This window comes from Aquarana catesbeiana, linkage group LG04 (genome assembly GCF_042186555.1).
Source record: "Aquarana catesbeiana isolate 2022-GZ linkage group LG04, ASM4218655v1, whole genome shotgun sequence".
Classification (NCBI taxonomy): domain Eukaryota; kingdom Metazoa; phylum Chordata; class Amphibia; order Anura; family Ranidae; genus Aquarana; species Aquarana catesbeiana.
The window spans coordinates 592,075,760-592,147,848 of record NC_133327.1 but is presented as its reverse complement, the minus strand read 5'-3'; the positions used below and the strand labels follow the sequence as shown (position 1 = coordinate 592,147,848).

Genomic DNA, 72,089 nt, shown 5'->3' with positions numbered 1-72,089 from the left:
TCTTTTGGCTGCAGTACTGATGTCCACCAGCGGATGGATCCTGGCAGTAGGGGGCAGACAACACTCCCTGCGCTCAGGTGTAACTTGAAGCCAATTAGTCAGCCCTATAAATACCCGGCGAGCCCTCACTTGCTCGCCTTGGTATCTTTCTCTCTCCCTGCGTTCTGACCTTGCTGCCTGTGTAACCTTGAGCCTGCTATCTGCCTTGTCCTGATCTGACCCAATCCCTATCCTGAGGCCTTCCCAGTCCTGTCCCTTCTGTTCCTGGCTCCCTTGGATCCCTGCCCTGAACCCCATCCATCCATCCTCTCCTTGTCCTGTTCAGGTTCCCGTCCTTACCCTTCTGCTGACTTCCCTGTGTATGACCTTGGCTTGGCTTGTTTACGATTACGGTATCTCCCTTTACTTATATATATATATATATATATATATTGTTGTTTGTAGTGGGTTGTTGTGTGGGTTTTTGCACTGTTTGTTCCTGTCACTTATCACTTGTTGTTAAACACCATTTCACTTACATGTGTTTCTGGTCACCTCTGTCCTCTGTGCAGTCCACACAGTCTGGTCTACTAGTCTCCTGACACATATCAGGCGACCACTGCATGGCAGGTGTGCTCTGACCACCTTCCGCCATCTTCCCCCGCCTCATGTCTGGCGCGCAGCACGCTGAACACTTGTTAACTTCTCCACCCCCCACTTGCGAGGAACTGTAACCATACATTTTTAGAGTGCACCAGAGCGACAGCTGGTGGCAGACACTGTTGAATTGCAGGCTAGCTTGGCAGCAGTCACCGTTGACACATGAGAGTGTCTCCATTGCCTACCATAAGGGACTGACACGTGTAGAACCCCATCAAAGACACCCCCTTGTGTCCATGTTACTAAGGGCAACAGTAGACATCCACAATCTCACTCCCCACTCTCAACTGTGTTTAGCAGGACAATGAAGCTGTTTGCAAACAGTGGATGATGCCCGCGCCGTGCAAAGCGTCAGACATATTTGTAATCCGTTGGGCGCGATTGCCCGCCGTGGTTGCCACGGACGGCAGCACATGATTACTGTCACTGAGTTTCAGGATTTGTTACTGTTGTTAGTGTCCATTGGTACAACTGTGTGCAGGAGGCGTGCAGGTTGCGCTGATCCTGGACAGTTGCTATGGGCAACAACACTTGGAAACAAGCTTGGTTTGTTTGCTATGGGCAATGACCTGTAACAAAGTCACTTTTGAAGGCAAACACACAGTCCTTTTCCTCCGTGTATCCCAAACTTGGCAAAACAGGCAAAGTCTCCCCCGGCTGTTGAAGGTTGCTAGGGGTGACGGCCAGCAGGTTAACTGTGAAGGCAGATCTCGGTGGGGCCTCCAAATGTAGTGGTATGGTCACCACTTGGTTACTAGCAATCCGCCAATCGCCCTGCTGCCAGACACCCAATCCATCAGTTAAGACAATGAACAGTCATTTGCACAGTTTTGTTACGTTTATTGCAGGATACAACTTGGATGGGAGAGAGGACGACATGAGATGCCCATAGCATTTAGCACTTTGTAAGACGTTCTTCAGTAGCCTTGGCCTTGCAAAATTGGATGCACACCTTGCACCCCCCAGTCTCTTTCCTTTGAATAACTTCTTTGCAGACTGTTGCCCTTCTTCTCTTGTACTCTCGATGGCTTCTTCTCTTTTGTTTCTCTGACATTGACTTTTCTCCAAAAGGATAGTTGCCCAGTCACAGAACGCTGATCTATTCTCCTCCGCTTGACTGCTACTTCCTCCGTACTGATCCTCTCCAGCATACAAGTCCTGTGTTCCCCAGTCACAGCAACTTGATACTTCTTAGAGATGAAGATCTTTATCTAGGACTGCCTCCTGGCGGTTCCTCCATCCCTCCTCTGCGCTCGGCGCATCCCCACATGGGGATGCCCGGAACAGCAACTCAATACTCCATTCTGTCTTTTCCTGCTTTCCAGAACTCCTCCCTGGCAGCATGTGACCTCAGCTTATATGAGAGGCCTGCCCCCTGCCAATACCAAAGGGTAATTGGTCAGAGCTCCTCACATGAGCTGCCTGCCACTCAAACCTCAGGTCCAACCTCTCTTCCAGAACAATCCTTCTGAAAGCAGGGGAGGCACTTCTGAGTCAGAACACAGGTGGCCACACCTCCCACTACACCAAACACTCCCAGTCCCAAATCAGAACAACTAGGCCCAGCCTAAAGCACAGGCCTGGCTAAATGTACCTGTACTTGGACCCTGAGCTATAGAAAAATACTAGTCTAGCACCTACCTTCAGGTAGAGAGTGCTACATATGGTTAATGTTATATGTGGGTTATATGTGCAATAGTTTCTCTGCTCCCAATTACTTTGATTAGAATACTGGTTAATTTCCCAGGGTAGGAATCCCCTCTGTTCACAGAGGCCTTGTCCTGGGTAGAGGCACTGCCAACTCTATTATCAAACCCACTCTACTTAGTAAGGGTTCTAGTTCTCTTATTTATGTACAGGTTTAGTCTCCTGTTTGGGGAGGGTCATTTCTCATAACCCCTTCAAAAGAGGCTACAACTCTTTAGTGAACCAAATTGGATTTTTTTTGTCCTTTTACTCTTACTAATATGACTTGTGGATGGGGCTTTGGGCGCCCTAGTGGGGTCACTGTGGGACTACACTCGGTAATGCCTAAATCACAAGAAAATTAAGGCAGGTCTCCAGGCTTTAGAAGGGAACAGCAACTTGCACAGTTAACTCCTTGTAATCCATGTCCATACTTCTCACACTAATAACTCTATACACTTTGGACACACTCCTGTTAGAGAACACCACTTCCCTAGGTGTACAGCATTGCTGAGATGGTACCACGGAGCATGTACCAGTCTGTCACCTCACTCCCAGTAACTGGTCCCACTGTTGCTACTGGATACAGGAAACATACTTCTTCCTTAACTCCATGCTTGTTCTCTCTCGGGGCCCCATTACATCTCTCCCTCTCTCCCGTGACTCCAGGCTGGGTCCCTAGGTACTCGGTGCCGCAGGGTCGGTCCCAGTATGTGGGGAGCCAGCTGCTAATGAAGGGGTCAAGCATAACTCCTACCAGACTATCCGTCACCTTAGCTATGTCCCCTATTTCCTAGCTGGTTGGTTGATTTCGTGACACAAATATGGTAGTCATTAGCAACGACAATCTAGCCTCCTCTGCTTGTTAGACCTCTGTACTGTATCTTCTCTAACTTCAGTCCTCTAGATGTAAGCCCTGTTCTTTTGATACTCCTGTACTCCTTTAGAGAGACTTTGGACCAGGCAGATTAAAGAAACAACAAAAGATCTTTACAGAAGAAGTCATCAAGGGGTTAATACGGCACACTCTGGATGTAGCTAGGTACATATAACTGAAAAGGCAGGGGGGGGGGGTATTGGTTTAGGAGGGTTGGGATAATGCAACAATGGGAGGGGGAACTTGGTGGTAAGTGTTAAAGTTTCACAGCAAGTTCAGGTTTAGTCCATGTAAGGATGAAAAGAATGCTGAGTTTATAGAAGGCAGTCTGTAAAAGCTAGAAGGAGCTCTGGAACAACACAAGAGAGAGAAGGATGGCGCCCTCTAAATGCAGCGTGTTTGATAAAAGTTTTATTACAATGGATAAAAAACACTCACATTTGAGTAGATAAAATCCAGCATATAGAACAGTAGGATGGGTTCATCCACATGTTCCCGGGAGATGTGGGTTTCACGGGCCAGTGGAGGGGATCCTGGGTCCTGGATCCTGTGTCCTAGGTACTAGTAGCTCTCCGATGGTGCTGTGGGTACTCAGGGCCTCCGGGCGGCTTGGACGTAGGCGGTGGATGCTCTGTGCTGTCCTGTGTCTTCACTTCCGGGAACGGGGTCGGGTGGGCGGTGCTTCAAGGTTCGCGATCCGAACGTGAAGCACCACCCGCCTGACCCCGTTCCCGGAATTGAAGACACAGGACAGCACGGAGCACTACGGAGTATCCACCACCTATGTCCAAGCCGCCCAGAGGCCCTGAGTACCCACAGCACCACCAGAGAGCTACTAGAACCTAGGACACAGGATCCAGGACCCAGGATCCCCTCCACTGGCCCGTGAAACCCACATCTCCCAGGAACATGCAGATGAACCCATCCTACTGTTCTATATGCTGGATTTTATCTACTCAAATGTGAGTGTTTTTTATCCATTGTAATAAAACTTTTATCAAACACACTGCATTTAGAGGGCGCCGTCTTTCTCTCTCTTGTGTCTTTACTGAAGAAGTAAGGGATAATACAGGAACAGTCTTCAGATGACACCTTCACATACATTCCTGTGCAGAGTTATCTAAGTGCCCCACAAAGTGATTGTATTATTGCCAGATGGCAAGTTTCTAATAGCAATCCTTTTCAAGGCAACAGTCTATTTAGGCAGTAAATCCACAATAGGCAGCAATAGTCCCTTAGAGTCCATGTTTTGGTAATAATCCACAAAAGACAGTAAGTCTATGACTGGCAGCTATAAGTACATGAGGGTCCACAGGCTCCAGACCCCCTGGGAACCCCAACTGGGCTACCCTCAAACCCCAAAGGGATTATTTAGTTCGGCAGAGTAACGGCTACATCTTGGTAGTCTTTCCCTAACAGACCCCTCAGGGCATTTAGTGAGCCCTTAATATGGTATGACCTGCAGCGGGTAGTGACCTAGCTAAAAAGAACAGGAGGAACAATAACCCTTCCTACCTGGACACCACCAGCCTGACAGGTTAGCCTGAGCACACAGAGCAACACTAATGCCGCGTACACACGGTCGGACTTTTCGTCTACAAAAGTCCGACAGCCTGTCCGACAGACTTCCGACGTACCTTCGGCGGACTTGCGGCAGACTTTCTTACGAACGGACTTGCGCACACACGACCACACAAAAGTACGACAGCCTAGTACGCGGTGACGTACACCAAGTCCGACGAGACTATAAAACGGAAGTTCAATAGCCCGTACGACACCCTTTGGGCTCCTTCTGCTAATCTCGTGTTTATCTCGTGTTAGTAGAAGTTTGGTGAGAGACGATTCGCGCTTGTGAGACTCGTATTTTTCAGTTCGTTTTAACTGTTGTTCAGTCTGTGCTTGTGAGGTTTGTATCTGCTTTTCAGTGCGTTTGGTCAGTTGGCATTGAGAAATCTTTGTTTTATTGGCCGCTCGTTCCTGATTTTCAGGTCGTTCTTCACAGGCCTTGCTGTTCTTCAGTGCGTTCTGTTTAGTGCGTTCTGACCAGCCGACCGTTTTGAAGCCATGTTACCTGTACGTACTCGTCGTAGAGCTCGTGCATTGTATGTGCTTGGTGCTGTAGTTTATTCTTCAGCCCAAGACCAGTCCATGAACAGGGCGAGGAAGAGTTCATGGACCAAGAATTGGTTGCTTCAGCGTGACCAGTTCTGTCACATGCCTTTGCTCCGTGAGATCCGTGAGAATAATCCTGAGGATTTCAGGAACTTTCTCCGGATGACGGACCCCGTTTTTGACCGTTTGTTGGCTTTGCTGACCCCCTATATCAGCAGGCAGGATACCTGCATGAGGCAAGCCATCACTCCGGAGCAGAGGCTGGTCGCTACCTTGCGGTATTTGGCCACAGGGAGAAGCCTGCAGGACCTTAAGTTCTCGACAGGCATCTCCCCCCAGGCTCTGGGGATCATTATCCCAGAGACCTGTTCTGCCATCATACAGGTCCTGCAGAAGGACTATATTAAGGTAAGATATTTTTCTTTTATTAGCATCACATGTTCTTTTATGTAATCTTTGATAATGTGATGTATTTCTTGCTTCAAACACTACTTACCATCATTGCAATATAGTGTGAATGTCCCCTTTTTATCCTCACACATGCTGGAATTTTTTACTGTTATTTTTTGTCATGCATGTATATTTTCCTTCAATAACCTTCCCAGCATGAAGTGATGGGAACATATCCACCTAGTCTACTCATTTGGAATGTATTTTGTTTGAGTGTATTTAGTGTGCTGCTAATGAGCAATTATCTAGATTTCACAACCCCCCCACCCCCCCCACCCCCTAAACTCACTCCAAATAGTGTGCTGCTAATGAGCAATTATCTAGATTTCACAACCCCCCCACCCCCCCCCACCACCTAAACTCACTCCAAATAGTGTGCTGCTAATGAGCAATTATCTAGATTTCACAACCCCCCCACCCCCCCCACCTAAACTCACTCCAAATAGTGTGCTGCTAATGAGCAATTATCTAGATTTCACAACCCCCCCACCCCCACCCTCGTTAAAATTTGCTGGAATGTTCTGTGGTGTTGATTTGTCTAAAGCAAATATATGTTGCACTTTGCAAAATGCATGTGCACTCTACAAGTGCATTTGTTCCAGTGCTTTAGTAAATGAGCAGAAGCTCTGCTGATTTCCATCATCAAATCATATGCAAGCCTCAAAGTGTTTTCATTAATTGCCCTTGCATGTGATTGTGTACTCCTTGCAACATGAATGCCTTTTTACATTACCTCATTTACTGTAAGCTGGTTAGCAACTGCACCTGCAGAGTGCGACAACTGCAGTCTTGTAGCCTTTTTAGTCCCTAAATTCCTGCGTGTCCTAAAAGTAATTTTTTTTAGGGATTTCACAACCCCCTAAAATGTAATCAATGTTCCATCAGAGGGGGTGAGCAATCTGATAAGTGTGCCTTTCCATATTAGTTATTCCAGAACAATTAAATTATTGAATGTTATACTGATGCTGGGGAATAATGTTTTTAATTGTCTAATTTTCTTGCAATGTTAGCTTCCAAATTAATTGATTTTGGTTTTCTTGTTTGATTTCCCAGTTTCCTTCAACGCCACAGGAATGGCAGACTGTGGCATCCCATTTTGCCAGCCGTTGGGACTTTCCCAATTGTGGAGGGGCTATAGATGGGAAACATGTCCACATTGTGCCACCACCCCATTCGGGGTCATATTATTTTAATTATAAGGGGTTCCACAGTATTGTTTTAATGGCGGTGGTGTCGGCACACTATGATTTTTTATATGTGGACGTGGGGAAGAATGGCCGGATGTCGGATGGAGGAGTATTTGCCCAGACGGAGTTCTGCCAGCGTCTCCAGAGTGGTGGCCTGGGATTGCCACCTGATGAGGATAACGTGGAAGGACTCCCCTTTGTCTTCATTGCCGATGAAGCCTTCGCTCTCAGCAAGCACCTCATGAGGCCATTCCCCCAAAGAACCCTCACCCCGGAGAGGAGGGTTTTTAATTACCGGCTGGCCAGAGCTAGAAGAGTGGTTGAGAATGCGTTTGGAATTCTGGCCAGCCGGTTCCGCCTGTTTCAAACAGCCATTAATTTGGCGGAATACAAACTTAATTTTATCGTTTTATCGTGCTGCATTCTGCACAACTTTTTAAATAAGCATTCTCCAAATTATATAGGCACAGTTGGGCCTGAGGCCGGACAAATAGAAGCCAACCTTACAGGCCTGGATACTGTCCGTACTGGCTTGGCCCCCCAAAGTGCCCGTCAAGTTAGATAGCAATATGTTAATTATTTTATGGGTAGGGGGGCCATTGCAATGGGCCAGGATATATAATTTTTGACAATAAAAAAATTATTGATGAAATCTTGCATTATATTTATTGCTTGTCTTTCTTTTGGGCTGTCTCCTAGGTTATGGTCGAGCAGTTGTAGTGCCAACTGTATTGTAATTTTAAATGTCTAAATAAGCTCCATTGCCACTGTAAACAACTTTTTTACAATTATAACTAAAATGATACTGAGCCTTGAAATAACAAACCACACATTTATTTAATTCCTATAAGGAGATGTTTTTATTAATGGTTGTTATGCATTCCGTTCTGCATTTAGTATAAAATGTTCATAGACAAAAATAGAATGATATCTTAATAATGTAGCAAAATATAATTATATCTAAATATTTATACCTAATCCACAAAAAAATATTTTTGGCTTTTTGATTTTCACAAACAGGCTTTTTTTTTTGTTTTGGGAAAATCAAGTTTTGTTTTTTTTTTTTTTTTTTTTTAAAGCAATTTTTTGGTTTATGTTTTTTTTTTTTATCAAGTAATTTTTGTTTTTATTTTTTTTTATAAAGTTTGTATATTAATTTTTTTTGGTTTTTTAAAATCAAGTTTTTTTTTTTTTTTTGGTTTTTTAAAATCAAGTTTTTTATTTTTTTGGTTTTTTAAAATCAAGTTTTTTATTTTTTTGGTTTTTTAAAATCAAGTTTTTTTTTTTTTTTTGGTTTTTTAAAATCAAGTTTTTTTTTTTTTTTTTTTTTGTGTTTTTTTGAAAATCAATTTTTATTTTTTTGTGGATTTTTGAGGTATTTACGAGAAACAGCCCTCCTTTTTTACATTAGGTTAAACAGCCATTTATGTTCTGCCAAAAAAAAAAAAAGAGAAGGCCCAGAATGGGGTCAGCAAAACAGGAAATGAAGGACATGATTGATGTTTTGGGGTTTAAAAAAGGGCATTTAGATTCGACCCAAAACATCAATCATGTCCTTCATTTCCTGCTGCATACAATCCAGCCGATTCCGCATTTGATCGATCTCCCCATTCCAGGCCATGATTTGAGCAATTAGCCGTTGGGCACTGTCTGTGGTGAAATAGTCACTTGGACCTAAAGTGGAATGAAAAAAAAAATATGTTTAGAAATATGCACACATAAGTTTACCTTACCATAAAGCTGGTGTCTCAAACACTGACCTGGTGGGGTGCCCATGTCGCATACTTCATGAACATCCTCGGGGGTGGCACTGTTGCTTGACTCAAGCACAACCAGATCACCTAAAATAGAGTAGAAAAATTACATAAAATAAAAGGCAGCCATGCATAGATTACCGTAAGCTGGTGTGTCAGACACTCACCTGGTGGGGTGCCCATGTCGCCCACCTCTCCTTCCTCCACATCCTCAATGGGACTTGGGCTTATTTCCCAATCATGTTTTGCTTGGGGTGGACTGTCTTCTGGTTGTTGGCTGAGTGATTTTTCCCCTATGTGAAACAAAAAATTAATAATCTAATTAGCACACAGATATTTTAGTACATAGTAATTTTCCAACATTTGTAATGAAGTGGTTTGTGTAGAGTTCCTATTTTACCTCAATATTTAAAATTAGAAAGACATATCGGATAGATAGATATCAATATCTCAAAATATAGTTAATAATCTTTTGATCTCTCTCTATATCTGGAACAAAATCTCTAAATATCTAACTAAATGTAAAGCCAAAAAATTAAGATAACTTCAAATCTTCAAAAATAATGTTTTACATTTCTATATCTATCTATCTACCTATCTCTATATTTCTCTCTCTCTCTATATATTTCTTTCTCTCTCTCTCTCTCTCTCTCTATATCTATATCTATCTCTCAATATAAATATATATATATATATATATATATATATATCTATCTATCTATCTATCTCTCTCTATAGTTATATATATATATATATATAGTTATATATATATGTGTATATATATATATATAGTTATATATATATGTGTATATATATATATATATGTATATATATATATATATGTATATATATGTGTATATGTATATATAGATATATATCTATAGATATGTAACGAGGTTTCTTAAAAGATCGTTTAAAACGATGAACAAAAAATCGGATAGGAAGGAAAAGCACATGGAGCAGTATACAAGGTAATAAACACAAGAGAAAAACACGACAAGTACTTACTTTTTTTAAGAACTTTCCGGATACGTCGGTATTGATCCGGCTCCCTGAGTTTCAGGTCAGACCATCTTTTTCGCAGTTGATCTTTGGAGCGCTGGACCCCAAAAGATGCCTGCAAAGTCTCCACGACCTTCGCCATTATTTTGGCCTTGCGCAAATTTGGCCGTGCGTACGGCCCATAATTGCCATCATAGTCGTCTTTGTGAAGAATGGCCACCATCTCCACCATCTCTTTAAAACTCATATTAGAGGCCTTAAATCTAGGCCTCATAGATTTCGCTGACGTTCCAGCCTCCGGGCTGTCTCCACTACCTGAGGTCGTCAACATTTCAGGTGTCTCCGCCATTCTTTAACTCCACTACGCGCCGTAACAAAAAATGGGCGGAGAACATGAGTTAAAATCGAACGTCAGGGGCGGGCGACGCAGGCGGAGTTTCACACATGCGTAGTGTATAAAGAGGGGCCTTGCGCACGTGTCGTACGTACGTTCTGTGCGTCGAATTAGGGGGCGGAGAACATGAGTTAATTTCGAACGTCAGGGGCGGGCGACGCAGGCGGAGTTTCACACATGCGTAGTGTATAAAGAGGGGCCTTGCGCACGTGTCGTACGTACGTTCTGTGCGTCGAATTAGGGGGCGGAGAACATGAGTTAATTTCGAACGTCAGGGGCGGGCGACGCAGGCGGAGTTTTACACATGCGTAGTGTATGAAGAGGGCCCTTGCGCACGTGTCGTACGAACGTTCTGTGCGTAGGTGATAGTGGACCAGGACGTTACAAAACGAAGGTAATTTTAAATATATTTTTTTTGGGTTTTATGGTCATGACTTTGTAGCAAGCGGCCTATATGGCTTGATAGATTGATGAGGCCTACATAGGGAGAAGATGATGAGGGGTTAGCCGAAACCTATAATAAAAGTGTTTTTTGTCTTGTGACTTCATCTTTTCCAGATATAATGAATCCCCTATTTAAGGATCCAGAGTTCCTTACATCTTTTATTTCCAAATATCGAGAGATGAGGAATTTGTGGGAGGTGAAACACCCTCAGTATTATGCTAAGCATGTGAGGAAGTCAACGCTGGAGAGACTTCTGGCCTTTGTCCAGGCGACCATCCCGGAAGCAACAATGGAGACATTGCTCAAGAAAATTGGGGTCTTGAGGAACATGTATAAGAGGGAGCATAAGAAGATCCAGGAATCAAGGAGATCAGGAGCATCAGCAGATGATGTTTATGTACCCAGGCTGTGGTACTATAATCAACTCCGTTTTCTGGATGACCAGAATGAAGCCAGGCCATCACTTTCAACCCTTCCCTCCACCCTTCCCTCCACCCCAGCAGAGGCTGATGAGGAGCAAGCTGGGTCTTCCATCCTGGATGAACCAGATATGACCATCTGGAGTCAGGTAAATTATTTTAACAAATATTTACTGTACTAATATTAATGATGTTAACTGGATGTTATAATTGTCTAAAATAATTTGGCACTCAAAATTGTGTATACATATCAATTGACAGTAGTGGCTAAATATGTTTGGCACCTGCTTGAAATAATTAGGGTGTCTGATTAGACTCTTTTATTAAAGAGAAGTATTCACATTGAATTTGCTATTCATGAGAAGCAAACTGTGTGTCATTGATGAACCCAAAAAAATATACTCAAACTATTGTCCTTTTTTTATACACAGGATGAGTCCATCCAGGAGGAATGTGGGGAAAGTGGCAGGCAGGAGGAGACCAGGCCCATGGACAGCCTGGAGGAGGCCGGATTCACCATCATCCTGGAGGAGGCTGGGCCCAGTGTCAGGCAGGAGGTGGCTGCTCCCAGTGAGGTGGCTGCTCCCAGTGAGGTGGCTGGGCCAAGTGAGGTGGCTGGGCCAAGTGAGGTGGCTGGGCCAAGTGAGGTGGCTGGGCCCAGTAGGAGCCTGACCGAATCCCAAGTGCCTCCCCTCCACCTTCCCAAAAAAAGGGCCAGGAAGGGGATGGTCACACAGGACGCATCCCTGCGCCTCATGCAAGAGGCCACCCGTTTTTTAAGGAGCCCCCCCGAAGCGGAAGAATCCTATGGCTGCTACTTAGCCAGCAGGCTTCTTCAGATGAATAGGGAGCAGCGCCTCATTTGTGAGCGCCTATTTGGGGAAACAATCCATAAGGGGCTGCAGGGCACGCTAACACAAAACACCCAACTACATGAGGCAGCCCCCCCTCCTCCTCCTCCTCCTCCTCCTCCTCCTCCTGCCACAACTGAAACACCAGAGCCACAGCCTCAAAAGAAGGCTACAGGGAAGGCTGCAGGGCAGCGTGGAGGAAAGGCTGCAGGGAAGAGAAGAAAATGATGACCTGGGTTCAGTCTGGTCTGACAGAAGACGCAGGCTGTTGTAGGACCACAGTCTGGGGACATCTAGATCATCTGCTGGTGCTGTTGATCTCTGGGATTCTTGGACCAGATTGTGCTCCCTCTTATATGGACTCCGCAAGATCCCAATTTTCTGGTACACCGACTTTTTCCAGCGTTGACTTCCTCTTTATTTTATTTTGACCATGAATAAATGGATCATTTTTTGAGTTTAGCAAAAGACTTTTTATGTTTTTTCTTTGAAATCATTGATTTTACACACAATGTTAAATTAACAAGGGACAACAATCTCATTGAGTTAGAAAAAAAACACACCAAAAATACATTACTAATGTTAATAATGTTCAAGTGGTAAGTCTTGAAAATCCAAAAATTTACGTAACCAAAAACGGTGCTTTGGGTTAACTTTATCTAAAAACTAAAAAATAATCACTATAAAAAAAAAAAAAACAGAATAATGGGTTCTTTGTGGTAACTTTACAAACCTAAAAAAAAAAAAGGGGAAAAAGTATTATTAGTATGGAAACATTGTTTTTAAAATGCATACTATATCATTCATGAGATCAAAGAGAAAAAGAATCCAGAAATCAGTTTGGGAGAACTCTGATTATGAACAGCAAAACACCTTCGTTCTTTATAGAGCCTTCGTAAAGAAGAAATAAAATGCGCTGCATTCAACGATCACAGATTTTGCAGCGTGATGAATGTGCTACCTACAATACGAACACTAGTTTTACTAGACCGAGTGCTTCCGTTTAGTTTTTGCTTATGAGCATGCGTCGTTTTTTTGTCCGTCGGACTAGCATACAGACGAGCGGACTTCGGGGTCCGTCGTACTTACGACGTAAAGATTTGAAGCATGCTTCAAATCTAAAGTCCGTCGGATTTGAGGCTAAAAAAGTCCGTTGAAAGTCCGGAGAAGCCCACACACGATCGGATTACCAGCCAGCTTTAGTCCGTCAGCGTCCGTTGGACTTTTGTAGACGAAAAGTCCGACCGTGTGTACGCGGCATAAAACATTATAAAACTATGCACCTGGCTGACCTATTTAGCTGGAGAGCATGAACACTGCAAGAGAAAACTGTTTAATTGTTTAGAACCGCTTGGAAGCACATGCTTACAGATTGACATATCATTTAATTGCCTCCAAGATGGTAGATTTCAATAGTGCCCACTGATTACTGACTCTTGTCGTACCCCAACCTTTTAATTAATTTTTTAGAAAAACACCCAGCCGCGGCCTGGCCCCACCCCCTCTCTCTCCTTTTTGGCTTATTGCCTTTGATTGACAGCAGCAGGAGCCAATGGCGCTTCACTGCTGTCTCAGCCAATGAGGAGGGAGAGTCCCAGACAGCTGAGTCTCTCGTACAACATCACTGTTTTGAGATGGGGCTCAGGTAAGTGTTAGGTGGGATGCTGCACACAGAGGGATTTTTATCTTAAAGCATAGAATGCATTAAGATAAAAAAAACTTCTGCCTTTACAACCACTTTAAGGCCTCATGCACACTGAACATTATATAAAAACCACCAGTAGCATTAGATGTAGAAATCTTTAGCTGTAGAATGAGTTTTGCAGCTTTTTTGCAGTAGTATGTTCCAGCGTTTTTCAGCGTTTTTTAGTGTTTGCATTTTTTAGCAAAACTATACTTCTACTTAAGCTTATGGCTCAAAAATGCTCATAAATGCATAAATAGCAGAATTTTTAATTTTTTTTTTAGCATTTTTGAGCTTTTTTCAGAGTTAGAGCGTTTACAGCTAAAAAAGGTCGCTCAAAACCCACTGGTTCAGGTTTTTTTTTCCAGCCAGAAAACGTCCCTGCAAAAACACTGATAAAAGCCTATGTGTGCATGGATACTAGGATAACAAGCTGGGGAGTTTACTGGCTGCAGAGAAAAATGCCTGAAGCCAAAAACGGCAGCTGTAAAAACATCCAGTGTGCATTAGGCCTAAAGAGTAATTCCACTTTTGTTGAGAAAAAATAAGGATAAAAAATGTCCCCTCTGGGTGATCTATGTACATTGCCAGGATTTTAACACACTTTCTTGCAGATTCCTACCTTTTGTTATTCTGAAGAAATGGCTGTTTGTCTGTGTCCATGTGCAAAGTGAATGTGAACGGGAGTGACTTTATAATGATCAATCATCTGCTGCACCTGCAGGGTTCTAATGAGGAAAGTTACGGGGTCTGCATCCCTTTAGGGCCTTTTCCCACTGATGCTATTTTGCCACGCTGGAATGCATCTTTCCAGTTGGACAAAAGTACATCAAAAATGATTTGCCTTTAAATCCTAGGAGACTTTTCACATTGCTGCTCTGCATTTGCACTGTGGTTTGAAAAGTCCTGCAGGCTGCATCTTTGGTGCACTTTTAAAAAGCACACTAAAGATGCACCTTCCATCGAAGTAAATGGGAATCGCAACAAAAAATGCACCAAAAATGCATGCTGTCGGGTTCCGGCTCCTTAACAACCACCCGCCGGGGGCATATTAACAACCAACCTGGCTGTTAAGGAGTTGGCCCTGACAGCGTTGGCCCTTAACAATCAGCTATTCATGGCTTATGAGTTGGTTGTTAATATGCCCCTGCCAGGGGCATATCAACAACCAATGAATAGCTGGCTGTTAAGGAGTTGGCTCTGAGGGCGTTGGCCCTTAACAACCAGCTATTCATTGCTTATAAGTTGCATGCAACGCATTTAAAACAAGCTATGCGCTCTTTATAAAATGCATAGTACGTTTTAAAATGCTGTAATATAAAAATCCATGTACTGCAGTGTGAAAGGGCACTTAGATGTGATTTACATTTGGGAGTATCTCACCAAAAATGATGTTTTAGTTGCAGGGAATGGTCAAAATCGTATCTTAGTGCAAACTTCTGGGAAAATCAGTAAACCAATCACATAAGCAGGAAATGACATTCCTGTGGGTCATTTTAGATGGTGTGCAGAACGTCTCCAGGTTGGGCTGCAGATTGAGAAGGAAAGGTAATTTTTCATAATATTCAATTACACTTTTACTATTTTTTTGCTATTTTTTAAGAGGGATTGGGTAGAAGAGATTTTTAATACCTCCTATTTACCCAAAAAGAGAGATCTCACAACATTAATCTGAAAAGAACTACCAATAAAAATGCAAAAGGTTGATTTAGATAAAAATAGTAGATATATTATTGCAAAATAATATATTGCAAAAATCTAATTTCTAGATTTGGAATAGTGAGGTTTAATGGACCTTTGGGCAGGAAGGTACTAAAAAAAAAGTAGTCTTGAAGGTCAATGGGCTTAATATAGGGATACATTTCTGATGTTCCAATTATTTGAATAGGGTTATTTGTTATTGTTATTATCTTGTTTTTTTATGTAATGATTAAGCAATTTTGATATACATAAAGGGGAGAAAAATAACAGTGAGATTAACTTGCCAATTGTGGTGTACATACCCATGAAGGCTCAATTTAAATGATATATCATAATAAGTGTAGTGAGCTACGGTGGTGTGAGACAGTATCACGTGTAATAAGGTGATTTTGTTATCTTTCAAACAAAATGTCCCTGGAACTTTTTGCTTTCAAATTAACTTTATTAGGAGCACATTAACATGGTCACAGATCATATCCACAAACTAAATATTTACATCAGGTATGACAGCAAAGACTCATATACAGATTGAATCCAACAAAAAAAATTTGAAATATTACATAGAATGACCATGGTGCAGTAAACAATAACACATTAGTCCTCATTTACAGTTACTTGGACTTCAACACACATTAAAGCACTTATTGCTTCAACATGCTTTTTTGATATGTTTTTGATGCTTCGGTGATGCTTTAGTGATGCTTCGATGATGCTTCGGTGATGCTTTGATAATGCTTCGGTGATGCTTTTTTGAAGCGGCTTGACAGATGCCCTGTGTGTGGGTTGATATCTCATACCTGCAATTTCTCCAAACAAAGCAAAGCAAAAGCTCAATAAAAACCTCTCAAAAGCTGTAGGTGCTGTAACCGAGATTTGTCATAGATTTCTATGGAGGCTTTGAAGATGCTTTAAAGCACCATGAAAGTGACATGGGGAATATTTTTTGAAGCAAAGCAAACAATAAGTGTGAACAGGACAGTAAGCTAACCATTTTATTTAGTGACAGGGGCTTTGATTGGCATTCAGAGTGCTTCAAAAAAGCATGTCCAATGCCACATGTAAACAAGGAAGTGTAAACAAGCCCTTACAGTGATAGGTATAGGGGCAGAAAAATAATGAGTGGGTATCAGGTGGGTAAATGTATACATAATATGGTGCAGCGCTGTAAGTAATCAAAATAAAAATATATAACTTTTGGACATAAAAGGAAACCACGGAACAGTTATGTGCTCTAGTGTCCTAAAAAAAAATCAAACCTGAAAAAATGGTGGTGTCTCCAAAACTGATGGGACCCCTTATAATCAAATCAGGTAGCCCACATGTTCTGAAACGTATTGTGTGTATCCCTATCAATACCCACAAGCTTCTCCAGGATGTATTTCCACTCTACTAGTAAAGGAACATGTGTCAAATTCCGATGTTTGGTATTTGGAAATCTGGAAATGGAAAGAGAAAAGTAAAATGAGCATGGAGAGATTTCTGTTAGGACTTTCTGATATCCTATGTACATCTTTGTAGACAGAACCATAAATCGTCATATTAAAGCGGTGTTGCGCCCAAAAAAAAAAAAATGAAAAGCCAGCAGCTACACATACTGCAGCTGCTGGCTTTTAACAAAAGGACCCTTACCTGTCCTGGAGTCCAGCGATGTCGGCACCGCAACTGATGTTTCCATCAGCTGTCGGGTGCTGCCGCCGCCATTGCAGGTAGGGGGACCCGGCAGTGTAGCCTTACGGGTTCACGCCGGGAACCCTACTCTCTCCTACTGGCCCGGCGACAGGGAGAGGAGGAGGGAGGAGGAGGGAGCCCCGCGGTGATGTCACGTGGCCCGGACTCCCGGAAGTGGGAACAGGTATCCTGTCTCCCCTCCCCCCCGAAAGGTGCCAATTGTGGCACCGGGGGGGGGGGAGCGGAGACAAATGAGCGGAAGTTCCACTTTTGGGTGGAACTCCGCTTTAAACGCATCTCTTCACATTGAAGGATAATAAATGCATTTTTGTTTTGTTTGCAGTTTGTAAAACAAGCTAGTAATTTCCGAAAATCGAGTGTAAAAGCTGCATGTTCCTAAGATAATATCAGTGTTTCCTGACACTTGCTGAGTTCACTTTGTTGTGGTGTCATTATGAAAAGAGCTTTTAATATAGGACCAATTGATGTCCTTTATTTTCCAAAATATCCTGAAAGTACAAGGAAGCAGTGTTGGACAATGCTAGCAGACTGTTACAGGCAGAAAAATAAACATACTATACATTTATTTCAAAACCAGTGTTGTTCCTCTCAAACATTTCACTAACATGGTGAAGCTGGTCATTCACCGGGCAAATTTCTAGTAATTTCACTTTTAAATAATTTCAATTGCAAAAATGATCAAGGCAACCTACCAGCGGCAGTTTGTATATTTAGAATTATTGGTCAGGAATGGTCATAGCACCCATTAATCCATTTAATTACTTTTGCAACTAAAAGTTGGATGAAAATTGAAATACCTAGAAAATTGCCCATGTATATGGCCCGTGTCAGTTATGCATCTGAACAGTGGCGGCTGGTGGTTTTTTTGGGGGGGACGGCAAACAATGCACCCGCAGCCACCCCCCAGCCAGTCAGGTCACCTGCAGCCCCCGTGGGCCCCCTCGGTTGGTCGGTCAGTCAGCCCCGCACTTGCCCCATCAAGCGGGCAGAGTTTCCCACTGGGCGACAGAGCGGCGGCTTCTTGTGCCTCTCCTCATGGCGGCCGCGCATCTCATCCCTCCTCGGTGGCCAATAGGATCGCCTGTCCTTTCAGCCTATCGGGTGACAGGTCTGAGGACCCACTTCCGGACTTGCCAAGAGGAGAATCAGTGTGACAATAGCGAATATTCATTTGCTATTGTCACACAACTGGGTGAGCTCAGGGTGCAGTGCTCTGTGCCCCAAGCCCACCCTTTTTTGAAGCCTGTTAAAACCTCTGGCTCTAATCACATGCTTAAAAAAACAAAAAAACCCCATTGGAATCCATGCCTCTGGCACCCTGCATGTAGAATAAGGAGCCGGATACATGGATAGGGGGGCATCGCCCGTGCGCCCCTAATGGATGGGCTGCCACTGCCCCTGAACCACTTATATTTACGTTCCCCACACTTCCCCCTGCCCAGAATTACCCTGTGAAAGCTTGGTGTTGCATGTTGTTGGAGCTTACACATGATTATGTCATCCCCTCCCTTATGTGACAGTGTTATAGCTTGGCAATTGGCTACTCAAGGCTGAGCACTGCATCATAGGAAGATGATACTTGTTCTCGCAGACCTAAAGACACTAGGCATTTTGTGGTGTCTGGGACAATAGAGTAGTGGGGGAAAGGTTGAGGCTTTAAAGCGGAGTTCCACCCAAAAGTGGAACTTCCGCTCATCTGATTCCTCCCCCCTCCCCCCCTCCGGTGCCTAATAAAGGTATCTGCACCCACTTCCGGGAACAGACTCCCACGGGAGTCACACCCCCCTCCCGCACCCCCCCCCCCGCTGTCTCCTGGGAAACACACAGGTCCCAGGAGATAGCGGGGACCACTTAGAACGCGCAGCGCGACTTGCGCATGCGCAGTAGGGAACCGGGAAGTGAAGCCGCAACGCTTCACTTCCTGATTCCCCTCACAGAGAATGGCGGTGGCAGCAGCCGAGAGCCGAACGATTGATCGGCCTCGGCTGCCAACATCGCTGGACTCCAGGACAGGTAAGTGACCATTTATTAAAAGTCAGTAGCTGCAGTGTTTGTAGCTGCTGGCTTTTAATATTTTTTTTTCTAGGTGGACTCCCTCTTTAAAGAGACTCTGTGAATGTGCCCTGACTGATACTGAATAATTAAAATATATATTGAGTACTTATGCAGTATGTCTTCTGTATATCTAAGAGTATATCTACAGTGGCAAAAATAATTATTTGATCCCCTGCAGATTTTGTTAGTTTGCCCACTCATTTTTATCATAGGTGTATTTTTAATGAAAGAGACAGAATATCAACCAAAAATCCAGAAAAATACAAATATTATAAATTGAGTTGCAGTTCAGTGAGTAAAATAAATATTTGATCTCCTACCAACCAACAATAATTCTGGCTCCCACAGACTACAGACTGGCTACAGTATGTGCTCATGTGGTACACAGATTAGTCCTGTCAATTTAAGAAGGTGCTCCTAATGAAAGCTTGTTATGTGTATAAAAGACACCTGTCCACAGAATCTCTTTCTTCCATTCAAACCTCTCCATCATGGGAAAGACCAAAGAGCTGTCAAAGAACGTCAGGGACAAGATTGTAGACCTGCACAAGGCTGGAATGGGCTACAAGACCATCAGCAAAAAGCTTGGTGAGAAGGAGACAACTGTTGAAGCGATTATTCGCAAATGAAAGAAATAAAAATAACTATCAATCGCCCTCGGTCTGGAGCTCAATGCAACATTTTACCTCATGGGGTAAGGATGATCATGAGAAAAGTGAGGAATCAACCTAGAACTAAATGGGAGGAGCTTGTGAATGATCTCAAGGCAGTTGGGACCAAATTCACCAAAAATAACATTGGTAACATAATACACCACCATGGATTGAAATCCTGCAGCGCCCGCAGGGTCCCTCTCCTCAAGAAGGCACATGTACAGGCCCGTCTGAAGTTTGCCAACATCTAAATGATTCAGAGAAGGATTTGGAGAAAGTGCTGTGGCCAGATGAGACCAAAATTGAGCTCTTTGGCATTAACTTGACTCACCGTGTTTGGAGGAAGAAAAATCCAGACTATGACCCTAAGAATACCTTCCCTACAATCAAGCACAGAGGTGGAAACATTATGCTTTGGGGCTGTTTTTGGGGGCCAATGGAAGGGGTCATGTATTGTAAAATCTTGGATGAGGACCTTCTTCCCTCAGCCAAAACACTGAAGATGGGTCGTGGATGGGTCTTCCAGCATGACAATGACCAAAAACATACCACCAAGGCAACAAATGAGTGACTCAAGAAGAAGCACATTAAGGTGATGGAGTGGCCTAGCCAGTCTCCAGACCTTAATCCTATAGAAAATGTATGGAGGGAGCTGAAACTTCAAGTTGCCAAGCGACAGCCAAGAAACTTTAAGGAATTAGAGAAGATCTGTAAAAAGATTGGACCAAAATCCCTCCTAAAATGTGTGCAAACCTGGTAACCAACTACAAGAAACGTCTTACCTCTGTGCTTGCCAACAAGGGTTTCTCCACCAAGTACTAAGGTGTCCTTTTATGAAACTGAGATCAGCAGCGATCCCAAGTCTCACCGCTGATCTCAGCTCATAACCAGTTTATGAAACTGAGATAATCAGTGGAGAACACGTTCTCCGCTGATTATCTCAGCACAGTGAGAATTTGTAACTGACTTCACAGAAACGGCCAGTTTATGAAGGTGCGATCTCAGCACCTCACTGGCAATCTGTGACAGAATTCTCACTTTCTGATTCACCATTTCAGAAGTGGAGAATCAGAGTGAGAAGCATGAAACTGGTGAAATTTATAGTGTATATATATATATATATATATATATATATATATATATATATATATATATATATATATATATATATATATATATATATATATCTATTATATATATATTATATATTATATATATATAGATATATATAGATATATGTATATATTTTTTTTTAGATGTTCACGTCTCTGGCTGGGTTCACACTTGTGCAATGCGTGAACCAGCGTGATTCCTAAGTGGGTTTTCACATCGCACCTACATTGACATCTGCGCACCACTGCGGGTGTCAATGTAAAGTTAATGACACCCCCAGATCATTTCACAGATCGCAGTGCGAACTATGTAATGGTGCAGGAATCGGATCGCATGGGTGTTCACACCCATGCGATCCGATTCCAGTGCGGACCAAATAAAGGGTCCTGTACCATTTTGGTGCAAATGCAATATGATTTAGGGCCAGTTCCCACTGCTGCGGTGTCCGAGATCGGATGTGATTCGCACCGCACTGCAGTGCAAAATCACATCCGATCTCTGTGCAATGCGATTTCAGCCATACAGATAGTATTGCTAAATTTGCATTGCACTCGGACAAAACTCTTACAGGACCCTTTTTTTGGTCCACAGCAGAATTGGATCGCATGGGTGTTCACACCCATGCGATTCGATTACTGTCCGAGTTTGCAGATCACACTGCGATATGCGAACTGATTTGGGGGTGTTAACTTTTAGGCCCAGTTCACACTTGTGCGATGCCGGACATCGCATGTAATTCGCAGCACACTGCCATTCACATTACATGCGATGTCTGTGCGTTGCGATATCAGCCGTACAGGTAGTATGGCTGATATCGCACCGCATTCCGTGCAAACACGCACAGGACCCTTTTTTCTGTTCGGACCAGAATCGGATCGCATGTCCGGACTGTCAGTTCGCAGTGCGATATGCAAGCTGAACTGGGGGTGTCCTTAACAATGTATTGACACTCCCCAGCGATTCGCATATGGCAGTGTGAACTGACATGTGAGTCGGTGCGATGCGGGAACCCGCAGTGGATTCGCAGTGTTCTCGCATTGCACCAGTTTATCAATTTTTATGTTTATCAATTATGAAATATATTTTATTTTAATTTATTAATAAATATTTATACTTGTATACTTTATTAAAATTATTTTTTTAATGATTATAAATGTATTTTGCATTTATATGAATGGTGTATAGCTGCATTACATATGTGCATTACATTCATTTACTATACACCATTCACATTTAAATAGGGACATGTATGATCTTTAAATATTGATAAAAACAATGTTTTTTTTATAATTAGGTTAATGTATATTGTGTAGGGGGAATTTATCTTTATTATTTTATTAATATGTTGGGGAATAATGTGTGCTGATTTGTGTTAAACTTTGTATTTTATGGTTCCTCATACTGTAATCCCGCTATATCACGCGAGATTACAGTGAGAGGAGCCATTCTCAGGAGTTCCCGGCATTTGTAGATCGCTCCTCAACTCAACATGAGAAGCGATCTACACACTTTCATAAACAGGCACTGAGCGATCTCCTCTGAGAATGCCTGAGAACTGAAAAGCGGTATTTTACCGCACTTTCATAAAAGGACACCTAAGTCATGTTTTGCTTGTGGATCAAACACTTATTTTACTCAATGAACTGCAACTCAATTTATAACATTTATAACATTTGTATCATGTGCTTTTTCAGGATTTTTGGTTGATATTCTGTCTCCATCATTTAAAATACACCTATGATAACAATTATAGACCCTTCATTTCTTTGTAAGTGGGTAAACTTACAAAATCTGCAGGGGATCAAATAATTATTTTCACCACAGTATAATGTTGACAGTCAGTTTGTTCACAAGAAAACAAGAAATGTCTTCTGTTGGGTTAAGCACAAAGGTAACCAATACGACAGCAATACATTGAGATAACAATGCAAGTAATTTCTCTTCTAAGTACTATGTTGTGCTTCAATTCTAAAGCTGAAAAACTGTTAAAACTGCATTATCTATTACTAGGGATGTTTACTATTAGCACCTGGCTACAGTAGTGTCTGCATCCAAAATAAATGTATAGTTCCAGATTTCACTCTTTTCAAAGAAACTCTTTCAAACTATGTAATTATATCCAAGAATTACCTGGAGCAATCTGTGGGAACAATAAGGGCTCTTTCACACAGGGGATCCGTATGTCCGTTTTTCATCCTTCCGTTTTCGGATGAAAAACGGACATACATGTATCCCTATGGAGCGTCGGATGTCAGCGGTGACATGTCCGCTGACATCCGACGCCGCTCCGATCCGAAAAGTGTAACGGAGGAAAAACCTACTTTTCCATCCGTTTTCGGATCGGATCGGGTGACGACGGACACTACGGTCCGTCATCATCCGATCCCCCATAGGGGAGAGCGGCGCTCTGACAGGTCCGTAGCTGCACAGCGTGCAGCGATGGACCTGTCATCTTTCTGCTCAGCGGGGATCGGCGGAGCGATCCCCGCTGAGCCAGCGGGTGTTCACGGGGCGGATCATCACTGATCCGCCCCGTGTGAAAGAGCCCTAAAACAAAAGTAGCTGCTTTAGGCAGTATAGTATACAACATCCTTTCTCAGTCTTTAAAGTCTCTAAATTGTAGCTATAAAATACATTTAAAATATTGTATTTGAAATATAGGCTAATTAAAGTGGGGTTCCACCCAAAAAAAAAAAAAACTACATGAAAAATCCTAAAAAAAAATACAAAAAAAATTGGATTTTTTTTTTTTTTTTTAACTTACCTCTAAATGCCTGTTGCTAGGTGGCCCCTCGTAGTCTGCCTCTTCCAGTGCCTGGGCTGGTTACATCACTTCCCCCTTGGCACAGGAAGGGCTCAGCTCTGCTCCCTCCCTCCTGTCAATCATCTGGGACCCATTACAGGTCCCAGGTGACTGAGCGGCCAATCACGGCGCGCGGCACCACTCGCGCATGCGCAGTGGGTGCCAGGCTGTGAAGCCACAGCCTGGCGCCCACAGTTGCAATGCTGGCGCCGCTGAACGGAGGGGGAGACGAGCGGGACCCTGGGACAAGTAAGTGTCCAATTAAAAATAAGCAGCTGCAGTATTTGTAGCTGCTGACTTTTAATTTTTGTTTTTTTTGACTGGACCTCGGGTGGAACTCCTCTTTAAGGTGAATACAGACAGATTGGAATTTAACTGGTTTAGCACGAACCAGATAATTTTTGATCTTTGTGTGACCCTTCCTGTTTGACAGCAATCAGTAGGTCAACTACTGCTGAATGACCATGCTGGAAAACTTTCATTGATCAGAGGCTTGCAGCCTCTGATCATGTATTCTGATAGCAGAGAATCCCCTCAGTCAGAATACAATTTCACAGCGAGGATGATTCCTCCATCCACCTTGCTTGTGTGGATAGGGGAATCTGTAAATGTATTTATTTTTTTTGTTTAGCCCATTGGCTGAAGGAAAAAAAAACTAATTTACAGATTCCTCTATCCACTAATATCAACTAATAAACAAATTTTCTTTTCAAAATCAGATTTTGTGCGTTTTTTGATCTGATTATGTGACCATTGATATTCGAAATGCGACCAACCAAGCCTTCAATTTCACCTCATGTTGCTACAGAAAATAATTTTCATGGCCGGGAATCTCCTTTTCTTTCCGGGAATTTTCTTTTCTTGCACTCATGTGCATTCCCTTTTCTATTACATTTCTTGCACGATTGTCCCATCATTGATTAGAAAATCGTTAGTTTTTCCAAAAATTTCCAACATGCCCGATTACTCAAATGTGATTACCACACGAAAACCGGCTGTTGCTGCAGCCCACTAATGGTGCGAAATTCAAACGAAAATTCTTATATAAGGTTTTCTAAAGAAATTTTTTTCGAAATTTGACCCGTGTATGGCCAGCCTAACAGTATAAATCAGGCTTTGGAGTATTTGACACATAGAGAAAACAATTATTTTACACTCCTCCACCACCTCTAATTGATTTAGTAATAATCCTGAAATGAATAAAAAAAATAAAAATAATACTGACTAGAAATGTAAGACAGACAGTGAAAATGTTAATGTCGCTTTACATTGGTAGTCAGTAAAAAAATGCCTTCTTATATTGGTGGTCAGTGCAGTGCACCCTTACTTTGGTGGTTAGTGGAAAAGTCAGCCCTTACCATTGTTGGTCAGTGGATGAAGGAGTCCCTTACACTGGTGATCAGTGGAAGAAGGGCCCCTTAAATTGGTGGTCAGTGGAAAGAATGACACAGGTATCACCAGATGGAAAATAAATTCACTACTGTTCAAGGAACCCCTAGTAACCTTTGTAGGACCACTTGAATTACACGTAACAATGGCTGGTATGCAGTATAATCTGTTAGTATGTACCTTTTGGTTTAAAATTTCAACTTTTTGTTGTTTTAAAAATCAGGTAATTACCAGTGGCTGGAGTATAGCACTGTCTTCCCGCAGCCAGTTCTTATTGATCCCCAGTGCCGCCATCTTGGTCATAGCTGGCTCCCCACTGCTCGAGTGTGAGCTTGCGCATTCGTGAATGGCCCTCCAGCTTCCTGGGACATGTGATATGTACCAAGAGAGAAAAAAAATGCTTTAAAATCCCCAGGAATAGGTTCTGCTCAGATGTCAATGCAAGCTTTATAGTACTATGTGTTTGCAAAACATAATTATTTTATAACATAATGATAAGCTTTCACATACTTGTTTCTTTTAGAAAAGTTATTTCTGTGTTTTTCCAAAACACACATCAAACCAATAGCAGACAGCAGTGTTGTAAGGATGTGTGCGAGGACGCGTCATCTGTATTCAATGTCATACCTTTTGTTGTGATTGCATTTCACAGGAAATTCTGCACGATGTGCACTTTATGCATTATTTAATCCTCTCAGCATTCTGCTTAATCAGAGCTCTGTTTATGTTAGGTAAAAGCACAGAAGAGCTTGTTGTGGAGCCAGTTGAACAGAATATATAGAAAACCTGCCTGTATACCTTAAGCGCCAGGCCAGGATGAAGCCCCCCTCGGGAAGTCAGACCAGGCCTAAGCGCCAGGCCAGGATGAAAGCCACCCTCTGGAAATCAGGCCAGGCTTAAGCGCCAGGCCAGGATGAAGCCCCCTTGGGAAGTCAGGCCAGGCTTAATCACTTGCCCACCATGCTATAGCCGAATGACAGCAACAGCATGGCTGGCCAGTTCTGGGGAGGGCATCATATGATGTCCTCCTGTGGTTGCGCCTGCTGTGACGTGCGGTTGGCGTGCTCTGTGATTACTGTGTCACTAGGACATTGCTGATCACAGATTGGGGTAAAGGGCCAATCACAATTTTTAGGAAAAATATATATAATTAGCAAAAAATATACTTTGCAAAAAAAATTTAAAAAAACAGTGGTGATTAAATACCACCAAAAGAAAGCTCTATTTGTGTGAAAAATTATAAAAATTTCTTATGAGTAAAGTGTTCAATGACTTTACAATGCAATTGTCATTCAAAGTGTGACAGCGCTGAAAGGTGAAAATTGGTCTGAGCAGGAAGGGGGTAAAAGTGCCCAGTAGGCAAGTGGTTAAAAATGTCCAGACACTATTCCGTTCATAGTACTTTAAGAAAATAGGCTTATTGATTGATTGATAAAACAAGGAGCGGGGCGGCCATACATGGATCGAAATTTAGCAAGTTTAGCAGGAACCAGCAGAATTTTAATCCAAGCAGGCTGCTTGTATAGAAGTAGATCTACTGATTGACTTCTGTAAACCAGCCTGTCAGGTTTTTCCCAAATGATTAGTGTGTTCTGATAGGGGGGAAGTTTTCCAGCTGTCAGTACACACAATATCACAGCGGGAGGGATTCGCCCACCTACCTCGAATGTCTAGATGGGGAAATCTGGCCATTTTTTTTGTTTGTTCAACCCATTGGTTGTACAAAAAAAGTATAGCAAGTTTCTTTTCCAATGTTTTTATTGAAATCAAATTTTAACAGATAACAAGGTTCACATTGATACAGGTTTTGTGTCTACAGTAATATTACAATAGTGAATCTCAAATTAGCGTAAATGGCTCATTATATAACTGTGCTAAGGCACCTAAGACACCTAACACACATAGAAGATATTGCAGTGAAATTCCCTGAAGAGGGACTGTCATGTAATGTGGTTCATTTCCCAACTTGGGGTTATAACAGAAAACTTAGGTATTAGGTATACTTCTAGGATTAATATACTGTAGAGCCCGATGTCATGCGTATAGTAACCCCTCTGTGGGGACAAAGTTTAATAGTTTGTATGTAGAGAGAAAAGAAAAGGAAAGGGAGAAAGAAAGAAGAGGAAGAAAAGAAAAGAAAAGGAGAAGTAGAGTGTGCGAACGATCTCCACGTTCCAAGCCGCTGACCCCCCCCCCCGCCCCTCACGGCGACTGGAGATACCTAATCCAAGGGTTCCAAACCCTTTCAAATCTATCTTGTTGGTCGCGAAGAATACTAGTTAATTTTTCATTTATCATAATCCAAGAAATTTTGTTTTTAACTAATGCCAAATTTATCAAGGGGGTTTTCCATGCTCGCGCTATGGTTATCTTAGCTGCTAGGAGGATAAAAAAGATAAGGGATCTGAGATGCCTGGGTAGTTCGCTCGAGAGATCCGAAAATAATGCCGTCTTAACATTTTTAGGTATGTTCACTCCAGTCACCGAATAAACCAAGTTAAAAAGTCTTATCCAAAATCTCTTGACCTTCGGACATGTCCACCAGATGTGGAGCATTGTGCCCTCTTGGCCACACCTCCTGAAACAGAGAGGCGATGCATCTGGGTAGATTTTGGTTATCCGTGTTGGAACTAGGTACCATCGTGACAATACCTTATAGTTCGCCTCTACTAGGGAAGTGTTCAGAATTCCCCTGTGTATCATGGTTGACCACCTGGACCAAATGTCCTCATCAATCGTCTCCCCCAGGTCCGCCTCCCAAGCTAATTGGTAGGGAAGTTTAGAGCCCTGGTCTGTTAGTAGAACATATAACTCTGAAATACTACCTCGCGTTTCAGGCCCTCTTAGGCATTTGTTTTCATAGGGTGTTCTAGTGGTGTTGTCCCCCTGGTTTCTGCATAGTGAGTGTAAGTAATAAGTAATTTGGGAGAGTCGAAAGGACTCGGCCAGGGGCATATCTAGAGTGTCTCGAAAATAGGAGGGTTTTCTGATGCCCTTATGATCTATAAAATGTGCTATCTTGTACAAGCCTTTATTGATCCACCAAGCAAACTGTTGTGGATGTTGTCCTGGGGGAAAGTGCGGGTTCCCAAAAATGGGGGCAACTGGAGTATGTGGTGACCTAAGAGAGTATATTTTGCACATCCTATCCCAAAGGCTCAGTGAGTGAGATAGAGAGGGGCTCATAATGGCTCTGCGTTCCTTAGAAGGCAGCCACATTAGAAGGTCCATAGGGAGAGGAGAGCTCGCTTGTGCCTCTAGGTTGACCCAATCAGGGCGATAGGATGTAGAATAAATTTGGTAAAGTTGTGCCAACTGGGCCGCTCTATAGTAACGCAAAAAGTGTGGTACCCCTAATCCACCCTGTCCCTTTGAGACATACAAGGAAGATCGAGCCACCCTGCAACCTCCCCGGCTCCAAATGAATTTAAAGGTTAATGATTGGAGTTTTTTAAAAAATGTTGTAGGAACTGAAATCGGAAGGGACCTAAAATAATAAAGAATTCTAGGAAGGGTCATCATTTTGACGGTACTTATCCTGCCCAACCAAGAAAGACTATGGTTCTGCCAATTCTTTAAGTCCTCCATCGTGGAAGAGAGAAGAGGGGTGTAATTAGCCTTGTATAGAGTAGATATGTCTGGGGTGAGTTTTACACCTAGGTAAGGAAGGGCCTGTTTGCACCACCTAAATGGAAAAGAAGCGCGTATAGAGGTCAGGGTTGAGGTAGGTAGATTAATATCCATTGCCTCTGATTTAGACTGATTGACCTTCAGGCCTGATACTATTCCAAAGTCAAAAAGTAGTGAAGCCAAGTTAGGCAGGGTCGTAATAGGATCTGTGATAAATAATAAAAGATCATCTGCAAATAATGCACATTTATGATCTCTGCCTCCACTGTATACGCCATGTATATTAGGATTAGACCTGATGGCGATCGCCACCGTTTCTATGGCAACTATGAATAAGAGTGGTGAAAGGGGACAGCCTTGCCTGGTTCCTGTTCTAATTTGTATCAGGTCTGATTTGTGGCCAAAAGCTACAATGTTAGCTGAGGGGGTAGAGTACAGTACAGATAATAGAGAGAGGAATTTAGATCCAAAATTCCATTTTCTCAAGATATGAAACAAAAAAGGCCAAGAAAGGGAATCAAAGGCCTTATGAAGGTCTAATGATAGCAACATTCCCCGTCTGGTTCCTAAGCCATCCCAATCCGAGTGGAGCAAAGATATAATGTCTACGGCCCTGCGGATTTGATCTGCCGCTTGTCGCCCCGGGACAAAGCCCACCTGATCTATATGGACATATTTTGCTAGGAAGGTATTAAGTCTATTAGCGTAAATTTTGGTTAATAATTTCAAATCCATATTAATAAGCGATATAGGGCGATAATTTGTCACCTCACTGTGGTCTTTGTCAGGCTTTGGTAGTAGGCAGATATTGGCTCTATTTAGGTCTCCCCCCAAGTGAGCCCCATCACGCAGGGCCATGAAAAATTCCAATAAGTGGGGTGCTAATATTTGGGCAAATTTCTTATAGTAAGAGGCGGAGAACCCGTCTGGACCTGGAGTTTTTGAGGCATGAGCTTGTTTTATTGCCGACATTACCTCTTCTAAAGTGATGGCCTCATCCATTATTTCCTTATGTGAGTCAGATAGGGATGGGAGAGGTAGGTCCTTAATAAAATCATCTATAGCACCAGGTTGTAAATTCTCCGGCTCTTTATATAAGGAGGTGAAATAAGAATGGAAAAGATTTAGTATCTTTTGCGGATTTTGTGTAAGGGACCCGTCAGGCTGTCTAATCTTTGGGACTGTCCTGCGACGAGGCCTGGGAGTCAGTCTGCGTGCTAACAGTGTTCCCGGCTTATCTGTTTGGGTATAAAATTTTGCCTGTGTCCATCGAAGGTTTTTTTCTGCCCTGGTTGTTAAACAAAGGTTTAGGTCCAATCTAGCCGAGTCAATCTGAGTCCTTAGATCCAGATCAGGATTATTTTTGTGTCGGGTTATCAGGTTGGACAGCTCGCGATCCTTTTGACTAATTATTGAATCAGAGGTTTTCTTCAGCCTTGAGGCAGTCTGAATGAAATATCCCCTGATAGTTGCTTTATGTGCCGCCCAAGTATTCACTACAGAAGTGTCCCTAGGGTCATTCTGAGCAAAATACTCTGTGATCTTTTGTTCGATATCAAAGCAGATTGAGGGATTACTGAGTAAAGAGTCATTCAATCTCCAAGGGGCCGGGCCTGAATAACATTGTAAGGAGTCACATGCTGTCCAAACTGCTGAGTGGTCAGACCACGTCACGTCTATTATTTTACTAGTGTGGAATATAGAGATTGTCTGTGAAACCGTGAAAAAGTGATCTATTCTAGAGTAGGTGTTATGGACGTGTGAGTAAAAGGTGTAGTCTTTCTTGGATGGATTAAGTTCCCGCCATAGATCAATTAGATTATGATAGTGTAACATTTTGGCCAGCTTAAAGCCGATTTTGGGGAAATGGCTCCGGGGAGTTGAGAGCCGCCTCGTCTTATCAAGTATGGAGTCTAGGGCCACATTGGAGTCACCCCCAAACAGGACTGTGCCCTGTAGTTCCGGGGTCGTTTTGTGTAAAAGTTTCCGAAAGAAGGGCAATTGCCCTGAGTTCGGAGCATAATATGAGATTAAAGAAACTAAATTGCCCTCCAGATGACCCACCACCATGAGGTAACGGCCCTCTGGATCCGCCACAAGCTTCTCCAATGAGAAGGTCACTCGCTTAGAAAAACAAATGGCCACCCCTCCAGTTTTCCCGGGTCCGTTCGCTAAGTAGAATTGGGGATAATAATGGTGTAAGAAAGTAGGGTTATAGGTTGGAGAGAAGTGCGTTTCTTGAAGAAATAGCACATCGGCCCTAAGTGATTTATAATGTTGAAAGGCCATTCTGCGCTTAACTGGCGAATTCAGGCCCTGTACATTATGGGAAATAAATCCAAAGGGGTGATTCTTATTGGTGGTTGCCATGATACACAAGGGAAAAAAGGTTATCACCTACCAGTTCCCAGAAAGTCGTGAGGCATCTTTCCTCAAGAGGTGGAGTCAGCGGGACGGCCAGAGCCCGGAGCCGTGGGATCGCAGCGAAATGGAAAAAAAATACAGAAAAATTAGTGGAAAAATTAGTGGAGAGAGGAAATGAGGGTGAGTGACCCAAGGGAGAGTCACTCAGGATAAGTAGAGAACTAGTATACAATTGTACCAGTCGTAATTGTAAAAGCATAGTAAACAAATGGGGAAATCTCCCCTACTCCTTTTGGAAGTAGTACCGGGTCGATAGACCCTGTACCCAGTTTGGTTTCGGTCCCGCCACTCTGTGGGAGGATCGGAAGCAAACAAGGCGAATGACTGCCACAACTGGCCTCCGCCAAACCCTGCAATATACTTATAAATGTTCATGGCACATACTAATAGCATATTAAGGGAGTCCCAAGATTCAAATTAGTGAATTAGTAGATAAAGTGCAGTGGAGAGTCAACTTGTCATTATTATTGGTAAAGGACTGGCTCAGTATTGGGATATGCCCATAAAGTTGACCTCCAATTTAACCAAGGGAGTTTTATAACTGTGAAATAAAAATGTTATAGAAAAAATTCTTAAACGGATTTAACTTTGATCCCGCCCACGGATCAACACAAAAAGTAAAATGGTGGCAACTGTCACAAAGGTAGGTTTATGAAGCAGAAAGGTATCCATCATTCTCAAGGGGGTTTAGCTTTCAGCTTAGCCTTGCTTCTGGTTGAGCGCCAAATTGGTGATAGGGGGCACTTGGGTGACCTGTCTGGTGGAGTACGAGGCTGTGATGGACGTGGGGAGTCCTTGTGTTCCACGGAGATCAAACCCAGCCTTTTCAACATCGCTTCGCCCTCCTGAAAAGTGGAAAATGAGTGTTTCTTGCGTTGGTAGGTGAATGCCAGGCGGAAAGGAAAGGCCCAATGGTATTTAATGCCATTTGTTATAAGAGGCTGTAGTAGCGGTTTGAGTGCCCTGCGTTTTTGGACAGTGGCGGGAGAGATATCTGCAAAGATTTGGATAGGGTGTTCATGGAGGTGAAGATCCATTATTTCTCTGGCCTTGAACATCACCTGTTCCTTAACTGAATAATAATGCGGCTTCACAATGATGTCACGTGGCAAACCATCGGCGCGGGGCTCAGCTAAGGCCCTGTGAGCCCTATCCAGCTCTAATTTATGGGAAGGGAGATCTGGTAATAAGTGAGAAATCAGTTCTTTGCTCACCGCCATTGTGTCCGCGAAGGACTCAGGGATCCCGCGTATTCTAAAATTGTAACGGCGTGAGCGATTTTCCAAATCGTCAATTTTATTAAGGGCTTCTTCCAAACGTTGTTGTACAACTTCAATGCAGTCGGTATTTTGGTTAGTTCTGGCGATGGTCTCATCTAGTTTGGACTCTATGGTCCCTATGCGAGTTCCCAGCTCCTGGAATTCACCCTTCAAATCAGCTGTAATGCGTTTAGTCGCTTTCTCTAGCCCCTGATCTAGCAATGCAGAAAAGCGTGCTATTATGGTTGGGTCCCCTGGATAGTCCAGCGGTGAGGCATTAGAGAGACAGGGTGTGGGGGGAGGGCTGTCTTCCATATTTCCCTGGCTGAGCATTGCCTCACAAAAGGCTTTGTCTATTTCAGAGCTCTGGGAAGAGAATAAATCTCCTGCAGGTGATGGTACAGTGTGGTGAGTGGAGTAATCAGCCTGCTCACCTGTCCCAGCTGTTAACAGGGCTTCTCCAGGCTGGATGTGTGGGGGATCCTGTGTGATCCGTTGTGTACGCTGTGTCGGCGGCGGTGCCGGCGCCATCTTAGCCGTCTGGGCGCCCTCCAGGGATTTCCTCCTGTTGCCGCTTTAAGGCTGGATAGCGTCTTTTGGGGGGTTTATACCGGCCCCTGATCGTGTCGGGAATCGGACCGGGTCTGTGGTGAGAGCGGGCGGGACCGCTGTGAGCAGGGATCGGCGGAGTTATGCCAGCGTGGAGCGGAGCTGCAGATTTAAGCGTCCGCCATCTCCAGCCGCGCGCATGCGCCCCTAGTATAGCAAGTTTCAAGCTGCCCCATAGATTTAGCTTTTGTCTTACAGCCAATGGGCTAATCAAAGAAAAAAACTGATGCCCTGTACACACGACTGGTTTTGCCGTCGGAATAAACTCTTAAGGTTTTTCCGACAGAGTTCTGATGGATTTTCTTTCAAGCTGTCTTGCATACACACGGTCACTCCAAATTCCGACCGCCCAGAACGCGGTGACATACAACACGTACAACGGGACTAGAAAATGGACGTTCAATAGCCAGTAGCCAATAGCTTCCGTCTCGTACTTGCTTCAGAGCATAAGTCCGTCTGAATTTTCGACAGAAAAAGTCCAATGGGGCATACACAGGGTCGGAATACACGTTGAAAAGCTCCCATCGGAACTCTTTCTGTCGGAAATTCCAATCGTGTGTATGCGGAATAACAGATTCCTCCAGCCACACAAGCGGAGTAGATGAAGAAATCCTCCCCACTGTGCCAATGTATTCTGACAGCAGGGACTTCTCTGCTGTCAGAATATACTAATCAGTGACTGCATATGATTGACTGCAGTTGCTGATCGGCAAAAGTTTTCCAACAACTTCTGTCGAACGGGAATGGCCATAGATAGATCAAAATTGTCTGGTCCCTGCTGAACTGGCCTAATTTCGATCCATCTATGGCCAACTTTACTGTAACTTGCGGTTTCCTAAACCAGTACAGTTCACTAAAGTGAACAGTTATTTCAATCATTAACAGTGTGTATCAGGTTCAACTGGAACCGCTAACATGTTTGTTTGGTAGCCTTAAGGAGGAGTTGTACTCTCCCTCTGTTTACATAGCTCTCATTAGGCTTTTATATTTAGCTAGAAAGCGAATAGCTCGGTTCTGGCTCTCCACACATTCTCCGACGAGTAAGCAATGGATCCAAGTGGTTAACACCATATTCATTCATGAAAAAAAAAACATCTATTATCATAGCAATTCTCCAAAGAAATTTGTAAATATTTAGCAATGCTGGTTGAATACTGTGGGAAAAGCACCCCTAAAACTGGTTATTGATAGATTTTAACAGGGAAAGCCAGACTAATATATCAGACCTAGTCTCACAGTCTTAGGAGCTCAACTATAAAATTGCTAATAAGTCATATGACTTATGCCGCTAGCATGCTCCTTATAAGTGTCAGCGCTGTATTATTCCAGGTTGCTTATTGTTTCTTAATTGTATGTTTTCTTGTTTCTAGTTTGGATTACAAGTACAGGGTATTGCATACTAAATATACTTATTATGCTGCGTATGAGTAAGTATATAGTTTGTATGGCTATACTTTGCAATTACTTTTTTTTTATTAAAGACTATATGCCTGAATACCTGTACACTGTAATACCATGTGTTTTGGTTTCAATAAACTTTTCTTTGATTAAAAAAAAAATGAACAGCTACTAGCTATGGTAACACAGGCAAGCTGGAGGGATCTAAGGCCCAAGTGAAAAGGGCCATTGAAACTGGAACACCTGTGCAGGCAAACACGGCCATTGCACAGGCGTATGTTATAGTACACCTTTGTGAATGAGGTCTAAAAGTACAGTACACTTGAAAAATGCCTAAAAAGTCATAATAAAAACAATTATATCCTCAAATTATTAGGAAAACAATCACATCATCTACATACACTGACAAATTTCGGATTGCACAGCAAGAAAAGATTATCGTTTAATAATAAACCCATTGTATGATTATATATTGTGTATTTATGAATACCAACGTAATAAAAAAGTCCCATGGTGTATGTATTATTAGGATTACATATTTGCACTGTATGGTGCGCCCATTTGTTTGAATGTGTGATCGTATACTGTGTGTACACTTGAAAAGTGCATTATTAAAATAAAAACTATAGTATATTAAATTTATTAGGAAAACAATCATATCCATTGACAGACACAAACAAGCTTCACCAATATATGGGCAGAATGATTATACCCCTACGAGTATGCTTTGGAGAGCATGGAAGGAGTGTTGAGAAAGGATTAGCGAGATACAGTGTTTCTTAGCATTTTGCCACATACCAAAATAAGGACCCAAGCAAACTAGGCGTTTATGCAATTCAAGCCATCCCTTGCTCTGTCTGATGGGTTTAAAAAGCTTTGTGCCTAGGAAACATTTTGGATCTTTCAGCTTGACTGTCTACACCCTGGTGGACTTAATGAAGCGCTAGATGTCTGTACAATTATTTAGGTTTCCGTACCTTGTAGATTACTTTTTGATTTTGAGTATATGTTTATATGTACACATACTGTAGGTGTATATACTTTTATTCATATTATTATTATACAGGATTTATATAGCGCCAGTGTTAATTTAGTCGACTAAAACATTTTAGTCGACTAAAATGACTAAAACATTTTAGTCGACTAAATGAATACTATTTTAGTCGACTAAAATACGACTAAAACTAAAACAATTGAGATGACTAAAATACGACTAAAACTAAAAGCCATTTTAGTCAAAAGACTAAAATGAGACTAAAACTAAAATTCCATTTTAGTCCTAAGACTAAAATGAAACTAAAACTAAAATGCCATTTTAGTCTAAAGACTATGACTAAAACTAAATTGCAATTACTGAAATGTACTGGAGATGTTAGTCGACTAAAACGTAGGACATTTTAGTCGACTAAAATGTAGTGGAGATTTAGTCGACTAAATATGATTAAAATTAAATTGCAGAAGACTAAAATGAGACTAAAACTAAAATGCCATTTTAGTCCAAAGACTAAAATTAACACTGTATAGCTCCAACAGTTTACGCAGTGCTTTACAATATAAAGTGGGACAGTACAATTACAATACAGTTCAATACAGAAGGAATAGGAGGCCTGCTCGTGGAGCTTACAATCTAAAAGGAGGAGAAGGTGGTACAAAAAGTAATAGCTGCAGGGGATTATCTGATTGAGGTGACTCAAGTACAGTTCTTAGGTGGTGGTGGGGTAGGCTTCCCTGAATAAATGAGTTTTGAAGGATCGCCTAAAGGCGGACAGGGTGGGAGCTGACTAGACATAGTAGGGCAAGGAGTTCCAGAGGATGGGAGAGGCTCCGGAGAAGTCCTGGAAGCAAGTGTGGGAGGAGGTAACAAGGGAGCTAGAGAGCAGGAGGTCTTGGGAAGAGCGGAGGGGACGATTTGGGAGATATCTGCAGATGAGGTTGATGATGTAGCTGGGGGCGATGTTGTGGATGACCTTGTATGTTGTGGTTATTATTTTGAATTCCATACGATGGGTTAGCCAGTGAAGAGATTGGCAGAGAGGAGCAGCAGTCATGGATCTGTTGAGGTGTATTAGTCTAACAGCAGCATTTATAATAGACTGAAGGGGTATAGCCTGTAAAAAGATAGGCCAGTGAGAAGGGAGTTACAGTAGTCAAGGCAGGAAATAACCAAGGAGTAAGTACGTTGTTTGTGGTGTTTGTTAGGATTGAGTTCACCTGCTGGTGGCACTGTGGTATTCCAGGCTGATTGCTGCAGTTCCAGTGTCCACCAGCAGGTGTCTCCTAGAAGCCAGCAGGCTTTAACCACTTAAGGACTTTAAGGATTTTCCCCCTTAATGACCAGGCCATTGTTTGCGATACGGCACTGCATCGCTTTAACTGACAATTGCGCGGTCGTGCGACGCTGTAACCAAACAAAATTGATGTCCTTTTTTTCCCACAAATAGAGTTTTCTTTTGGTGGTATTTGCTCACCTCTGCGATTTTTATTGTTTGCACTATAAACAAAAAAAGAGTGACAATTTTGAAAAAAAAATAATATTTTTTACTTTTTGCTATAATACATATCCAAAATACAATGTTAAAAAACACATTTTTTCATCAGTTTAGGCCAATACGTATTCTTCTACATATTTTTGGTTAAAAAAAAAAATCGCACTAAGTGTATATTGATTGGTTTGCGCAAAAGTTATAGCGTCTACAAAATAGGGGATATATTTATGGCATTTTTAGTGGGACTGCGACATTGCGGTGGACAGATCAGATATTTATACAGCTATCAGAGCTAAAAATAGCCACTAATTACTGTATAAATGTCACTGGCAGGGAAGGGGTTAACACTAGGGGGCGATAAAGGGGTTAAATGTATTCCCTGGGAGGTGTTTCTAACTGTATGGGGAATGGGCTGCCTGGGAGTAGAGAGACCTAATCACTAGGAACAGCAGATCACTCTGTTCTGCCCTTACAGAAAGGAGATCTGTCTGTTTACATTGACAGATCCCCGTTCTGTCTCTCTGTGGAGCGATTCCTGCTGGCCGCTACCATCGGATTCGATTAGGAACCGATCAATTCCCAGGCCCAGGCCAGTGATATCTGGCCTGGACCTGGTGATCGGTCCAGACGAATGAGATCCTTCCCCTGTTGTGTAAGTGTAAACACTGACAGGGGAAGTAATGTCATCTCTCCCCGTGTCGGTCTTTTCCGTCACAGAGTGAGTGCACCAACACTACACTGACACCATTTTCCATTGGAATTTCCGTCACACAAAATTTGAGATCTGGATCTCAAATTTTCCCACAACAAAATCTGTTGTCGTAAATTCCGATCGTGTGTACACAATTCCAACGCACAAAGTCCCACACATGCTCGGAATCAAGCAGAAGAGCCGCACTGGCTGTTGAACTTCATTTTTCTCGGCTCGTCGTACGCGTTGTACATCACCGCTTTCTTGGCACTCGAAATTTCCAACAAGATTTGTGTGACCGTGTGTATGCAAGACAAGTTTGAGCCAACATCCGTTGGAAAAAATCCATGGATTTTGTTGTCGGAATGTCCGATCGTGTGTACGTGGCATTACAGTTTTTTTGTTTGCGCTTGAATCAGTCACTAATAGGGATGGGCTATCTGTTTAACATGAGTTCGACTCGAACATTGGCTGTTCAACCGTTCGCCGAACAGCGAACAATTTGGGGTGTTCGCGGCAAATTCCAAAAGCCGCAGAACACCCTTTAGAATTCTATGGGAGCAATCTAAAGTGGTAATTTTAAAGGTTAATATGCAAGTTATTGTCATAAAAAGTGTTTGGGGACATGGGTCCTGCCCCAGGGGTCATGTATCAATGCAAAAAAAGTTTAAAAAATGGTTGTGGGGAGCAGTGATTTTAATAATGCTTAAAGTGAAACAATAAAAGTTTAATATTTCCTTTAAATTTCATACCTGGGGGGTGTCTATAGTATGCCTGTAAAGTAGCGCATGTTTCCCGTGTTTATAACAGACCGAGAGCAAAATGACATTTCTAAAGGAAAAAAAAGTCATTTAAAAAATACTTTAATACACATAAAAGTCATTGATATTGAGGGGAACTCCGCGCCAAAATTTTTTTTTAAAATGGCGTGGGGTTCCCCCCAAAAATCCATACCAGACCTGAAGGGTCTGGTATGGATTTTAAGGGAAACTCTGCTCCAAAATTTAAAAAAAAATGGCTTGGGGTTCCCCCAAAAATCCACACCAGACCCTTATCTGAGCATGCAACCTGGCAGGCTGCATGAAAAGAGGGGGGCGTGAGAGCGCCCCCCCCCGAACCATACCAGGCCACATGCCCTCAACATGGGGAGAATGTCCCCATGTTGATGGGGACAAGGGCCTCCTCCCCACAACCCTTGCCCGGTGGTTGTGGGAGTCTGCGGGCGGGGGCCTTATCAAAACCTGGAAGCCCCCTTTAACAAAGGGGACACCCAGATCCCGCCCCCCCATGTGAATTGGTAAGGGGTACATTGTACCCCTACCATTTCACAAAAAGAAAGTGTCAGAATGTTAAAAAACCACAGGAGACGGCTTGGGACAAGTCCTTTATTAAAGATAAAAAAGAGATTCCGGTGATGTAATCCAATAAATCCATGCTCCTACTCCAGCGATGTAATCCAATTCTCGATCTTCAGCGATGGATGATCTCCAGCGACTCCAGCGAGGAACATGCACAGGATCCTGCCTCCACCCACTGACGCGGCGCTAGCTTGACAGCTCTTATGTAGCTGAGGGTGGGGCCACCTGTCACATGACTCCGTCCCCCTCTGACAAGGGGAAACAACAGGGTTTCCCAGTGACGTGTACGGGTAACCCCGCCCCCCTCTGATGCAACGGAAATCCGATACGAGCAGATCTTGCGGTTCATGCATTTCAACGACAATGAACTCTGTTGTCCTCGGGGTGACCCTGAATTTCATCGGCTCTACACTTCAACCAATGTTTTGCAGCCTTGTTTACTTCCCATCAAGTTGTCTGCATTGTTGAGTCCCTAATTAAGTTTTCTGGCCGCTTGTCATTCAAACAGTATCTTCCCAGCAAGCGTGCCAGATACTGGGTCAAGATGTATAAGCTCTGTGACAGGGCCACAGGCTATACATATAGTTTTATGGTTTACGAGGGAAGAGATAGTTAAGAAGAGCTGGAGAACTGCCCTGACTACATAAGGAGCGCTGGTAAGATTGTGTGGGACTTGGTGTCACCCTTTTTCAGAAAGGGGTATCACTTTGTATGTGGACAATTATTACACAAGTGTGCCACTTTTTAGTCACTTGTTTGATCATTAAATTGGCGCATGTGGCACCATGCGATCTAATCGCAGGGGCTTACCCCAGCGGCTTGTAGATTCCAGCCTGCTTGAGATGTAATAATTTGTTGGAGGGATAATAAGAATGTTTTCGTTCTGTCCTCCCTTCACGCAGCACGGCGGTCCAAATTCCTACGGCGACTGGTGTTGTGGAGAAACCCCTCTGTGTCCACGAATATAACCTTAATATGGGAGGGGTGGACCTCAACAACCAGTTGTTGGTGCCATACCTAATTGCCCATAAGGCCAGATGCTGGTACAAAAAAGTATCTGTTTATTTATTTCAATTGGCTTTGCTGAATGCTTTTGTGCTATACAAAGCTTCAGGACGGACTGGATCCTTCCTTAAATTCCAGGAAGAGATCATCAGAGCCCTTCTGTTTCCAGACAGTGCTCTGGCCCAACTTCCCAATCCAAATGCAGTAAGCCAGCTGCATGAGAGGCATTTTCCGCATGTCCTCCCTGGTACCCCTACCCAAAGAAACCCCCAAAGAAGATGTCGTGTCTGTAGAAAGCGCGGATTTAGGCGTGATACCCTCTTTTATTGTCCCTCCTGTCCTGACCAACCTGGTCTTTGCATTGGTGACTGTTTTGAATGCTATCACATACTAGTTGAGTATTAGCGTAGGGTACAGCACCACACAGTCATAGGCACACGTACACAGGGTCTCGGGGTCTCGAAAGATGTGATGGCCGTCACATTTTGAGAGACCCTAATCTGCAACGTTCAGTTTTTAGTTTTTTTACAGTTTTTATAAAAGTGAAAAAAGTGCAAAAAAATATATACACACAAAAACACAAAAAAAATAAAAAATAAAAAAGCCAAAAATAGTTGTGGTTGTATTTTTCTTCTCTCTCTCTCTCTCTCTATTGTTCTTTCTCTTATGTTCGCTCTCTACCGTCCGCTTTACTGTTCGCTCCCTATTGTTCTATATCAATCGTTCTCTCTTTGTTTTATTTTTACTATGTTTTATTGTATTTGCTTTGCAGGTATGGTATGCGAAGTAACCGATACAATAATATACAATCTAATATATCCTATATAACTATTGCCTACATGTATCAATTTGTCTAGTCCCTATAATTGCTAGTCTATAAGAGTCTGATAAGCACAATGATATAACAAACACATCTGCTTAGTAAGTAATCAAGTCTTATTTATTTCCCAAGGAATTAGGAAACTAACATAAAAGTATTAAAAGGTATTACAATGTTACATAGCTTACAATCAGAACACAATATATTAAACAGCAGATATCTACAACATATAACAACAATCAAACATATAATACAAGAATATCAAAGATACTTATCACAAGGTTTCATCGGCTGGTTCTGGATGATAAAAGGGGTCCAGGCTACATGGTTTAGGCCCGAGCCAGCACCCAGAGCAAGGCCTCAAGATGGCCGAGCCATGAGGCTTGCAAAGACCAACATCAGCAGAAAAAGGGACAGAAAATCCCCATTGAGAACGTCCGATTGATGACGAAACACGTCTGGATAAGCACGTAGTGACGCTACCACGTGACCACAGGAGGACGGCCTCCGTTTCATGTTCATTATGCCGGCCGGCATTTCTTTTTATATGCAACTACGCGATATCACCTTTTAATTGTAAGTGCATTACTTTATTTATTAAAGCGGTTTTTGCATGTATTACACTATGGCCAGTTTATTTCCTTTTTTGGGTCACACATTGAGGAAACGGATCTCCTGGCTGTAGTGATTGAATAGCCTTACTTCCTATCAGCACCCTTAAAGATTCCAGGTTGAGTTCTAAGCCATCTGCGTTTTAAAGCTTGCAAGCTGGTAAGCACATTCTACAGCCACGGTGGTCGGGTTATCACTTTTTTGTTTAAGTGCACACCAGGGTGTTTGCTGCAACTAAGTGTCCACATGTGATATTCAGATATACTACACTATGCCCAGTTCTCTTGTTTTTTTCTCTCTTTTTGTTATATATCTACTGAGGGAACAGTGATCTGAGCCTGCAGAGAACGGAAGTATTTACTACCCCCAAAAGGCCCGGGCTGGGTTTTAAGCCATCTGCTCATACTGCTTGCTGTTTGGTAAGCGCAATTTACAGCCACGGTGGTCGGGCACCTCACTATTTATTTTTCATACTTTATGGTGTTCGGGTGATCCTTAGCGCCTCTGTTTGAGGCCCACAGATAAATCTTTTGGACATTTATTCTCTTTTAGTGCAGTTTTTTAAATTTATATTGGATTCTTTGTGTTGTCGCACTGTTTACTGCTGCTTTTTGATCTAAGATACATTTTTTCTAGCGCGGTTCTTTTATATGATTTACAGAAAATGCCTATGTGTGCTCATTTCATTCAAACATACACGCCCACTCGTAGCCACCCCCATTTGCCTTCCATCCAATAGATATTGACAAGAGGTAATCCTTCAAATGTCTGTCCATTCTTCAGGAAGCATGCTGTATTGTCCACTAGGGTCAGTGTCTCTATTAGCCCTGGGCCATCTTAGCTAGCTCTTATTCTCTTTGAAGTCTGTAATCACACATCACAGCAGGTGGGCTTGAGCCAAGCCATTGTTCTTGTGATTACAAAGCTTTGATGTGTTTCATTCCAACTGAGGCTACCTGGCTGTGTCAACCAGGAAGTGAAATACCAGAAGTAAGATATTAAACCATGTTGCTATCCAACAGTATGTTATACTGTAATGTTTGTTTTATTGTTAACCATTATTTGCTTAGCAGGTACGCCATTCAGTTGTAGCACGGGTTTATTTATCTTGACAACAACAGCGTTTGCTCCCACGACACATACAGCCATGACTCCAGGGCTGTCGAGGGTGATCTGAATTTTGCTGCCACTTTGCTGCTGCAACTTGGCCCCAACTTCTGGGAATGCCTGTGTAATATTGCGTCCTATGTACCTCAAGTCACACGAAAGTCACACTAACATTAGGGGCGGATGCCCCCATGCTTCGGCATATATTCTTTTAGGCACAGATTTCAATGTTTTATATTTACTATACTTTATTGTATTTGCTTTGCAGGTATGGTAAGTCTTATGCCGCGTATACACACGACCTGTTTTGCCGTCAGAATAAACTCTGAAGGTTTCTCCGACGGAACTCCGATGGAATTCCGCTCAATCGGTCTTGCCTACACATGGTCAAACCAAAGTCCGACCAAAGTCCGACCGTCCAGAACGCGGTGATGTACAGCACGTACGACGGGACTAGAAAAAGGAAGTGCAATAGCGATCGCGCCACCCTTAGGGCTCCTTCTGCTAATCTCGTGTTTATCTCGTGTTAGTAGAAGTTTGGTGAGAGACGGTTCACGCTTTTCAGCTTTCGTGCTTTTGAGTCCGTTACTGCTCTTCAGTTTGTGCTTGTGGGTTTGTATCTGCTTTTCAGAGTATGTAGACAGTTCGTATCTATTTTTTCAGTGTGTTCTTGTCCGCTTGTTTCAGATTTTCAGCTCGCTCTTCACAGGCTGTTCTTCAGTGTGTTCTGTTATGCCCTGTACACACGGTTGGACATTGATCGCACATTCCGACAACAAAATACATGGATTTTTTCAGACGGATGTTGGCTCAAACTTGTCTTGCATACACACGGTCACACAAAGTTGTCGGAAAATCCGATCGTGGCGTAAAACACGTACGTCGGGACTATAAACGGGGCAGTAGCCAATACCTTTCATCTCTTAATTTATTCTGAGCATGCGTGGAACTTTGTGCGTCGGATTTGTGTACACACGATCGGAATTTCCGACAACGGATTTTGTTGTCAGAAAATTTTATAGCAAGCTCTCAAACTTTGTGTGTCGGAAATTCTGATGGAAAATGTGTGATGGAGCCCACACACGGTCGGAATTTCCGACAAGGTCCTTGACGACCAGCCGACCGTTTTGAAGCCATGTTGCGTGTACGTACTCATCGCAGAGTTCGTGCTGTGTGGAGGCTTGGTTTTGGGGTTCATTCTTTGACCCAAGCCCAGTCCATGAACAGGGTGGGGAGGAGTTCATGGACCAAGAATTGATTACTCCAGCGTGACCAATTCACTCATATGCCTTTGCTTCGTGAGATCCAGGAGAATAATCCTGATGATTTCAGGAACATTCTCAGGATGACGGACCTCATTTTTCACCGTCTGTTGGCTTTGCTGACCCCTTATATTAGCAGACAGGATACCTGCATGCAGCAAGCCATCACTCCGGAGCAGAGGCTAGTCGCCACGTTGCGGTACTTGGCGATTGGGAGAAGCCTGCAGGACCTCAAGTTCTTGACAGGCATCTCCCCCCAGGCTCTGGGGATCATTATTCCAGAGAGCTGTTCTGCTATTATTTAGGTCCTGCAGAAGGACCATATTAAGGTAAGTTTTGTCCTTTAACATCACATTCTATTGTATTTAATGTTTGCTAATGTTTTCTATTTCTTTCATCATTCCCTATTTACCATGATTGTAATATGCTGTGAATGCCCCCTTTGTGCCCATGCATGCTGTAATCTTTTAATGCTATTTTTTGGCCTACATGCATATTTTCCTTCACTTACCTCCCCAGCATGCTATCCTGGGCCCATATACACCTATAGCCTTGTCATTTAATGTATTTTGTCAGCTCCAGCTCCAAGTGACCCTTATATTTTTGTCTTTAAATACTCCTTAAAATAAATGTTGTACTGATGTTGGCCAAGAATGTTTGTGTCTAATCTGCTTGCAATGTTATGTGCAAAAGTACTAATATTTTTTTTTCTGTTTTGACTCCACAGTTTCCTTCAACGCCACAGGAATGGCAGACTGTGGCCTCCCATTTTTCCGACCGTTGGGACTTTCCCAACTGTGGAGGGGCTATAGATGGGAAGCACGTCCACATTGTGCCACCACCCCATTCAGAGTCATACTATTTTAACTATAAGGGGTTTCATAGTATCGTGTTAATGGTGGTGGTGTCGGCACAATATGAGTTCCTCTATGTGGAAGTGGGGAAGAATGGCCGGATGGAGGAGTCTTCGCCCAGACGGAGTTTTACCAACGGCTCCAGAGTGGTGGCCTGGGATTGCCACCTGATGCGGACAACGTTAATGGACTCCCGTACGTCTTTCTTGCTGAAGAAGCGTACGGTCTGGGCAAGCACCTGACGAGGCCATTCCCCCAGAGGACCCTCACTCCGGAGAGGAGGGTTTTTAACTAGCGGCTGGCCAGAGCCAGAGGAGTCGTGGAGAATACCTTCGGGATAATGGCCAGCCGGTTCCGCCTGTTTCTGACAGCCATACACATGGCGAAGTATAAAGTCAACCACATAATCTTATGCTGCTGCATATTGCACAGCTTTTTACGTAAAAATTCACACAATTATCTTGCCTCAGTTGGGCCTGAGGCCGGACTTACTTCCAATCCTCTTACGGCCTGGATACTGGCCGTTCTGGCTTGGCACCCCAAAGCGCCCGTGAAGTTCGGGAGAAATATGTTAATTATTTTACGGGTAGGGGGGCCATTGCAATGCCAGACAATGTCTGATTTTTAATAATAAAAAAAAAGATCTGATAAAATCTTGAAATTACTTTATTGCTTGTGTTTCTTTTTGGCTGTATCCTAGGTTCTCCTCGCGCACTTGTAGTGCCAAGTGGATTTTCCTTTAGTAAATAAGCCCCATTGTCACTGTAAACACAAAATTACTTACAAAACTGGTATTGAGCATTGAAAGAAGAAGCCACACATTGCTGATGATCAAAATTTTTACTCTGTGCACATTCACATGTGCGTTATAAAAATTTTAGAAAAATATATATTTTTTTCTCAATTTTTTTTTTTCTTAGAAACAGGCATGTTTTAAAACATAACATACACAACTCTGGAACTTACAAAGTTCAACGTATAAAAACTGAACGCAATATCAGACATTATAGTGTCAAAAATGTCTTGATATTGCCTTCATCAGATGGGGTGATGTCACCCCTGTAAAAGCCAAATTTTGAAGATGCTCACAAATTGGGAGTCCAAATGGGTATTTCCCTCCTGATCCCATGACTAATGTCAACATGTGCTATTTCCCATCATAGGGGATCAGTGGATGTGTTTTGGGGGTGCAACCCCTTCTTCTCACCTACTAGAGTTACGAGGAGGGTGTTGCACCCACAAAAGGCGTACATTGAGATCCCCTGATGACAGACAGCACATGTTGACACACCGTGTGCATCTTCAAAATTTGGCTTTTAAACTGTACAAAAAAAAATTGTGTTTAGTCCAACAAATGGATGGGATTTTAAAGGAATTCATATTCTCCCCAACACATCTATCATGTTCTTCATTTGTTGTACCATAACATTCAGTTTCTTCCTTATAATGTCTATTTCGCCATTCCATAGCATGATGTCGTGGATGAGCCTTTGGGCGCTGTCACTTGTGAAAGGTTCAGCTTGCTCTTCAACAACCAGTACATCACATAAAAATTGTTTAAAAAACATGTATTATAAATATGCAGGCATACATAGATTACCTGAAGCTGGGTAATCTATGTATGCCTGTTTGGGTGACAATCTCGCTCACTTCCTCCACCTCTCCTTCCTCCATATCCTCGGGGGTCTTGGGCTGATTTGCCCTTCTTGGTGATGTGGGGGGTCCCTGGTGTCCTCTGAGTGATGTCCTCCGAGTCTTTTCTCCCCTATGAGAATGAAACAAAGGGTATACTTAGCACACAGATATTTGAGTCCAGAAATAGGAATATGAAACATTGCTGGGAAGTGGGGTACAGTTGCCTGTTTTGGGCAGAGTTCCAAGCTGAAGACATGATTTTTTACCTTACAAAAGCTGGAATATTTACCTTTTTCTGACAATTTTCACACCTGGAGACACCCCAAGTATAGGCATGACCAAATGTATTTAACCTGTATCTGCCCAAAACATCGTATTTAATGAGCGAACAATGTTTCCTACGACGGATTACTGTGCCCACGAACATGAAATTCGCCATTTTAAAATGTACAACAGTAAAGAAAAGCACACGGCGCAGCATGCAAGTAATAATAATGATAGGAACACATGACAAGTACTTACTTTTAAGAAGCACTCTCTTTATTCTTCTATACTGATCCGGCTCCCTCAGTTTCAGGTCAGACCAGCATTTCCTTATTTGCTCCTTGGAGCGTCCCCAAAATTCTGCCGCAGACTCTTCACAACTTTCGTCATGATCTTGGCCTTTCGCAAATTAGGGTTTAGGGTTTTAGGTACGGTCCATGCTTCCCATCATAGTCGTTCCTCCGCAAGATGTACACCATCTCCACCATCTCTTCAAAGGCCATATTGGAGGCCTTAAATCTCCTACTCCGGGATTGTGTCATTTTGGGCTTTGGGCTTTCCTCCTCCTCCTCCTCGTTACTGGAATAATTTCCACACACCATGTTGCTCCTACTGCGCGCTGAAGAGAGAAGGGGCGGGGAATCTTCGAGAAAGAATGTCAGGGGCGGGCGACACGGGCGGAGTTTCACTCATGCGCAGTCTATATAAAGCTAACACGCATGTGTAGTATGTACGATCTTTGTGTGGAGGAAGGACGAAAAGAAGTGGCGAGTGTCCTAAACAAAGGTAACATTTGAACTTGGCCCATCACAGTGGCGTATACTGCTTCAAGATTGAGGCCCATATTGGGATATGATAATGAGAGTTTAGGCTGACATTAGTGTTTTTGTCTTGTGTATTGTCTTACAGCAAAGATTTTGTTGGCCAGTTTCATAGACAGATACAGGTAGAAGAGGAATTTTGGGAGGTGAAACACAGCTTATATTATAATAAACAAGCTAGGAGGTCATCGCTGGAGAAACTTCTGGAATTTGTGAAGACTCGGGTCCCCGATGCAAACATGAAGTTTTTGGACAATAAAATTGGGATCTTGAGGAACACGTATAAGAAGGAGCATAATAAAATCCAGAAATCACTCAGATCAGGAGCAGCAGCAGTGCAAGTGTATGTACCCAGGCTGTGGTACAATAAACTGCGGTTTCTGGGCGACCAGACTGAAGCCAGGGAATCACTTTCTACCCTTCCCTGCAACCTTCCCTCCACTCTTCCCTCAACCCCAGCAGAGGCTGACGAGGAACAACCTGGGCCTTCCATCTTGGAAGAAGTGGATGTGCCTAGCTGGAGCCAGGTATATTATTTGTAAACATATTTATTGTCCTAATAATAATGATGTTAACTAGATGTTATAATTGATAACTAATTAATGATTTTAAACAAAGTGATGTACTTATGAATAGACAGTAGTGGCCAAAATGTTTGGGACAAGAAAGAAAAATTCTGGGGTCAGAATGATAGTCTTTTCTATTTAATAACATTCAATTTGCAAGTCATGAGCTAAAAATTGTGTGATTGATGAAGCAAAAACTAAAACTATGTCTCTTTTTTATACACAGGGTGAGCTCAGCCAGGAGAAGGGTCTGGAAGGTGGCAGGCAGGAGGAGGCCGTGCCCAGTGACAGTCAGGAGGAGGCCGTGCCCAGTGACAGCCAGGAGGTGGCCGTGCCCAGTGACAGCCAGGAGATGGGCGGGCCCAGTGTCAGCCAGTGTCTGCCTTCAAACAAAAAGGCCCAGGAAGGGGACGAGGACGGAGGAGGCAGAACTGGGCCTCATTACGGAAGCGAGTGATGTACTCAGAGGCCCCCCTGACGTTAAAGAGGCCTATGGATGCTATATAGCCACAAGATTGTTGAAATTGGAGGAGGGCCAATGCTTACTCTGTGAGTGAATTATTTTTGACGGCCTTCAGAAGGGGTTGAGGGGCCAGCTGACAGAGAACAGCCACATGTATGATCTCACCCATCCTTCTCCTCCTGCAACAAGTCCACCACCAGAGCCGCAGCCTCCAAGGAAGGCTGCAGGGAAAGCTGCAGGGAAGCGTAAAGCGAAGGTTGCAGCAAAGAGAAGAAAGTGATGGCCTGGGTTCAGTCTGGTCTGACAGAAGACGCAGGCTGGTGTAGTACCACAGCCTGGGGACATAGATATCACCTGCTGCTGGTCCTGATCTCGGGGAGTCCTGGACAAGATTGGGCTCAAAATTATATGGACTCCTTAAGATAAAATTTTTTGTTTACACAGACTTGATGTGTGCCCTGGGGCCAAAAGGCTTCTCAAATTCCAAAAGTTTCTCCTGCCTTGCCTTAGAGAAAATACTTGCCTATATGTGTTTTTATTAAAATAGGACAGATTGTTTGTGAGTAGGCAGGTACATTTCAAAAAGACAATGTCAAATTAACAAGGGACACCAACCAGCCTCCTTGAGGTTACAAAATACAAGATAATAATGTTATTGTGGTAACTTGACACAACCAAAAAAAAAATTATGGAGATCACTAGAAAATAATTTAGCAATAATAAAAAAGGAGATCTTGATGAAAAAAAAATGATAAAAAAAGATGACTATAAAATATAATTCTCAACATTATTTTGGAGATCTGGCTTGAAAATAATAAAAGATTATTCATGAGATCACGAGAAATAATAAAGAAAAAAGTTTGTGAGAACTCTGTGTGAATATTAGCAGCAAAACCAGTTCATTCTTCTAGCAATATAAAGCACAGCTTTTTCTGCGTGAGGAATGTGCTATATCCATTCGGAACGCTAGTTTTACCAGACCGAGCGCTTCCGTCTCATACTTGCTTCTGAGCATGCGTCATTTTTGGTACGTCGGAACAGCATACAGACGAGCGGGTTTCCTAATAGTAATTAGTTCTGTCGGAAAAATTTAGAACATGTTCACTATCTAAGGCTGTCAGAATTTTTGACAGAAAAAGTCCGATGGGGCATACACATGGTCGGAAAATATGATGAGAAGCTCCCATCAGACTTTTTCTGACGAACATTCCGCTCGTGGGTATACGCGGCATAACTGTTATGCCCCTTACACACGGTCGGATTTTCCGATGGAAAATGTCCGATCGGATCATGTTGTCGGAAATTCCGACCGTGTGTGGGCTCCATCGGACATTTTCCATCGGATTTTCCGACACACAATGTTGGAGAGCAGGAGATAAAATTTTCCGACAACAAAATCCGTTGTCGGAAATTCCGATCGTGTGTACGCAAATCCGACGGACAAAGTGCCACGCATGCTCAGAATAAATAAAGAGATGAAAGCTATTGGCCACTGCCCCGTTTATAGTTCCGACGTACGTGTTTTACGTCACCGCGTTCAGAACGATTGGATTTTCCGACAACTTTGTGTGACCGTGTGTATGCAAGACAAGTTTGAGCCAGGATTTTGTTGTCGGAATGTCCGAACAAAGTCCGACCGTGTGTACGGGGCATTATACTGTAATTTTACTTTGTGTTATTATTAACCATTATTTGCTTAGCAGGTACGCCATTCAGCTGCAGCACGGTTTATTTATATTGACAGCAACATCGTTTGCTCCCACGATACGTAAAGCTGTGACTCCAGCGCTGTTGGAGGTGATTTCACCACCACAGTTAAAAAAAGTGCATGTATGCCCATCATTAGACGTGGTGGTATTCTAATGGTGGGCATACCCACCGATCAATATCTTTTTTTCGTGCAGCCCACAGGCTGCACGAAAAAAAGAACATTACAATGTATGCCCAACAAGGACCAGCAATGTACTGGTATGTTGTAGACATGTGCGGTTCGTTTCGTACGAATCAAAAATTTGTAAGAATTTCCGAAAATTCGTTCATTCGGAAGCATCCGAAATACGAATTTCTATGCTTCCGAATTGTATACGAAATTTCGCTGACAAATTTCGGATCCAAAATCCATTACAACGGATACGTGACTGGTGTTTTGTTGACCAATCAGAGGTTTTCTTCTGCTGCTGAGTGAGGGTTGGGTAAATTACCTTTTTTATTATGGGAGTGGGAGACTGGTACTGGTAGTCGAAGGGAGATTCAGAATCGGACAAAATAAGAATGTTCGTTAATATCGTTTTATTATTGTCATAATAATTACGGTTATTCGTTATGATGAAGTTAAAAACCCAGGAAGTCAGCACAGCACAGGGATGGTGGGAGCCCCTTATAATGAGCACAGCAGGGGTACAGCCCCAGGAGGAAGTCAGCAAAGCACAGGGATGGTGGGCGCCCCTCATAATGAGCACACCACAGGGATGGTGGGAGCCCCTCATAATGAGCACAACAGGGGTACAGCCCCAGAAAGAAGTCAGCACAGCACAGCACAGAGATGGTGGGAGCCCCTCATAATGAGCACAGCAGGGGTACAACCCCAGGAGGAAGTCAGCACAGCACAGAGATGGTGGGAGCCCCTCATAATGAGCACAGCACATGGATGGTGGGAGCCCCTCATAATGAGCACAGCAGGGGTACAGCCCCAGGAGGAAGTCAGCACAGCACAGGGATGGTGGGAGCCCCTCATAATGAGCACAGCAGGGGTACAGCCCCAGGAGGAAGTCAGCACAGCACAGGGATGGTGGGAGCCCCTCATAATGAGCACAGCACAGGGATGGTGAGAGCCCCTCATAATGAGCACAGCAGGGGTACACAGCCCCAGGAGGAAGTCAGCACAGGGATGGTGGGAGCCCCTCATAATGAGCACAGCAGGGGTACAGCCCCAGGAGGAAGTCAGCACAGCACAGGGATGGTGGGAACCCCTCATAATGAGCATAATGAGTCGACGACTGCCATATTGAGAAAGGTATTGTTTGCTTTTAAAATTCATCATAACGAACATTCGTAATTGTTACAAAAAGTTAACGAACATAACGAAAATTCGTATTTCATATGAATCCAAATTGAATTTCAGACACGAATTATGAAATACGAATTAACGGCTAATACAAAAGGGAACGGATCTAAATGAAAAAAAATTTATTGACAGCGCACATGTCTAGTATGTTGCTGGACTTTGAGTGGTTATACCAGAATGATGCCTACAGGTTTAGGTATCATCTTGGTATCATTCTTTTCATTTTAATCTGTAGGACCTTTGCTTTAAAAAAATATATAATGTTTGGGGGTTCAAAGTAATTTTCTTGCAAAAAAAAAAAAAAAAAAAATTTCATGTAAACAAAAAGTGTCATAAAGGGCTTTGTCTTCAAGTGGTTAGAAGAGTGGGTGATGTGTGACAATAACCAATCACTGCCTTCAGGATTTCTAAAGGCGTAAAAATAGGATTTTTAAATAAAGCTTACCTGTAAAATCCTTTTCTTGAGAGTACATCACGGGACACAGAGTATTCATTACATAGTGGGTTAGATGGGCACCATCGGTGATTGGACACTAGTTAACCCCAATTAAGGAGAATTCCTCCCCTATATAACCCCTCCCAGACGGGGAGGACCTCAGTTTTGTAGCAAAGCAATAGGTAACCACGTAAAACCCATAGAAGGGCGGGAGCTCTGTGTCCCGTGATGTACACTCAAGAAAAGGATTTTACAGGTAAGCTGTATTTAAAAATCCTATTTTCTTGATCATACATCACGGGACAGAGTATTCATTACATAGTGAGATGTCCCAAAGCAATGCTCATTTGAGGGGAGGGAGACACAGATCAGAAAATATAGACCACAAAGGCCTGGTGATGCACTGCCCAAGAAGCATTAACAGCTTTGGTTGAGTGCGTTTCACATGAAAAGAAGGAGTCTTCCTCTTTATATCATAAGCCTAAAAAATAACCTGTCTAATCCATCTAGAAAGAGTGAATTTCGATGCTGCTTGGCCTTTCTTATGGCCATCCGGCAGAATAAACAAACAATCAGTTTTCCGTATCTGAGCGGTTGCCTGCAGATAGACACTGACTGCTCTAACCACATCAAGAGTGTGCAAAGATTCTTCCTCCGTGGACTGCGGATCTGGAAAAAAGGATGGTAGGATTACATCTTGATTCAAATGGAATCCTGAAACCACCTTAGGTAAGAAGGAACGATTAGGACGCATAACAATCCTGTCCTTGTGAATAATTAAATATGGCTCTTTACAAGAAAAAGCTGCCAATTCTGATACTCTCCTAGCAGAGGATATGGCTATCAAGAAGACTAATTTTTTAGTCAAAAGCGCTAAAGGAGCCAGGTGCAGTGGCTCAAAGGGTTGTCCCTGTAAAGCCGACAACACCAAATTCAAATCCCATGGGCATACTGGAGGTTTGACTGGCGGATTCAACCGCAGTGCCCCCCTGAATAAAGGCCCGGACAAGGGAATGTGAAGCAATTGGCTTCTGAAAAAATACAAAGCCGAAATTTGGACTTTGATAGTGCTCAAAGCCAATCTCATTTCTAGGCCTGACTGAAGAAAGGTCAAGATTCTGCTAATCATATACCTTCTAGGATGCCATCCACCGGGGTTCACTCCAGGAAACATATGCCTTCCAGATTTTGTAGTAAATAAGCCTGGAGGCCGGCTTTCTGGCATTGACCAGAGTGGAAAGGACTGACTCCGAGAGCCCACGGTCTTTTAAAATGTGGGTCTCAGCAGCCAAGCCGTCAAATTTAGACTTCGTAAAGCAGGGTGGCAAATCGGACCCTGTGTGAGCAGATCTGGCCGGAATGGGAGGACCCAAGGCCTGCCCACTGCCATCTTTACAATCTCTGCATACCAAGGTCGTCTGGGCCAAGCTGGGGCTACTAAAAGGACAGACTTTGCGTCCCTTTTGACCCTTCCCAGGAACCGCGGAAGAAGTGGGTTCAGAGGGAAGGCATACATTAGATTGTACTGATCCCATGGGATTGTTAGAGCATCTGACCCCTGAGCAAGTACATCCCTTGTTCTGGACACAAATTTGTCCAACTTCCTGTTGAATCTGGACGCGAATAGATCCACATCTGGTGTTCCCCACCTTTGACATATGGTTTGGAATATGTCAGGGTGTAGGGACCATTCTCCTGGGCATAATTGCCGGCGACTTAAGAAATCCGCTTGCCAATTTTCCACTCCTGGGAGGAATACCGCAGACAGGCAGGGAACATGGCTTTCTGCCCATGCAAAAATGCGATTCACCTCCCTTTGGGCATCCAGATTTCTGGTGCCTCCTTGGTGATTGATGTAAGCCACAGCTGTGGCATTGTCGGATTGTATCCGAATAGGGTGACCCTGTAGCCTGTAAGACCAGTCCATGAGGGCCAAGTAAATTGCCCGAATTTCTAGAATATTGATGGGCAAGCGTCTCTCGGTTGCAGACCATCTTCCCTGCGTGCATGTTTCTTCCAGAACTGCTCCCCAGCCTGTCAGACTGGCATCTGTGGTTACGATCTTCCATTGTAGTGGAAGAAAGGCTTTGCCTTTCAAAAGATTTTTGGTTCGTAACCACCAATTGAGGCTTTTGCGTATCCTTGGGGATAGGCACATCGGAAGATCCAAGGCATGAGTCTTTTTGTTCCAAGCTGCGAGAATGCTTCTCTGCAGGGGCCTTTGAGTGAAACTGGGCAAATGGAACAGCCTCGAAAGTGGCAACCATCTTTCCTAACAGTCTCATACATAGCCGAATGGATGGACTCTTTTTGCTTAATACTAAGCGGACTAGAGCTCTTACGGCCTTGACCTTTGGCTCTGGTAGAAACACCCTTCCTTTTCCACTCCTGGGAGGAATACCGCAGACAGGCAGGGAACATGGCCTTCTGCCCATGCAGAAATGCGATTCACCTCCCTTTGGGCATCCAGACTTCTGGTGCCTCCTTGGTGATTGATGTAAGCCACAGCTGTGGCATTGTCGGATTGTATCCGAATAGGGTGACCCTGTAGCCTGTAAGACCAGTCCATGAGGGCCAAGTAAATTGCCCGAATTTCTAGAATATTGATGGGCAAGCGTCTCTCGGTTGCAGACCATCTTCCCTGCGTGCATGTTTCTTCCAGAACTGCTCCCCAGCCTGTCAGACTGGCATCTGTGGTTACGATCTTCCATTGTAGTGGAAGAAAGGCTTTGCCTTTCAAAAGATTTTTGGTTCGTAACCACCAATTGAGGCTTTTGCGTATCCTTGGGGATAGGCACATCGGAAGATCCAAGGCATGAGTCTTTTTGTTCCAAGCTGCGAGAATGCTTCTCTGCAGGGGCCTTTGAATGAAACTGGGCAAATGGAACAGCCTCGAAAGTGGCAACCATCTTTCCTAACAGTCTCATACATAGCCGAATGGATGGACTCTTTTTGCTTAATACTAAGCGGACTAGAGCTCTTACGGCCTTGACCTTTGGCTCTGGTAGAAACACCCTTCCTTGAGCGGTGTCTATGATCATGCCTAGATACTCCAACCTTGTTGAAGGTTGCAAAGAAGACTTTTCTAGGTTGATTATCCAGCCTAGTCTTTCCAAATGTCTTACTGTCTTGAAGACAGCGCGGTTCAGGTGTGCCACCGATTGCTCTAGGAGTAGCAAATCGTCTAGATAAGCTACCACAGTTATGCCCTGAGCTCTTAGATTTGCTAAGAGGGTCTAGAATTTTTGTAAAAATTTGAGGAGCTGTAGCGAGACTGAAAGGAAGGGCCACAAACTGGAAATGGCGCAGGTCTACCGCGAACCTTAGATATCTTTGAATGAATGAATGAATGAATGATTTGTAAAGCGCTGCAAATGCGAACTGAATCGCCTCAAGGCGCTGGATGCATTCTCTGATGTCAGCTTCTCAGAAAAGGAAGGTCTTTAGTTTTTTTCTGAAGGCCTGGTGGTTTTCTTCCATGCGGATGTTAGTTGGAAGAGCATTCCATAGTCGAGGTCCTTGGACTGCGAATCTTCGTTCTCCCTTTGCTTTGTAGCGGTATTTGGGAATGGTAAGGAGGTTTGGGTTAGCTGATCGAAGACTGCGATTCGGTGTGTAGTGTTTTATTTTCTTGCGGAGATTTGGTGGGGCGTTTCCTTGTACGCATTTGTGGGTGAGGCAGAGGGTCTTGAATGTGATCCGATTCTTCACGGTTAGCCAGTGTAGGCTCTTTAGGGAGGGGGAGATGGATTCCCAGGGTTTTTTTCCTGTTAACAGTCTTGCCGCCGTGTTTTGGATGAGTTGTAAGCGCGCAAGCTGATATTGGGGTAGTCCTACGTAGAGCGAATTTGCGTAGTCGAGTCGGGAATTGATGATTGTTCCCACAACTGCCGCTTTGTCCTCTTCTGGGATGAAGGGGATGAGTCTACGTAGTTGGCGGAGGAGATGGTGGGATCCGCTCACCACTGATCCTATTTGTGCATCCATTGTCATTCCTGAGTCAAAAAAGACTCCGAGACTCTTGGCTTTGGTGCTTGGGGAGATGGTCTGTCCAAGGATGGTGGGAGGTGTCCACGGAGTCTTTATTTTGGAATTTTTGTTGGCATGTAGGAGAAGAAGCTCTGTGTTTGATCCGTTAAGTTTGAGGGAGCTAGTGGTCATCCAGTCATCTATTAAGGTGAGGCATTTCTGTAATTGCTGATGAAGGTCTTTTTGTCTGTTGATGCGAAGGTAGAGTTGGGTGTCGTCAGCGTATGAATGGAAGCAAAGATCGGTTTTCCTGATGATATTGAGAAGTGGGCGGATGTATATGTTGAATAGTACTGGTGACAAGGGGGATCCTTGAGGGACTCCGCAGGAGACTGCCCGGGTTTCCGAGGTGAATGTTCCTAGTTTCACTGTCTGGGAGCGATTCTCTAAGAAGGATGTAAACCATTTTAGAGCAGAACCTGTAGCTCCTGCTACTTCAGCGAGGCGGACAAGTAAAGTATTGTGGTCCACTGTATCGAATGCTGCGCTGAGGTCTAACAGTACCAGGAGACTCTGTTCTCCATCGTCTGCTGCTTCAAGGGCGTCGTCCCATATTTTGAGAAGTGCTGTTTCTGTGCTTTGGTGAGCGGGAAAAATCGGTACATGAAGATTTGCATCCTTGATATCTATTGATGCCATAAATTCTCCCCCCTGCAGGGTGGAGACCACCAAATGAATTGACTGCATTCGGAAGGCTTGAATGTGTAGAAACTCATTCAGATCCTTTAGATCTAGGATGGGTCTGACATCTCCATTTGGCTTTGGAATGGTGAAGAGATTTGAGTAGAACCCTGAACCGTGATCTTTTGGGTTAATTTCTACTATCACTCCCTGGGATAGTAAACAATCTAAGGCCAGTAGTAGTGGTTCTCGCTTTACTGGATCTTTGGGAACTCTTGATCTTAGGAAACGAGCTGGTGGAAGCTCTAGGAACTCTATTTTGTAACCTAGAGATACTGAAGAGACCACCCACTTGTCTTGAACCTCTTCCCGCCAGGCTCCTGAAAACTGTAGGAGCCTTCCCCCCACTCGGCCGAGTGGGGGCGCCCCTTCACAGGGATGTTTTGGGGCTCTGCTTGCCCTTGGGTGTGACCCTAGGCCTTTCCTCTGAAAGTAGATTGGGAAGGCCGTCCCCACTGCTTAGAGCCTGATGTTCCAGGGGAAGGGGAAAGAGACCGTTTGAATGGTGGACGTTTACTCCTCTTAACTGGTAGGAGTGTAGATTTACCACCTGTCATTTTTTATATAAAATTATCTAGGTCATCCCCAAATAGGCGTTCCCCTTTGAATGGGAAGCCAGCTAAATATCTTTTGCATGAAAGCTCTGCTGCCCAACTTTTAAGCCAAAGGGAACTGCACATGTGTACCAACAGGAGAGACAAACAAGATGCTTGCTGGGCAGAATCCAGAATGGCATTAATCATAAAACACAGCACCTGTGGAAGGTCTGCATAGTTCTCCACTTCCTCACTGGGAAGGAGGCCAAGCATCTGCTTAACCTGTTCCTTGAGGAATTGACACAAACTCACAGTTGCGACTGTAGGTTGGACTGCAGCGCCAGCCATGGAGAAGGAGGCTTTTAATAAAGTTTCCAGCTTTTTATCAGTTGGATCTTTAAACACCTGAGCATTGTCCAAGGGACAGGTCAGGTTTTTATTCACACAAGAGACAGCCGCATCCACGTATGGGACCTCCCACTTCTTGGTGAAGCTTTCCGCCAGAGGATAAAGCATAGAAAACCTTTTAGGAGGAGTAAACAGTTTATCGGGATGTCCCCAGTCCTCATACAACAATTTATCCATTAAAGGATGAATTGGAAAGGAAAACGCAGTCTGTGGGATCCTTCTGACCCCCAGGGAAGAAACAGAGGATGTAGCGGCCTCAGCAGAGGGCATTTTAAATGTGGAACGCACTAGTTCAGTATAATACTGGACCTGCTTCTTGAGTGCCTGAGAGGAAGAAGCTCTCTCCTCTTCCTCTGAATCCTCAGACTGCTCTTGATCCCCATCTCTGGATAGGGATCTCTCCTCATTGTCAGAAGAATCATTTGAAAGAGAAAGTGCAGCAGAGGGAGGGGATCTACCCCTTTTTCTGCTATCTTTTAAGGAAGCTGAAATAAAATTCATAATTCCTCCCTCAAAACCCTCCAATGTAGCCCTAAGGGAATCCCCTGTGACATACGCTGGGGCTGTAACATTAGGAGAGGCTGCAAAACCTGACAGGGGCACTGACTCATCCTGTGAGGCTGGCTCCAGTCTTGCAGGGGGGAATGGTAATCTGCAGGCATCTTTAGGACCCCTAGACACAGGCGGTGACTTTCTTGTGCCTTTGTTACCTCCCCCCGAGACCCTCTTACGAGGAGACATAGTCCCAAGCTACAAAGCAGAGGTACTAGTACATATGCAATCACTGTTGTGCTAAAAGTCTCACAATATACATATATGCTTAATACTGCACAACCTGATGCCGAGTAGGTGTCTTAGGTTAGCCTGGATCCAACCACTTTAAGATGCTCACTGCCCAAACTCTGTGTCCATCTGTTTACAGAGCTCTGAACGCTCTGGGCTTTTAAATTAGCCACCTGGCGTCTGCACACCTGCAGTGGAGGAAGGGAACGATTGGACACCAGCTTTCACTGAGTGTGTCTGAAAAGCACGTAAGTTTGCTCTTTACTCCCTCTAGTGGTGGAAATCAGGTAAGACATGAACTACTCATTGAAGAAAATCCACTTGTAATATAAATATATATATAGGATTAACTTCTCTTACCTGTCCCCGCCGCAGGAACTGCTGAGAACAGACAGTTTCCAGCCTTCACCCATCACGGCGGGTAGCGTTGTGCCAACCTTCAGGTTTTTTTTGGGTTCCTACTCAGAGAAACCTCTTTACCTGGACCTGTAAAAGACTCTGCAACTTTAGTGCCACTATTTTAATAGTACACCAAGCCTGGTTTTCTCAGAGCCCAGTCCCCCAAAGAGAGACTTACAGGCAAAACCTTGCTTCTTCGGATGACGAGGCCCGGGTACCATACCATCTTGGGAGTCAAAATATCGGTCCGAGATATGGATCCGGTCAGCATAGCCCTTTAAGCCCCCGCAGGGACCAAACTGGAGCTTTCTTCACAGCACATGTTTTACGTGACCAACCACCTTAGACACTGGTGAAAAAACTGAGGTCCTCCCCATATGGGAGGGGTTATATAGGGGAGGAATTCTCCTTAATTGGGGTTAACCAGTGTCCAATCACTATGTAATGAATACTCTGTGTCCCGTGATGTATGATCAAGAAATTGTGATTTTACTCCTCACTACCTATCACAGTTACGGAGACCCTGAAATGTCCAGATAGCACAAACCCCCCCAAAGACCCCATTTTGGAAAGTAGACACCCCAAGGTATTTGCTAAGAGGCATGATGAGTATTTTGCAGATCTCATTTATTTTTGAAAATGAAGAAAGAAAAGGAAAAATTTATTTTTAAAAATTTTTTTAATTTTCAAAACTTTGTGACAAAAAGCGAGATCTGCAAAATACTCAACATGCCTCTCAGCAGATAGCTTGGGGTGTCTACTTTCCAAAATGGGGTCATTTGGGGGGGTTTGTGCTATCTGGGCATTTCATGGCCTCTGAAACTGTGATAGGCAGTGAGGAGTGAAATAAAAAATGTACGCCCTTAGAAAGCCTGAAGGCGGTGATTGGTTTTTGGGGTCCTGTACGTGGTTAGACTACCAAAAAGTTCCACACATGTGGTATCCCCGTATATTATATTATATTTTTATTTTATTTGGGCAGTTGAGCATCACTCTGAATAATGCCGTGAAAGTTAGAACTCAAAGTCATAGGCCTCACCACCTATATCTGTGACTTGCAGTGTCCAACCTCCATCACTAACCCCCAAGAAGTGTTTCCCACTGTGGTCCTTGGATACACAGCAAAGGATTTTCTGAACAGCTCCACTGGGTCTGCACTCCATGTTCTACTCACAGAAAGTTGTTCCCCACCTCTCCACCCTAAACAATAACCCCCTCTCCACCCTAAACAATAACCCCCTCCCCGCCTCTCTACCCTAAACAATAATCCCCTCCCCACCTCTCCACCCTAAACAATAACCTCCTCCCCACCTCTCCACCCTAAACAATAACCCCCCTCCCCACCTCTCCACCCTAAACAATAACCCCTCACCAACTCTCCACCCTAAACAATAACCTCCTCCCCACCTCTCCACCCTAAACAATAACCCCCCTCTCTGCCTCTCCACCCTAAACAATAACCTCCTTCCTGCCTCTCTACCCTAAACAATAACCCCCCTCCCTGCCTCTCCACCCTAAACAATAACCCCCGTCTCTCCACCCTAAACAACTAATACTCTGTCCTGGGATGCTGAGCTGTATACTCTGTCCTGTGGTGCTGGGGCTGTATACTCTGAAAGCAAGTGGAATACAGGGAACAGAGTGGGTGGATTCTATAAGGGGTGGGGCTTATGAGAAGTGGGAGGGATCAAAAAGGAGGAGCAGGGTCTGGCACCCCCCCATTCTAAAACTTCACCAGCCGCCACTGGTAAAACAAAATCCCTGCAAGACTTCACCCTCTACAAATCTGCCCTCAAATACAACTCCTGCCTCTACACTGCTAAACAAACCTAATACACCACTCATTAAACCTCGTCAACTCTTTTCTACCCTTAGTTCCTTACTTCATCGCCCACTTCCTCCACCCACCAACTAATTTACTGGCAGTGTCGCCCGTCCCATCCATTCGTCCGGCCCCCTGATCTACATATCAGGGCACCAAACTATGGATTCTAAGGGGGAAGTGTTTTTTGAAGCACCTGATTAGAGCCAGAGGCTCTAATAGGCTTCAAAAAAGGGTAGGTTCGGGGCACAGAGCACTGCTCTCTGAGCCCACCCAGTTATGTGACACTAGCGATTGAATATTCGCTACTTTAACACTACATTTCCTTCCCGCCAATCAGGAAGCAGGTCTGAAGCCAGTTTCCCAATTGGCCAAAATGTCAGGCGATCCTATTGAATGCCTAGCCAAGAGGAGCAGAGAGGAAATGCAGGGCAGAAGCTGCTCCAGAAGAGGACACCGGAGCTGCTTTCGTCGAGCCCGCCACGATTAAGGACACCGGACCGGGTTGACCATGCTGGAAGATGGCCGCACTTTGAATCAGCTCCACTAATCGGCTGCCCAGCGCACTCCATAAGGACACGTCTCAAGCTGGAGAACACCACTGTGATAGGGTAGGGACCGGCAGACAGCGGGTGGGGGGTTTCTGGGGGTATTAGTGCCACGCTGCAGGCCGCCCGGGGGAGGTTGTGCTAGTGTCGCTCCGGTGGCCACCTGAGGGGGTTGTTTGCCACCCCCCCAAAATAAAACACCAGCCACCACTGCTTACTGCCCAGGGTATTGCCAATCATTTCAAGAATAAAATCGACACAATTTGTGACGAGATATCCAGCTTTCTCCTCCAAGTCCAACACCACACTCAATACTTACCTCCTTCAACCCTGTACTCTCCTCATCTCCTCTTCCTCTTTCTGTTGGGGTACCCCAAGGCTCCGTCCTTGGGCCCCTCCTATTCTCTCTCTATACCTCTTCCCTGGGCCAGTTGATAACCGCCATGGCTTCCAATACCACCTCTATGCCGACCATATCCAGATTTATCTCTCACTCCTCAACTCACACCCTCAATCTCCTCATGTATCACAGATTTACTGAGCGACATACCAGTATGGCTGTCTCACCACTTCCTCAAACTCAGTCTTTATAAAACTGAGCTTCTAATATTTACTCCTCACCCCCCCCCCCCCCATAACTTTACCATTGAGATCAACAGCACAACCATTGGTCCCTCCACACATGCCAGGGTGCTGGGTGTAATCCTAGAGTCTGACCACTCCTTCAGCCCCCACATCCAATCACTGGCTAAATCTTGCCTCCTTAACCTCCGCAACATTTCCATAATTTGTCCCTAACAACCCTGTCAGGATTCTGCAGCCAAGGAGACCAGACACATGTAGCTACACGTGGAAACAGACCAGACAATGTAGATATCCTTAAAGTAAGATTTATTTACAGTGAAAACACACAAACAAGCATACATAGCAAACAATGAACATAGGAAACTCCAGCAAACAAGCATCAAACACCAATGCCAAAAATAACTAATTAACCTAAAAACTGACTATCTACAAATATTTATGTAGCGCCCCTACCAAATTTGGTAGATGTTTAGTGGTGTTTTGTTAGAGTAGGAGGGGAGGTGACCACCTACACTTGGGCTCAGGGATACCTCCTCTGCTTTGGAGTGGACTCTGCTGGCAAGAGAGGATGGGCTGAGACTTGAGTGGCAGGTAACCCCATGTGATAGAAGTGATCAATAGTTAATTTTTGTGGTCTGGAAGGCGGTCTCTCATAAAAAGGTCACATGTCCTAAGGGAGTCTTCCAGGAAAGAGCTTGGGGTCCAGAGGTTCGGGACCGGAGGCCCGGGGGGTTCAGAGGCCCTGGCGCCTACGGGGAAGAGGCTGAAGGTCCGGGAGTTCAGAGATCCCGGAGCTGGATAGCCGAAGGTGACTCTGGAGAGGCCAAGTTCAAGTTTTCTGGAGAGGAAGTCAAGTAACGCAGGAGGAAGTAGCAACTAAGAGGAAGAAGGATACTGGGAACAACTTTCTGTGAGTAGAACATGGAGTGCAGACCCAGTGGAGCTGTTCAGAAAATCCTTTGCTGTGTATCCAAGGACCACAGTGGGAAACACTTCTTGGGGGTTAGTGATGGAGGTTGGACACTGCAAGTCACAGATATAGGTGGTGAGGCCTATGACTTTGAGTTCTAACTTTCACGGCATTATTCAGAGTGATGCTCAACTGCCCAAATAAAATAAAAATATAATATAATATACGGGGATACCACATGTGTGGAACTTTTTGGTAGTCTAACCACGTACAGGACCCCAAAAACCAATCACCGCCTTCAGGCTTTCTAAGGGCGTACATTTTTTATTTCACTCCTCACTGCCTATCACAGTTTCAGAGGCCATGAAATGCCCAGATAGCACAAACCCCCCCAAATGACCCCATTTTGGAAAGTAGACACCCCAAGCTATCTGCTGAGAGGCATGTTGAGTATTTTGCAGATCTCGCTTTTTGTCACAAAGTTTTGAAAATTAAAATTTTTTTTAAAAATACATTTTTCCTTTTCTTTCTTCATTTTCAAAAATAAATGAGATCTGCAAAATACTCATCATGCCTCTTAGCAAATACCTTGGGGTGTCTACTTTCCAAAATGGGGTCTTTGGGGGGGTTTGTGCTATCTGGACATTTCAGGGTCTCCGTAACTGTGATAGGTAGTGAGGAGTAAAATCACAATTTCTTGATCATACATCACGGGACACAGAGTATTCATTACATAGTGATTGGACACTGGTTAACCCCAATTAAGGAGAATTCCTCCCCTATATAACCCCTCCCATATGGGGAGGACCTCAGTTTTTTCACCAGTGTCTAAGGTGGTTGGTCACGTAAAACATGTGCTGTGAAGAAAGCTCCAGTTTGGTCCCTGCGGGGGCTTAAAGGGCTATGCTGACCGGATCCATATCTCGGACCGATATTTTGACTCCCAAGATGGTATGGTACCCGGGCCTCGTCATCCGAAGAAGCAAGGTTTTGCCTGTAAGTCTCTCTTTGGGGGACTGGGCTCTGAGAAAACCAGGCTTGGTGTACTATTAAAATAGTGGCACTAAAGTTGCAGAGTCTTTTACAGGTCCAGGTAAAGAGGTTTCTCTGAGTAGGAACCCAAAAAAAACCTGAAGGTTGGCACAACGCTACCCGCCGTGATGGGTGAAGGCTGGAAACTGTCTGTTCTCAGCAGTTCCTGCGGCGGGGACAGGTAAGAGAAGTTAATCCTATATATATATTTATATTACAAGTGGATTTTCTTCAATGAGTAGTTCATGTCTTACCTGATTTCCACCACTAGAGGGAGTAAAGAGCAAACTTACGTGCTTTTCAGACACACTCAGTGAAAGCTGGTGTCCAATCGTTCCCTTCCTCCACTGCAGGTGTGCAGACGCCAGGTGGCTAATTTAAAAGCCCAGAGCGTTCAGAGCTCTGTAAACAGATGGACACAGAGTTTGGGCAGTGAGCATCTTAAAGTGGTTGGATCCAGGCTAACCTAAGACACCTACTCGGCATCAGGTTGTGCAGTATTAAGCATATATGTATATTGTGAGACTTTTAGCACAACAGTGATTGCATATGTACTAGTACCTCTGCTTTGTAGCTTGGGACTATGTCTCCTCGTAAGAGGGTCTCGGGGGGAGGTAACAAAGGCACAAGAAAGTCACCGCCTGTGTCTAGGGGTCCTAAAGATGCCTGCAGATTACCATTCCCCCCTGCAAGACTGGAGCCAGCCTCACAGGATGAGTCAGTGCCCCTGTCAGGTTTTGCAGCCTCTCCTAATGTTACAGCCCCAGCGTATGTCACAGAGGATTCCCTTAGGGCTACATTGGAGGGTTTTGAGGGAGTGTTCCCACAACTGCCGCTTTGTCCTCTTCTGGGATGAAGTAAGTATTGAGTGTGGTGTTGGACTTGGAGGAGAAAGCTGGATATCTCATCACAAATTGTGTCGATTTTATTCTTGAAATGATTGGCAATACCCTGGGCAGTAAGCAGTGGTGGCTGGTGTTTTATTTTGGGGGGGTGGCAAACAACCCCCTCAGGTGGCCACCGGAGCGACACTAGCACAACCTCCCCCGGGCGGCCTGCAGCGTGGCACTAATACCCCCAGAAACCCCCCACCCGCTGTCTGCCGGTCCCTACCCTATCACAGTGGTGTTCTCCAGCTTGAGACGTGTCCTTATGGAGTGCGCTGGGCAGCCGATTAGTGGAGCTGATTCAAAGTGCGGCCATCTTCCAGCATGGTCAACCCGGTCCGGTGTCCTTAATCGTGGCGGGCTCGACGAAAGCAGCTCCTGTGTCCTCTTCTGGAGCAGCTTCTGCCCTGCATTTCCTCTCTGCTCCTCTTGGCTAGGCATTCAATAGGATCGCCTGACATTTTGGCCAATTGGGAAACTGGCTTCAGACCTGCTTCCTGATTGGCGGGAAGGAAATGTAGTGTTAAAGTAGCGAATATTCAATCGCTAGTGTCACATAACTGGGTGGGCTCAGAGAGCAGTGCTCTGTGCCCCGAACCTACCCTTTTTTGAAGCCTATTAGAGCCTCTGGCTCTAATCAGGTGCTTCAAAAAACACTTCCCCCTTAGAATCCATAGTTTGGTGCCCTGATATGTAGATCAGGGGGCCGGACGAATGGATGGGACGGGCGACACTGCCAGTAAATTAGTTGGTGGGTGGAGGAAGTGGGCGATGAAGTAAGGAACTAAGGGTAGAAAAGAGTTGACGAGGTTTAATGAGTGGTGTATTAGGTTTGTTTAGCAGTGTAGAGGCAGGAGTTGTATTTGAGGGCAGATTTGTAGAGGGTGAAGTCTTGCAGGGATTTTGTTTTACCAGTGGCGGCTGGTGAAGTTTTAGAATGGGGGGGTGCCAGACCCTGCTCCTCCTTTTTGATCCCTCCCACTTCTCATAAGCCCCACCCCTTATAGAATCCACCCACTCTGTTCCCTGTATTCCACTTGCTTTCAGAGTATACAGCCCCAGCACCACAGGACAGAGTATACAGCTCAGCATCCCAGGACAGAGTATTAGTTGTTTAGGGTGGAGAGATGGGGGTTATTGTTTAGGGTGGAGAGGCAGGGAGGGGGGTTATTGTTTAGGGTAGAGAGGCAGGGAGGAGGTTATTGTTTAGGGTGGAGAGGCAGAGAGGGGGGTTATTGTTTAGGGTGGAGAGGTGGGGAGGAGGTTATTGTTTAGGGTGGAGAGCTGGTGAGGGGTTATTGTTTAGGGTGGAGAGGTGGGGAGGGGGGTTATTGTTTAGGGTGGAGAGGTGGGGAGGAGGTTATTGTTTAGGGTGGAGAGGTGGGGAGGGGATTATTGTTTAGGGTAAAGAGGCGGGGAGGGGGTTATTGTTTAGGGTGGAGAGGGGGTTATTGTTTAGGGTGGAGAGGTGGGGAGGAGGTTATTGTTTAGGGTGGAGAGGTGGGTTATAGTTTAGGGTGGAGAGGCAGGGAGGAGGTTATTGTTTAGGGTGGAGAGGTGGGGGTGAGGTTATAGTTTAGGGTGGAGAGGTGGGGGTGAGGTTATAGTTTAGGGTGGAGAAGTGGGGAGGAGGTTATTGTTTTGGGTGAAGAGGTGGGGAGGAGGTTATTGTTTAGGGTGGAGAGGTGGGGAGGAGGTTATTGTTTAGGGTGGAGAGGCGGGGAGGGGGTTATTGTTTAGGGTGGAGAGGAGGTTATTGTTTAGGGTGGAGAGGCAGGGAGGAGGTTATTGTTTAGGGTGGAGAGGTGGGGAGGAGGTTATTGTTTAGGGTAGAGAGGTAGGGAGGAGGTTATTGTTTAGGGTGGAGAGGTGGAGAGGAGGTTATTGTTTAGAGTGGAGAGGTGGGGAGGAGGTTATTGTTTAGGGTGGAGAGGGGGTTATTGTTTAGGGTGGAGAGGTGGGGAGGAGGTTATTGTTTAGGGTGGAGAGGTGGGTTATAGTTTAGGGTAGAGAGGCAGGGAGGAGGTTATTGTTTAGGGTGGAGAGGTGGGGATGAGGTTATTGTTTAGGGTGGAGAGGTGGGGAGGAGGTTATTGTTTAGGGTGGAGAGGTGGGGAGGAGGTTATTGTTTAGGGTGGAGAGGTGGGGATGGGGTTATTGTTTAGGGTGGAGAGGAGGTTATTGTTTAGGGTGGAGAGGTGGGGAGGACGTTATTGTTTAGGGTGCAGAGGTGGGTTATAGTTTAGGGTGGAGAGGTGGGGAGGAGGTTATTGTTTTGGGTGGAGAGGCAGGGAGGAGGTTATTGTTTAGGGTGGAGAGGTGGGGAGGAGGTTATAGTTTAGGGTAGAGAGGTGGGGAGGAGGTTATTGTTTAGGGTAGAGAGATGGAGAGGAGGTTATTGTTTAGGGTGGAGAGGTGGGGAGGAGGTTACTGTTTAGGGTGGAGAGGCAGGGAGGGGGTTTGTTTAGGGTGGAAAGGCGGGGAGGGGGTTATTGTTTAGGGTAGAGAGGCGGGGGGCTGTCTTTTTATGTTGGTGGGGCAGGGAGGGGGATTGATTTAGGGTGGAGAGGCAGGGAGGGAAAATGCAGGAAGGGAGGGGGGAGGAATTTGGGGTTTGGGAACCCCACAGCTGCCAGTCACTGCCCTGCACCACAGCACTCAGCAGCCCCACCCCCCCCTCCATGAAGCTCTGCAGCAGCTGAGAAAAGTGAACAGAGGTGGGGGGAGGGGGGCCAGGTTCACGGCAGGACACACTATACACCAGGTGGAGCAGGCACTCTGTAGCCACCCTGCAGAGAAGTCTGAGGACCCAGGGGAGCGTTATGCCAGGAGGGAGAGACATGCCATTGAAAACAGCAAAAACAGAGAATTGCAGCACTCAGGTACACTCTGTCTTCAGCTGTTGCAATCCTCTTTGTCATTCACAGTGACACAGTGATAGAGATCACCTCCGAAACCTGCACTCACCTTCTGCTCTGGTACACCGCACTTGGGCTCTGCACTGCCAGCTCTGACCCACCCGCAGCATCTGTGATCCACTCCCCACCTCACATCACAGGGTCCCGGGTTGCAGTCAAGTAGTCTCCGCAGTGTCTGCACTCCACTCCGACTCCAAGGAAACTGGAAGTGACGCTGTAGTGCTGAAAAAGCACCGCCCAGTCACCCTTCGGTCCTGGCCAATGAAAATAATAAAGAGCCAGGGACAAATCATTGGAGAGTGGGAGTGTTTGCAGGCGCATCGCTTGCGCCCTGAACATGCCCTAAACACAGGCAAATCAGCTTCCCAGCTTCCAATCAGCTGATTGCAAGCTGGGAAGCTTCCCATAGACAGCTGTGTTTCTGACGCCTGGTCACTCTTAAAGTGACCTTTTTTTTTCTTTTTTCTTTTTTCCCAAAAGCTTGGGGGGGGGGGGGGGCAGCGCCTGGGCGCTACCTATGGACGGGCCGCCACTGAGTTTTACGCTATGCTCGCTCAAGCAAATGTGAAATTGATAAGGTTGTGATCGGAGAAATGTAATTTGACTAAATTATACTTATATTGATTAGAGGGTTAAAATCTTTGAGTTATGCCACGTACACACGACCAGACTTTCTGAGAAATTAGGTCCGATGTTCTTCCCACCTGACTTCCGGCGGACTACCGCAGGACTTTCTGAATGGACGGACTTGCCTACACGCGACCGGACTTTCCGGCAGACTAGGTCCGCCGGTCATCCCAACGGACTTTTGCCGGAGTTACGGCGGACTTTCAGAATGAACGGACTTGCCCACACATGGCCAAGTCCGTTCATTTTGAGCGTGACTCGGGTACGATCGGAATAGAAAAGGAAGTCAATCTTGCTGCTTTTATCGGCGAGATTGACACCTTGCAAGCCCCGTCACGGGGCATACCAGGCCCTTAGGTCTGGTATGGATTTTAAGGGGAACCCCCTACGCTTAAAAAACGGCGTGGGGTCCCCCCCAAAATCCATACCAGACCCTTATCCGAGCATGCAGCCCGGCCGATCAGGAAAGGGGGGTGGACGACCGAGCGCCCCCTCCAGAACCGTACCAGGATGCATGCCTTCAACATGGGGGTGGGTGCTTTGGGGGAGGGGGCGCCCTGCGGCCCCCCCACCCCAAAGCACCTTGTCCCCATGTTGATGAGGACAAAGGCCTCTTCCCGACAACCCTGGCCGTTGGTTGTCGGGGTCTGTGGGTGGGGGGCTTATTGGAATCCGGGAGCCCTCTTTAATAAGAGGGCCCCCAGATCCCGGCCCCCCACCCTATGTGAATGAGTATGTGGTACAAGGTACCCCTACCCATTCACCTAGGGAAAAAGTGTCAATAAAAAAAAACACACTGCACAGGTTTTTAAAGTAATTTATTAGACAGCTCCGGGGGTCTTCTTCCAGTTTCGGGGGTCTTCTTCTGGCTTCAGGGGTCTCTCCGGTTCTTCTCCGTGCTCTCCGGGTCTTCTGCCGGGCTCCTCCGCTATCTTCTGCTCTTTTGCCGCTCTTTTGCTAGCAGGGGCCCAGAATTCTGCCTTCTGCCTTCTTCTCTTCTTCCGATGTTGACACGAAGCTCTCTTTGGCTGGAATGCTCTCTGAGCGTTCCAATGTGACTTATATAGGCGGTGACCCCGCCCCCTTATGCCGTCACAGTCCCTGGGCATGCTGGCATGTTTTTTCGGCGTAGGGAGTACCCCTTAAAATCCATACCAGACCTAAGGGCCTGGTATGCCCCGCGCTCGCCGCAATAGGAAAATAGTTTTTTCCTTTTGCAGCAAGCGCGAGATGTAGTACCCTGCCCTTGCTTCGTATCTGGTCCGTCGGACCAGCATACAGACGAACGGGCTTTCCGTTAGGAACTGAATCCAGCGGACTTACGACAGAAAGATTTGAAACATGTTTCATTTCTAGGTCCGGCGGACTTTTGGGGAAAAAAAGTCCGCCGGAGCCTACACACGATCGGATTGTGTGGCGGACTCCGGTCCGCCAAACCAAGTATGCCGTAAAGTCTGGTCGTGTGTACACGGCATTATTGTCACTTGTTATTATAGTTACTTGTTCATTATGAGAATGATTATTATCTTAATGCATTATTTTTGTCTGATTATGTTTTATTTCTCTTACCTGGCTACTGTTTAGGTTCCTTATTGTGTTGGCATTCATACAGTTGCAATAAAAAGTATGTGAACCACTAGACTAATGAGCTCTCCAAGAGCTAATTGGAGTGAGGTGTCAGCCAACTGGAGTCCAATCAATGAGATGAGATTGGAGGTGTTGGTTACAGCTGCCCTGCCCTATAAAAAACACACACCAGTTCTGGGACTGCTTTTCACAAGAAGCATTGCCTGATGTGAATGATGCCTCGCACAAAAGAGCTCTCAGAAGACCTACGATTAATAATTGTTGACTTGTATAAAGCTGGAAAGGGTTATAAAAGTATCTCCAAAAGCCTTGTTGTTCATCAGTCTACGGTAAGACAAATTGTCTATAGATGGAGAAAGTTCAGCATTGCTGCTACTCTCCCTAGGAGTGGGCATCCTGTAAAGATGACTGCAAGAGCACAGCGCAGACTGCTCAATGAGGTGAAGAAGAGTCCTAGAGTGTCAGCTAAAGATTTACAAAAGTCTCTGGCATATGCTAACATTCCTGTTAGCGAATCTACGATACGTAAAACACTAAACAAGAATGGATTTTGAAAAAGTCATGTGTCTAGTGACGATACGCGTGAGGGAGAAGGAGCCTGTCAGCTCTTGTCAGTGTGTAGCCTGCAGTGATCCTTAATAGCAGCAGCACATAGGAACATGGAGGCGAGTGATTTCTACTGACCATATATTGTAGAAATGCGATCTATACTTTTTACATCATGTGAGTGGATCTATTGGGTTCTTTGCTGATTCCATTTAGTAGAAGTTATGTGCGCAATGGTCTTGCCCCATGTTTGTATTTCATATGGGGGAAAGCATGTGAACGGGAGAAGCGGAGAATAAAGGATCCAAGCCGGCGGATGTAAGCCTATCCTCTGCTGATTAACTCAGACTCAGTAAGCCTTGTTTAACACACATAGGAGGTATCATCATAATTTTTTCTTCTAACCTGTAAAGGAATCACCTTTTTAAGTAAGTTGTATGGGAATTCACACAATTGTAATCCTTTTATAATTGTTATAAACTACATATTTATTTAATATATCTGTTTAATATATTTTTTATTACATACTTCTTTACCACTTTTTTTTCGCAAATTTTGTTTGTTTATTATTTCACACGAACAATGGTGAACTAACTTTTGGATTTGTATCCCGGGAGGTCTCTAATTAGACTATCACAGTAGACTTTCAACACATTGTATTTATATTTATTTATATATGCTATTCACTGTTCAAGTTTTTGTTTAGTTTGTAACAAAACACCAACATCAAAACCTCATCCTAACTGTGAAGTATGGTGGTGGGGGAATCATGGTTTGGGGCTGCTTTGAATTCCCAAGTTTATCAAGACATTTTGCAAGAGAACTTAAGGCCATCTGTCCACCAGCTGAAGCTCAACAGAAGATGGGTGTTGCAACAGGACAACGACCCAAAGCATAGAAGTAAATCAACAACAGAATGGCTTAAACAGAAGAAAATACGCCTTCTGGAGTGGCCCAGTCACTGACCTCATTGGGTCCTGACCTCAACCCGATTGAGATGCTGTGGCATGACCTCAAGAAAGCGATTCACACCAGCCATCCCAAGAATATTGCTGAACTGAAACAGTTCTGTAAAGAGGAATGGTCAAGAATTACTCCTGACCGTTGTGCACGTCTGATCTGCAACTACAGGAAACGTTTGGTTGAAGTTATTGCTGCCAAAGGAGGTTCAACCAGTTATTAAATCCAAGGGTTCACATACTTTTTCCACCTGCACTGTGAATGTTTACATGGTGTGTTCAATAAAAACATGGTAACATTTAATTCTTTGTGTGTTGTTAGTTTAAGCAGACTGTGATTGTCTATTGTTGTGACTTAGATGAAGATCAGATCACATTTTATGACCAATTTGTGCAGAAATCCATATCATTCCAAAAGGGTTCACATACTTTTTATTGCAACTGTAAATACACAATATACTGTATATTAATGAATACAATGGGTTTATTATTACAAATATATATTTTTTTCTTGATGTGCAGTCTGATTGCTTCGTTGCTGATATCTTTTTATGTGTATCAATGGATTTGATTGTGAATGAATTATACTATAGTTTTTAATTTAATTGTGCACTTTTCAACTGTACATACATGATCACACATCAACGCAAATGTGCACACCATATTGTGCATATTTGTAGTCTCATAAATACACAATATTAAATCATACAGCAGGTTTATTATTAAAGAAAATAAAAATTCTTGCTGTGCAATCAAATTGCTTTATTAGTGAAATCCATCCATGTATATCGATAGATGTGATTGTTTTTTTTTCTTTTTTTTTAAATAAACTGAGTATACAATTGTATTTATTTTAATTATGACTTTTTAAACACTTTTAAAGTCAAAGATCACTAATCAGTACGGGCACATCATCATATAATGCCTATGTGTAGTCTTGTTAATACATTTTCACTGGCCCTTTGTTTCTGCTATGACAGGCATAGCATTCATTTATGCAGTATGTTGGCATTCAAGCCATGGAGGTAGCCCATGAGGGGGAGGTTCTCCCCGAAATGCATTCCTGTTTCTTCTGACATCACTTCCGGGACACCAATGGATGGGCTCTGAATTGGATTTTGCGTTGTTTTTCTTTTGGATCCCTGACGCTTTCTTTCTCTATCTG

At 44.2% G+C, this 72,089-nt stretch overlaps 1 long non-coding RNA gene across 1 annotated transcript; it reads right to left on the bottom strand.

Annotated features, from left to right (window-relative positions):
• Positions 1 to 15,682: 15,682 nt before the first annotated feature.
• On the bottom strand, positions 15,683 to 67,464 carry LOC141140725 (uncharacterized). Its single transcript, XR_012243990.1, has 3 exons — positions 67,255 to 67,464; positions 25,135 to 25,265; positions 15,683 to 16,637 (listed from the first exon to the last, which is right to left on the bottom strand). It is a non-coding gene; the product is annotated as an uncharacterized lncRNA (long non-coding RNA).
• Between the last annotated feature and the right edge of the window lie 4,625 nt (positions 67,465 to 72,089).